The sequence below is a fragment of the Cornus florida genome, unplaced genomic scaffold (genome assembly GCF_030987335.1).
Source record: "Cornus florida cultivar Cherokee Brave unplaced genomic scaffold, ASM3098733v1 CherokeeBrave_3.0.0_Hap2_Chr02, whole genome shotgun sequence".
Lineage (NCBI taxonomy): Eukaryota > Viridiplantae > Streptophyta > Magnoliopsida > Cornales > Cornaceae > Cornus > Cornus florida.
In genome coordinates this window covers 31,741,071-31,813,159 of record NW_026775572.1, presented here as the reverse complement: position 1 = coordinate 31,813,159, position 72,089 = coordinate 31,741,071, and the positions used below count along the sequence as shown (strand labels likewise).

Sequence of the window (72,089 nt, the reverse complement as noted above, 5' to 3'; positions counted from 1 at the left end):
TATTGACTAAAAATTCTTGTTATTTATTGAAATCGCTCCAAAAAAATATATTAAAAAATAAAAAAAGAAAAGAAAAATCAACGTAGCATTACTCAACTTGTTTTAATTTGCTCACTTTCATATTCAAGCCAAAATAATAATTAACCGAATCCTTTCTCTTGCTCTCTTGCATGCTTCAGTTTGGACTTTGAAGTTATCCCTAAATTGTTTGTTAACGGTTCTGTCTGTTTTCTAGCCTATGGGTTGCACGGCCTCTTTTTCATTTTTATTTTTTATTTTTTTATTTTATTTTATCCCTATTTGCTTCTTGTATAGTTTGTACAATATCTTTTTTTAGTTATTTTTAGGGAAGCCACTCCCTTCTTTTTTCCTATTGCATTATCCCTTTTTACATATTGCCTACTACTCACCGGTGAGTAGGGAGTTTCTACTTACTCAGTAGGTGGCATAATAAAATTATGACAAGTGTTTCAAATTTTATAAAATATAAAATATAACAAAAATAGAACCAGAACGTATTTAATTCATTTTAATTGGGCTTAACCGCATCTGTCTCTCCATATATATATCTATACACACTTGTACATACATAGGTACAAAATTAGCTTTTAAAGTAGAGAAAAATTAGGATTCAAGCTTCCTAAAACAATACTTTCCAAAAACAAGATCTTCTTAAAACAATATATTGGTTTTGTTCTTTGGAATCGAAAGATCAAAATAATATAAACACATATTCATAAACCATGTTATTAAAATACCCATTCACCTCCACTCCCAAAGTAATCCCCGTTCTCACTGCAACAATCCTAAGTTGGACTAAAGAAGGGCAAGAATTTTTTTTTTTAAAAACACAAACCGGAAGCATTTTATGATTCTAAGAATGGTTCTTCATATCAATCACATATTTTCCACTTTGAGAAGGTAGAGAGCAAAACTAACCCCTCAAAACACTATTGCTATATCTCAATTCAATTATTTTTTTATAACTCCCATACACATATTCTGATATTTATAGGGATAGTGGTTGAGGATGTATACAGTGTACTAGAGGAAAATTGTAAAAGATACTGTGAATCCAATTAAAAATGGGTCAAACCAGTTCTAATTTTATTTTTGTTATATTTATATTTTATAAATTTTAGGACACTTGTTATAATTTTATTATGCCACATACCTAGTCAGTAGAAATTGCTTACTCACTGGTGAGTGGGCAAGTATTGTCCTTTTACATAATATCATAACTAATGAAATTTTTTACCCTTTTTTTGTATTTTTTTTATGACAAATAAAATAATTTATTCAACAGAAAAACAACTATCGGAAATAAAATGAAGTGTTAATTTCAGTAACACCCTTTTAGGTTTGGTCAAATATCACATTAAAACAATTTTTGAAAATAACTATTACTCACACCCCAAATTATTTTTCCGTCTCTAACATCCTTAAAAAGATGTGAATATTTATACCCTCATTTCTTTATTATATATCTTAATCCTAATATATTAGAAACTTGAAAGGTCTAAATTGACCTTCTCACTCCCTCACACACACTGAACTTTACCCATGAAAAACAAGTGATAACTAATTTGCAGTATCTACCCCTGCCTTGGCTCCACCAAGTGTAATATATATAGCATTTTTTTGTAGTAATTTTACATATATATGTGAGAAAATCTATATAATATCCCTCTAAAATTTTTATTTCCAAAATTTTTCTTTTGATTTTTTTTTTCCTTCCCTAAATTTTTCTTTTGATTTAATAAAATAATTAAAATCTCAAAATGGGTGGACCCATTAAATGTCTCTTGAAAGTCATTCAATTTTGGACTTAGTCGAAACAAAACTTTTAAAAGGAAAGGGCAAATTGGGACATGTATCTTTTGCCTGTCTAATAAAGTATTATAATAAATTTTGTTGTCTTAAAAAGTGTGAAGTGTAGAATTGGACCATTATGACGGGGCATAGATGATAACATAATAATATGGTAGTCCACACCATATCTTTTATTATTATAACTTTTTAAGAAAATATATAACTAATATAAAAATGACAATTAATATGGAAAAGTAGGGCTATAAATACATGTATGATTGTCAAAATATTACGTACTCATCTTCCCTTCTCGACCCAGGTAGAAAAGAAGAGAAGTCAAAATGGCGAGTCATGAGAGCTGTATCTCTCTCCTGATGGTTTCTCTTTTTCTTTTCAGTCAATCCTTCGTCTCAGCTGACATGTCCTTAATAAGAGCCATTTGCAAAACCACCCCGTATTCCAATGTTTGCTTTTCAGTTTTAGCATCAGACCCTCGAAGCATCACCGCTAGTAACAAAACCAGCCTAGCGAGGATTGCCATGCAAATCACAGCAGCAAAGTGCCATGACATTTCTTTACACGCTAGCCAACTGCTTCGTAACGCAACTGACCCTGGTTACAAGCAAGACCTGGAGGACTGTAGAGATAGTTATGACCAAGTTGAGTTTGGCATAACCGACGAAGGTCTGTCAAATTTTGATCAGGGGAGATATGAAGACGCGGGGAGATACACTGAAGATGCTTCTATTGCTTCTGAAACCTGCGATGAACACGGCATAAAAGCCTTGAAGCAGATGAATACTCTCATTGGTGACTTCTCTATTGATGCAAGGACGATTGTAAAGAGCTTGTCCAAGTCATGATCATCTTATGCCAAATTAATTAATAAACATGCTTTATTCACTTTATTGACAAAATTAATGTGTTTGCTTTTACTCCTAAAATTTTGTCAACAATATATTTTGAAGGAAAATGATATATAAAAAAAATGTTTTTGCTCGTCTATAGAATAGACTTGATGTGACAAAAACTCTCTCTATTAAGGTAATTATAATAACTGCCGTACTCATTTTCGAATCACTTATTCACACCTTCATTATTCATATTTGCTAGTCATGTGTATGGTGCATGTGGTTCCATTCGATCATTGGCAAGTCAAACTTTAAAACATGTTAGAAAAAGCATGGAAATTTCGAGAAGAAAGACTTTATATTATTGACTAAAAATTCTTGTTATTTATTGAAATCGCTCCAAAAAAATATATTAAAAAATAAAAAAAGAAAAGAAAAATCAACGTAGCATTACTCAACTTGTTTTAATTTGCTCACTTTCATATTCAAGCCAAAATAATAATTAACCGAATCCTTTCTCTTGCTCTCTTGCATGCTTCAGTTTGGACTTTGAAGTTATCCCTAAATTGTTTGTTAACGGTTCTGTCTGTTTTCTAGCCTATGGGTTGCACGGCCTCTTTTTCATTTTTATTTTTTATTTTTTTATTTTATTTTATCCCTATTTGCTTCTTGTATAGTTTGTACAATATCTTTTTTTAGTTATTTTTAGGGAAGCCACTCCCTTCTTTTTATTTTTAGGAAAATGATATAAAAATATGTTTTTGCTAGTCTATACAGTAGACTTGATGTGACAAAAACTCTATCTATTAAGGTAATTATAAAAACTGCCATACTCATTTTCGAATCACACCTTCATTATTCATATTTGCTAGTTATGTGTATGGTGTATGTGCAGCATGTGGTTCAATCATTGGCAAGTCAAACTTTAAAACTTGTTTGAAAAAACATGGAAATTCCGAGAAGAAAGACTTTATTCTTGACTAAAAATTCTTGTTATTTACTGAAATTGCACCAAAAAAATATATAAAAATAAAAAATAAAATAAAATAAAAAAGAAAAATCAACTATTTGTTGTAGCATTACTCAACTTGCCCTCTTGCATGCTTCAGCTTGGACTTTGAAGTTATCCCTAAATTGTTTGTTAACGGTTCTGTCTGTTTTCTAGCCTATGGGTTGCACGGTCTCTTTTTCATTTTCATTTTTATTTTTATTTTTTTCAATTTTTTCAGATTTCAAACCTACTTGGTTAAGAGAATTTACAAAACAGTTTTCGGAAAACAAAAACTCATAAAACTACTTGGTTATATGAATTTTTGAAAATAGTTTTGTAATATTTGTTATATTAATCCAGTTAACATGACGCATAAAAATGATTTGAATTCTGCCTTAGGTAAAAACACAGCAGAAACTAGGTGTTATCCCAAATTTTATTCAATCCAAGATTTTGAGTAACAATTTAATTGACAGGTAGTGATTATTTCTATTTGAATCTATGTATGGAATTTGTAGTACTCTCTCAATATGAAACATCTCATTCATAGCATCCAAGGATGAAGCATGATCATGGAGACAAGATTGGACACGATAAGCTACAAATAAAGTGAGATAATTTTTATTTTTCATTTTTGAAAAATAGGATACACATACAGTTTACAACAAGGAACATGGAAATATATGTGTATAATTGTGTGTGTGTTGGATTAATACAGATATGTACACTACAAAATATATATCTATATAGGTATAAATTAAAAAGAAAAATACTTTGTATGATATACATATTACTACCATTTTCTTTTTAGAATAAATTACAAAGAAAAACACTAGTATTGCAAAGAAGATTAAGCCTTTACATAGTTAAGTCATTGACAAGTGATCACAATAAAAGCAACACCCTAGGTTGTAATTTAGAATTTTTGTTTCGATATACTTTATGAAAAACATGAAGAAACACTTGGCTGTGCATTTTATAATTTTTTAAACTTTGATAACTTTCAATAAGTTTGCAATTTATTTATTTAGTTTCAAATCACATCCTTGAAGCACTACCTCAGCATTCAATTGGTTATGATTAGATAAAAATAATCTGCTAATATACGAAAGTTTTTCTTCTGTACATAATTGTTTATCTTCAAGCAACTTTTCAGTGAAAAAATGTTCAAGTATGTTTGAGACCTGCCTAAATTTTGTTTCTTCTAGAGAATGCCAGGTCGGAGGAGTAGAAAAGCCATTACTGTCCTTTCTACCCCTGCCTGTTGGGACACATTAATGGGGTTGCACTCTTGGATATTATATTTACTGGATTCTATCTAGGATAATATCATGTGAAACTTTCTAAGCTAACTAATCCTGATTAATATCTAATGTTACAGTTATATCTAGTACCCTTTATGAAGTGTGTATTATCAACGACTTTAAATCCAAACGCATGGTCAAGGCACAATTTGCCACGAGTACCCTTTGGGATTTTTGTTGTTTTCTTCAACTAATTCATTTTTCATCTGAGGTTTTTCTTTCTTGTTATATTCTTTTTAACATTTTGGACAGATGGTTAACTAATAATTTAACTTGCTCCAACCTCTGGCCTTGGGATTCAGCTCTTCCAACTCAATATGAGTAAAATTGTCCAAAACTTTGAGATTTGCACAAGTCACACCTCTGGATTCCCTTCGACTAGTGAGCCCGAGATTTGTGTAATTCAATATTCAAATTCTTCTGTTCAACTTTATGAGAATTTTTTTGATTTTTGATTTTCTTGTTTTTTGAAAATTTCATCTACTACAAGACTTGATGCAGTGTTGCATGCGGATAGGTCTTGAGCAGTTATTTTTAAATGGAGGATAATTTATTTAGATTTTGTTCTTACTGATCGTTGGTACTTGTTTTTGGTTTTTAGCTCCCCTCAAGCGCATGAGCAGTTGGTGTTTTGATGAGAAACTTTTCTTACAGTCACTTAACAAGGTATTATGACCATGAATGGGTTGGTTGCTTTAAAGCGTATAAAACTATTACTTATGCATAGCCATGTTTATATGATTTCTTCACTCGATTAGGTTCATTATGCAGCATTAGCTATCTGGGAATGTACTGACTGGCATGGTTTGTTATTTCACTTGCAGGTTTTGGTTTCAGTCTCTGAAAGCAGTTCCATCATTCTTTACCTCGTTTCATACAAAATTTGCACAATGCTGTATTTAAAATCTCCATTAATTTAAGCCCATTAACATTCGGTTGGATAGAGAAAGAGAAGTCCACCAACATTCGGATGGATACAGCCTATTAGATACGAGGATAGAGCAGGGAATAGGAGAAATTTTGGACTTATTTTGTGATATTTGTTAAATTGGGCTTTTAAATTCTGTAAATTTTGATTGCACTGAAGAAGAAGATGTACCAACACTTTCTACAAAGAAAAAGAAGGTTCAGTATTCTAAAGACCACAAATCTCTAAACCCTAAACTGATCAAAAACCCAAATCACTAAACTAAAAACCACAAATCCCTAAATTAAAAATCAAATTCACAACAAAAAGCACCCAACGAACAAAATCCATAATCAAATCTACAACCAAACTCATCCAAAAAACAAAATCCATAAGCAAAAACTTGCGACAGAAAAATACAGATTTGTGTTTACCTGAACAGATGGAGCTTGAAAAAAATCTAAGCAAGAGTCTGGATGCAGAGGAGAGAAGAGCTGGAAAGTTCTGGTTTCAATTGGAATTGGAGTTTGGTTAATAACAATGGGCTGGTCTCATCGGATTTCAAGATTGATGTTTGAGCAGGCCTTTGAATTACTCTGTTGCTGAAGTTTTTCTCAGATATTTTCAATGCTGTGGATGTTTCTGGTTTGAGAGAGATTGTTGCAGAGATGCAAGCTTTAATGGACTTCAAGATCAAAAATTTTTAGAGCAGGATTTTTTAGTTCTGGTTTGTTTTGTTTTTGTTTCTTCTGGTTCACTCTAGTCTAGCTCGGGTTTCCTTTGCTGGTTTGAAAATGACATAGTCCATTACTTGCTTTGTACCGGAGGATGTCCTCCATGTTTGTAATTGTACTATTCTGATTTATATATAAAACAAAAATCCCATTCAGGAAAAAAAAGAAAAGAAATTCAGCAACAAGAAGAAGCTTATATTTGTGATGGAGGATGACGAATTGAAACAAAATTAAATCAACAAGGAACCAAATGTTCAGCACATGACATTAAGGGAATCAAGGCTTAAAATTATTCAAGAAATAGCAAAACAAATAACCTATTTCTCTAACTGAATCAAGCTAAGTGTCAATTGAGTGGGACCCATATCTAATTACAGTATACATTAAAGATTCTGCTTCAGAACGACGATAAGTGCGCATAGTGCATGTCGAAAATTCACTGTTCGCTATACCCCTTGATTCAGCTGTAACAATAATGGGCAATCCTTCATTCTCTGGATTTCTCCCGTATATGTTGCAATTCTGGAACATGATGCCTGCGTCACCAAAGATGAAGTCTAGGGTTCCAAAGATGTTGCATTTGTAGAAAACTTTCCTGCCGGAAATCATAAACAAAGTGTCCTGGTATCCTTTGAAACTACACCTATAGAATGCATGATTTAAGCCTACACTTCTCACAGCAACTGCCTGTCCGGCATTGACTCTGGCGGAATTCACAAAGCTGATGTCTTTTGCAACAAAATGTTGTGCTTCTATATCTGCATGTACACATTAATAGACACACGTCTTGCTTCTATATCTGCATGTACACAATATACACACGTCATGAGGTGCTTCATAAGCCTTAGGTTTGGGGTTCGAGTCCCCGATAGTTCTTGGTGACTAGTCTCAGCTTGTTGAGGGTCCCTAAGGATTCGTGCATTTCCGGATACCAGAGTTACCCAAAAATAAAATACGAAAAAAAAAAAAAAATAGTGTAGTATATGTTCTTATCAGTTTAATATCAGATTCGTGGATCAATGGCGCACGCATTTATAAAGGAAGAGAGATGGGATAGTGATCACATACTGACAGTGGCCGATTCGTCTGTCCCAATACCAGTGGAAGTACTCTTACTGAACTGTATTATGGTGTGGTCAATTCCATCTCCCAAGAACACGACACTGTTCTTATACATACCCACATCTACTGCTTCGTTGTAAATTCCCCGCTTGATGTGAATGATGTATGTGGCCGAAGCTGAATTAGGTATTGCAGAAACGGCTTTTGAGATGCTGCGATAGTCTCCACTCCCATCCTTTGACACCACATATGTGGTTTTATACCCTGAAATGGAAATGGGAATGGCAAGAAACAAAATGAGACAAAGTAAACTACCGGCCATGTTGGTGGTGGAAAGCGGTGGCGACAGTGACGGAGGTGGTGGAAGGCAACAGCAGAGTTGGGAGTGATGGAAGGGAGCGATGGTAGAGAAGGTGGTGGAAGTGAAGTGATGGTTTACTGCTTTAAAACAAATAAGAAAAAAATTTCTGCTTTAAAATAAATATGTAATTTCCATATTACTACTCTGATTTTCTTCCTTATTTGTTTTCTCTTTCTTTTCTTTTTTTCGTTTTTTTTTCCTACCTCGAAACAAGGGTCCAGCTAACCCCAAAAATTAAATGTGGTACAAAGAGAGTATAATACTAAAGATGTTAAAAAGTTATAATGTTAAGGATGGAACACTTAATGTGTGGTACAAAGAGAGTTTAAAAGTAAATTAGCAGTAAAAATTATAACTAAATTAGCTGTAAATATTTGTTATTTCTTAATGAGATTAAGGTACCAAGTGTTACATGCTTATTAGTCCATCATTTTTGTTTGTATTTTCCAAATTAATATAATTGAAAAGTCAAAACAAAATAAATGTTATAGTTTTGTAATTAGTTTTAACTTTTCAAAAAGAATTAGCATCGTGAATGCAATTTAATATTCGTATTTTGAATTATTGTTTAAGTGACGTGGCTACGTCCTAATTAAAAGTACACATATGCATTGAAAAACGAAAAACAAAAATTGCAAAAACTCAAATACGGGACACAAAGTCTAGAGGCAGTTATTCATTTCATTTTGGGTAAATTTGTGGGTTTAATTCTAAAAATTTTGGATTTTTCTTTTATTATTATTATTTTTTTTCAGACCCACTGCGGCTCCTTTGTTTTGTCAGGGTACTTTTGTCTTTTCATTTTTTCGATCAAGTCTCTTGCTGGGTTGTCTTTAATTACACCAAATTCATAGTTTTTTTTTTTTAGTTAAAGAAATTTGTTGCAAATAGTCAATAATTTAGAGGGTTTTTTTTGACACTTTACCCAAAAGTGGGTAATGCACGGGTCACAGTTAAATAGTTTTGACTCATGTGGCCCACTATTTGCTAGTCATAGGATTGAGAATAGGGTGATACAGCTAGCAGAGTGAGCACAAACGAATATAAAGAGTCAGGAATTATAGCAGGGAAGAAGAATGAATAGACTAACAACTTATTGGGTCGCACTAAACTGAAAGAGACTTTTAACCCCCCATATTTCACTCTAATATATGTTTCGCTACATGCCAAGCCACTGTTTAAATCTATATTTGGACATGGACCGCATGGTGTTCAATTTTTATGCAAACAAATTGATGTATGTCCATTATGTTTTGGAGACCACCAATATAAACTTGACTTCTTCTTTTTTTTTTTTTTCAATAAATAACTATGATGGTTGTTAATAAATTGAATTAATTTTATCGATACTCCTTAAGTTTGGTCAATTATCACATTAAAAAACTTTTTGAAAATTATTATCACTCACATTACAAATTTTTGGTGTATTTTTCACTAACATTCTAAAAATTAATTTTCAGTTGTGTAAAACCACTTTTTACTTGTAAAAAGACATTATTATCCCATTTAACTTTGGCTTGTCTTACTAAAAGGTTGTTTGATGTTTAAGAAGACATTTCTACGTACCCCTCTCTTTCACCTTTTCCTATTGCCTCTGTTTTTACAACAAATAATGGACAAAATCAATTGTAAATTTGGAGATACAAGTTAAAATTAGAGAATTAAGAGTCATTTCCGTCCAACAATACCTCAAAAGTAAAATTTTCTCATTGGGCTACAGAATTCAAAACTTATCACAAAGTTGATTTTAATTGGCATAACAAATAATTACAAATCCAAGGCAATATGAGAACAGGACAATTGGAAGCAAATGTGTACTTAAAGGGCCAATCAAATCTTGACATAATAATAATAATAACAGCTGAAAGAATTTCTCAATTTTCTATAGCAATTGTGCGCGAGTTTCATCTCTAATAAAGAACTACTAACTGATAATGGAGGGAACGTCCCCATTATTTTCACAAGGAATAGTCAAAACATTTTTGAAATAAAATTCCCCAACCCAGAGGATTGGAATACAACTGCATTCAATACAAGTATTTGTCATTTGATAAAAATGTATTCAATATAAGAATTTGACAATTGATTTCTGTGACTAAATAAATAAAAACATTTTGAATTTTCATTGTCTTTAGGTTTCGAGCTACTGCTCTCAGAATACAGATGACATTGATACAACATCTTCAAACACATAATCTTTAATGAATCCAAGATGAATTAATAAGGCCGAGTATAAATGATTCTGCTCCATTGACAAATATAATCTACGTTGTACTGACAAGAGGATAGAATTTTTGTCATCTTTACCGGTAGGCCTGGATCAGTTGAATTTAGTAGAAACGTATCATCCAGAGAGAAATCTGATGCCGTTTATAGACATTTGCCGTGGAAGAGATCAAGAAAGGCATCTGCCGTATAGAGATGTATTGATGTCTTTCCTTTATAGATAAAATTTCAAGACTAAGCTCCTACTCTTGAGGTTTCACCAGTTTTTGAGGATCGTTGAGATATCATCATGGAAGATGTTATAAGAGTAGGAGCTTAGTCTTGAAATTTTATCTATATGAGGGACTACTTTATGTATCATTAAACTATATCCTTATCATCCAACTATCTCCTTATCAACAAAGGCTACATAACAGCATCAGTCCATCACAAACTGTCTATTTTAAGAACCAATTCCTGGTACCCCCATTGACATCAAAGGTCATTATCTAAATGAATCCAAGATGAATTAAAAAGGCTGAGTATAAATGATTCTGCTCCATTAATAAGGCTGAGTATACACCATATTGTGTTCCTTTTTCTTTTGGATTAATGGACGAATTTGTAAATCTTCTGAGGAATTTGTTGATTTTGTAGATAGCTTGAGAGGATAATTGGCCCTCTTGGCCTTATCTATTCCTCCTTGGGAGCGCTCCCCTCTTGAGTCCCTTAATGAAACATTACTTCTTATATATGTGTGTGTGTGTGTGTGTGTATATATATATCACAAAACTAGTGCTATGACATCGTCCTTTGAAGAGTTTTATATAGTAATGTTTCCCAAGCACACACATACCGAAAAAATTAAAGAAAGAAAAAATTTATCTAATTTACGCTTAAAATGACATACATAATATGATTACAACTAGTTAGTGTGGTAATATCACGAAACTAGGTTGTGCAATCATCCCTTCAAAATTTCAGTCTTTTAATGATTTTCCAGTGACACGAGAGAAAAAATGTAATCCAAGTTAACCTAGAAATGACAATATAATATCGTGACTCCCTATTCAACCATGGATCCCCCTTGCAGTTAGTTTATCATATGGAGAACGTTAATATATATATATATATATATATATATATATATATATATATATATATATATATATATAAACTTTGACGAAACAGGATTGATGTAACTGATTCCATATAGTTAGGAAACTATTTCATTGAGTCGAGTCTATCAACTGGCAAAGTCACTTTTAGCTGACAATAACATGTGATGACTAGTTCTAGCTATGTGAAAACACTAAATTAAAAGATGGGAGAAAATGAGAACATTCACCGCTACTAATTCTGATAGAATTACTATCACAATTTCGGAAGTACCTTAAAGGTTTAAAGACATTGAAACTAAAATTATTGTTTACACAAACAATTTTTTCATCAACGGAACTTAGTTGCCAAAAGATATCCAAAACTGGCACAAATACAAGTGAACAGCAAACAATGCACACAATAGTACCTAAGATGACCAGTAACCAAAACCTAACCAAGAAAAAAAAAAAAAAAAAAAAACAGACCAGTAATCAAACAATTGAGGCAAAAAAAAATTCATTGAACTATATGAATTCTTCACACTTGTAATGTTTGATAGTGTCTGCTGTACTATACTAAGGTAAGTTGTGAATGCATACATTTCTGCAAGCAGAAAGCTTTGTTGCTTTGTTCATAGCATTATGAGATCTCTTCCCAAACATAATTGAACTGAACAGAGGTGGTTTCTTCCTAGGTGTTGGGGGCAAAACTGGGTGATCAAATGGACTAATATCAACAACTAGGCAGGTTGTATAATCCTTCAGGCCTCTTGACCTGAGAGCTTCCTAAACAGTCGAACAAACAAGAATTAAAAACTACAAAAGGCAGATCCTCAGGCTAGTTAAGAAGAGAGCTTGTTACTAGATTATGCAGTCAATGCAGCAGGTGTACTCGATCTCTTTCCTTCCATGGCACCATTCTTGAAAGAAAATTTTAATTTAAGGGTATTTTCATATTTAGCCGAAAGTTTTGAGGTACAAATTTAATATTATCCAGAATAGAAGGGTTTATAAGCAATCTGGGGATACTACGTCAGATCTATCCCTGGGATACCCAACACTTGCTCGTTATAAATTAGCTCTTACATTAAAAAATTAAAGTAAAATAAATGTTATATTTTCATAATTATCATTTTTTCAAAAATCTCCAATTGAGTAATGAGTATATTTAAACTTAAAAGAATAATTTAATAATTTTAAAACCTACACGCTATTAATTGTATGTATGTGCCTGTAAACGTTTTAAAATTATTAAATTGTTCTTTTAGGTTTAAATATACTCATTACTCAGTTGCAAGATTTTTGTAGAAATGATAATTAAGAAAATATAACATTTATTTTACTTTAATTTTTTAAATGTAAGAACTAATTTATAACATTTCAAAAAGGAAAGACTAATCCGACAACTAATATGGAAAGGTAGGGCTATATTATTATTATAACATTATAATATGGTAGTCCACACCATATTTATTATAACTTTTTAAGAAAATATATAATTAATATGGAAAGGTAGGGCTGTCCACACCATATCTTTTATTATTATAACTTTTTTAAAAAATATATAATAATATAAAAACGACAATTAATATGGAAAGGTAGGGCTATAAATACATGTATGATTGTCAAAATAGTACGTACTCATCTTCCCTTCTCGGCCTTGATTGAAAAGAAAATAAAGAAGAGAAGAAATGGCTAGTCATGAGAGTTGTATCTCTCTCCTGGTTTCTCTTTTTCTTTTCAGTTAATCATTCGTCTCAGCTGACATGTCTCTAATAAGAGCCGTTTGCAAAACCACCGAGGAATCTGAAGTTTGTGTTTCAGTTTTATCATCAGACCCTCGAAGCATCACCGCCAGTAACAAAACCAGCCTAGCGAGGATTGCCATGCAAATCACAGCAGCAAAGTGCCATGACATTTCATTATACGCCAACCAACTGCTTCGTACCGCAACAGACCCTGGTTACAAGCAAGACCTGGAGGACTGTAGAGATAGTTATGACCAAGTTGAGTTTGGCATAACCGATGAAGGTCTGTCAAATTTTGATCAGGGGAGATATGGAGACGCGGGGAGATACACTGAAGATGCTTCTATTGCTTCTGAAACCTGCGACGAACACGGCATAAAAGCCTTGAAGCAGATGAATACTCTCATTGGTGACTTCTCTATTGATGCAAGGACGATTGTAAAGAGCTTGTCCAAGTCATGATCATCAAATCGTATACTATTATTATTATGCCAAATTAATTAATAAACATGCTTTATTCACTTTATTGACAAAACTAATGCGTAAAATTTTGTCAACAATATATTTTGAAGGAAAATGATATATAAAAAAAATGTTTTTGCTCGTCTATAGAATAGACTTGATGTGACAAAAACTCTCTCTATTAAGGTAATCATAATAACTGCCATACTCATTTTCGAATCACTTATTCACACCTTCATTATTCATATTTGCTAGTCATGTGTATGGTGCATGTGGTTCCATTGGATCATTGGCAAGTCAAACTTTAAAACATGTTAGAAAAAGCATGGAAATTCCGAGAAGAAAGACTTTATATTATTGACTAAAAATTCTTGTTATTTATTGAAATCGCTCCAAAAAAATATATTAAAAAATAAAAAAAGAAAAGAAAAATCAACGTAGCATTACTCAAATTGTTTTAATTCGCTCACTTTCATATTCAAGCCAAAATAATAATTAACCGAATCCTTTCTCTTGCTCTCTTGCATGCTTCAGTTTGGACTTTGAAGTTATCCCTAAATTGTTTGTTAACGGTTCTGTCTGTTTTCTTGCCTTTGGGTTGCACGGCCTCTTTTTCATTTTTATTTTTTATTTTTTATTTTTTTTTATCCCTATTTGCTTCTTGTATAGTTTGTACAATCTCTTTTTTTAGTTATTTTTAGGGAAGCCACTCCCTTCTTTTTTCCTATTGCATTATCCCTTTTTACATAGGACAATATTTGCCTACTCACCGGTGAGTAGGGAGTTTCTACTTACTCAGTAGGTGGCATAATAAAATTATGATAAGTGTTTCAAATTTTATAAAATATAAAATATAACAAAAATACAACCAGAACGTATTTAATTCATTTTAATTGGGCTTAACCGCATCTTTCTCTCCATATATATATCTATACACACTTGTACATACATAGGTACAAAATTAGCTTTTAAAGTAGAGAAAAATTAGGATTCAAGCTTCCTAAAACAATACTTTCCAAAAACAAGATCTTCCTAAAACAATATATTGTTTTTGTTCTTTGGAATCGAAAGATCAAAATAATATAAATACATATACATAAACCATGTTATTAAAATACCCATTCACCTCCACTTCCAAAGCAATCCCCGTTCCCACTGCAACAATCCTAAGTTGGACTAAAGAAGGGCAAGAACTTTTTTTAAAAAAAAACACAAACCGGAAGCATTTTATGATTCTAAGAATGGTTCTTCGTATCAATCACATATTTTCCACTTTGAGAAGGTAGAGAGCAAAACTAACCCCTCAAAACACTATTGCTATATCTCAATTCAATTATTTTTTTTATAACTCCCATACACATATTCTGATATTTATAGGGATAGTGGTTAAGGATGTATACAGTGTACTAGAGGAAAATTGTAAAAGATACAGTGAATCCAATTAAAAATGGGTCAAACCAGTTCTAATTTTATTTTTGTTATATTTATATTTTATAAATTTTAGGACACTTGTTATAATTTTATTAAGCCACATACATAGTCAATAGAAATTGCCTACTCACTGATGAGTAGGCAAGTATTGTCCTTTTACATAATACCATAACTAATGAAATTTTTTACCTTTTTTTTTTGTATTTTTTTTACGACAAATAAAATAATTTATTCAACAGAAAAACAACTATCAGAAATAAAATGAAGTGTTAATTTCGGTAACACCCCTTTAGGTTTGGTCAAATATCACATTAAAACAATTTTTGAAAATAACTATTACTCACACCCCAAATTATTTTTCCGTCTCTAACATCTTTAAAAAGATGTGAATATTTATACCCTCATTTCTTTATTATATATCTTAATCCTAATATATTAGAAACTTGAAAGGTCTAAATTGACCTTCTCACTCCCTCACACACACTGAACTTTAACCATGAAAAACAAGTGATAACTAATTTGCAGTATCTCCCCTGCCTTGGCTCCAACAAGTGTAATATATATAGCATTTTTTTTATAGTAATTTTACATATATATGTGAGAAAATCTATATAATATCCCTCTAAAATTTTTATTTCCAAAATTTTTCTTTTGATTTTTTTTTTCCTTCCCTAAATTTTTCTTTTGATTTAATAAAATAATTAAAATCTCAAAATGGGTGGACCCATTAAATGTCTCTTGAAATTCATTCAATTTTGGACTTATTCAAAACAAAACTTTTAAAAGGAAAGGGCAAATTGGGACACGTATCTTTTGCCTGTCTAACAAAGTAGTATAATAAATTTTGTTGTCTTAAAAAGTGTGAAGTGTAGAATTGGACCATTATGACGGGGCACAGATGATAACATAATAATATGGTAGTCCACACCATATCTTATATTATTATAACTTTTTAAGAAAATATATAACTAATATAAAAATGACAATTAATATGGAAAAGTAGGGCTATAAATGCATGTATGATTGTCAAAATATTATGTACTCATCTTCCCTCGACCCAGGTAGAAAAGAAGAGAAGTTGAAATGGCGAGTCATGAGAGCTGTATCTCTCTCCTGATGGTTTCTCTTTTTCTTTTCAGTCAATCCTTCGTCTCAGCTGACATGTCCTTAATAAGAGCCGTTTGCAAAACCACCCCATATTCCAATGTTTGCTTTTTAGTTTTATCATCAGACCCTCGGAGCATCACCACTAGTAACAAAACCAGCCTAGCGAGGATTGCCATGCAAATCACAGCAGCAAAGTGCCATGACATTTCTTTATACGCCAGCCAACTGCTTCGTAACGCAACTGACCTTGGTTACAAGCAAGGCCTGGAGGACTGTAGAGATAGTTATGACCAAGTTGAGTTTGGCATAACCTAGGACGGTCTACCAAAATTTGATCAGGGGAGATATGGAGACGCGGGGAGAGACACTCAAGATGCAGCTATTGCGTCTGAAACCTGCGACGAACACGGCATAAAAGCCTTGGAGCAGATGAATACTCTCATCAGTGACTTCTCTATTGATGCAAAGACGATTGTAAATAGCTTGTCCAAGTCATGATCATCAAATCATATAATATTATTATTATTATGCCGAATAAATTAATAAACATGCTTTATTGACAAAACTACTGTGTTTGCTTTTACTCCTAAAATTTTGTCAACAATATATTTTCAAGGAAAATGATATAAAATATGTTTTTGCTAGTCTATACAGTAGACTTGATGTGACAAAAACTCTATCTATTAAGGTAATTATAAAAACTGCCATACTCATTTTCGAATCACACCTTCATTATTCATATTTGCTAGTTATGTGTATGGTGTATGTGCAGCATGTGGTTCAATCATTGGCAAGTCAAACTTTAAAACTTGTTTGAAAAAACATGGAAATTCCGAGAAGAAAGACTTTATTATTGACTAAAAATTCTTATTATTTACTGAAATCGCACCAAAAAAATATATAAAAATAAAAAATAAAAATAAAAGAAAAATCAACTATTTGTCGTAGCATTACTCAACTTGCCCTCTTGCATGCTTCAGTTTGGACTTTGAAGTTATCCCTAAATTGTTTGTTAACGGTTCTGTCTGTTTTCTAGCCTATGGGTTGCACGGTCTCTTTTTCATTTTCATTTTTATTTTTATTTTTTTCAATTTTTTCAGATTTCAAACCTACTTGGTTAAGTGAATTTACAAAACAGTTTTCGGAAAACAAAAACTCATAAAACTACTTGGTTGTATGAATTTTTGAAAATAGTTTTGTAATATTGGTTATATTAATCCAGTTAACATAACGCACAAAAATGATTTGAATTCTGCCTTAGGTAAAAACACAGCAAAAACTAGGTGTTATCCCAAATTTTATTAAATCCAAGATTTTCAGTAACAATTTAATTGACAGAGATTGTTGTGGAAGTTTTTCTCAGATATTTTCAATGCTGTGGATGTTTCTGGTTTGAGAGAGATTGTTGCAGAGATGCAAGCTTTAATGGACTTCAAGATCAAAAATTTTTAGAGCAGGATTTTTTAGTTCTGGTTTGTTTTGTTTTTGTTTCTTCTGGTTCACTCTAGTCTAGCTCGGGTTTCCTTTGCTGGTTTGAAAATGACATAGTCCATTACTTGCTTTGTACCGGAGGATGTCCTCCATGTTTGTAATTGTACTATTCTGATTTATATATAAAACAAAAATCCCATTCAGGAAAAAAAAGAAAAGAAATTCAGCAACAAGAAGAAGCTTATATTTGTGATGGAGGATGACGAATTGAAACAAAATTAAATCAACAAGGAACCAAATGTTTAGCACATGACATTAAGGGAATCAAGGCTTAAAATTATTCAAGAAATAGCAAAACAAATAACCTATTTCTCTAACTGAATCAAGCTAAGTGTCAATTGAGTGGGACCCATATCTAATTACAGTATACATTAAAGATTCTGCTTCAGAACGACGATAAGTGCACAGAGTGCATGTCAAAAATTCATTGTTCGCTATACCCCTTGATTCAACTATAACAATAATGGGCAATCCTTCATTCTCTGGATTTCTCCCGTATATGTTGCAATTCTGGAACATGATGCCTGCGTCACCAAAGATGAAGTCTAGGGTTCCAAAGATGTTGCATTTGTAGAAAAATTTCCTGCCGGAAATCATAAACAAAGTGTCCTGGTATCCTTTGAAACTACACCTATAGAATGCATGATTTAAGCCTACACTTCTCACAGCAACTGCCTGTCCGGCATTGACTCCGGCGGAATTCACAAAGCTGATGTCTTTTGCAACAAAATGTTGTGCTTCTATATCTGCATGTACACATTAATAGACACACGTCTTGCTTCTATATCTGCATGTACACAATATACACACGTCATGAGGTGCTTCATAAGCCTTAGGTTTGGGGTTCGAGTCCCCGATAGTTCTTGGTGACTAGTCTCAGCTTGTTGAGGGTCCCTAAGGATTCGTGCATTTCCGGATACCAGAGTTACCCAAAAATAAAATACGAAAAAAAAAAATAGTGTAGTATATGTTCTTATCAGTTTAATATCAGATTCGTGGATCAATGGCGCACGCATTTATAAAGGAAGAGAGATGGGATAGTGATCACATACTGACAGTGGCCGATTCGTCTGTCCCAATACCAGTGGAAGTACTCTTACTGAACTGTATTATGGTGTGGTCAATTCCATCTCCCAAGAACACGACACTGTTCTTATACATACCCACATCTATTGCTTCGTTGTAAATTCCCCGCTTGATGTGAATGATGTATGTGGCCGAAGCTGAATTAGGTATTGCAGAAACGGCTTTTGAGATGCTGCGATAGTCTCCACTCCCATCCTTTGACACCACATATGTGGTTTTATACCCTGAAATGGAAATGGGAATGGCAAGAAACAAAATGAGACAAAGTAAACTACCGGCCATGTTGGTGGTGGAAAGCGGTGGCGACAGTGACGGAGGTGGTGGAAGGCAACAGCAGAGTTGGGAGTGATGGAAGGGAGCGATGGTAGAGAAGGTGGTGGAAGTGAAGTGATGGTTTACTGCTTTAAAACAAATAAGAAAAAAATTTCTGCTTTAAAATAAATATGTAATTTCCATATTACTACTCTGATTTTCTTCCTTATTTGTTTTCTCTTTCTTTTCTTTTTTTCGTTTTTTTTTCCTACCTCGAAACAAGGGTCCAGCTAACCCCAAAAATTAAATGTGGTACAAAGAGAGTATAATACTAAAGATGTTTAAAAGTTATAATGTTAAGGATGGAACACTTAATGTGTGGTACAAAGAGAGTTTAAAAGTAAATTAGCAGTAAAAATTATAACTAAATTAGCTGTAAATATTTGTTATTTCTTAATGAGATTAAGGTACCAAGTGTTACATCCTTATTAGTCCATCATTTTTGTTTGTATTTTCCAAATTAATATAATTGAAAAGTCAAAACAAAATAAATGTTATAGTTTTGTAATTAGTCTTAACTTTTCAAAAAGAATTAGCATCGTGAATGCAATTTAATATTCGTATTTTGAATTATTGTTTAAGTGACGTGGCTACGTCCTAATTAAAAGGACACATATGCATTGAAAAACGAAAAACAAAAATTGTAAAAACTCAAATACGGACCACAAAGTCTAGAGGCTGTTATTCATTTCATTTTGGGTAAATTTGTGGGTTTAATTCTAAAAATTTTGGATTTTTCTTTTCTTATTATTTTTTTTTTTCAGACCCACTGCGGCTCCTCTGTTTTGTCAGGGTACTTTTGTCTTTTCATTTTTTCGATCAAGTCTCTTGCTGGGTTGTCTTTAATTACACTAAATTCATAGTTTTTTTTTTTTTTTTTTTTTTTTTTTTTTTTTTTTTTTTGTTTAGTTAAAGAAATTTGTTGCAAATAGTCAATAATTTAGAGTGTTTTTTTTGACACTTTACCCAAAATTGGGTAATGCACGAGTCACAGTTAAATAGTTTTGACTCATGTGGCCCACTATTTGCTAGTCATAGGATTGAGAATAGGGTGATACAGCTAGCAGAGTGAGCACAAACGAAGATAAAGAGTCAGGATGTAAAACCCTAAAATTTCGTACATTATTTTTTTTTTTTTATTTAGTATTTTAACGTGATAGTTGAGATAATAGAGTTTTTTTTTTAAAATTTAAAACTTTAAATAAGAGTCCTAGGTTATCTCGAATACAGTTATATTTATCCTTTATATTTTACATCGTATCAGTACGAGGATATTATTTTTCAAAAAAAAAAAGAAGAAAGAAATTACCGAGAGAGAAAGAGAGGAAGCGGGTTACTGATTTTTCGTTGGCAATCTGCAGTAGCCGGAAAAAGTGACGGTGACCAAAGGATCGGCTAGAGAGAAAGGTTTAACGATATTTAACAGGCAAGTTAATCTTGCTTTATATACTTGTATATATACGAAACTCTGCCTAATTACGATTAATCAAGAATTAATATAACATGTTTTTATGAATTGGGGTATATCGATCTGATGTAAATTAGGCATAGAATGGCATGAAACTTTATCACATGTTCTAATAGCACTGAATATAAGTTTAAATGGAGGACATTTACTTGATGCGCATGTGTGTGTGTTTCTGTGTATAGATATTGAATAAATGTAATTCACATGTTTTTATACTTGCTATATGCATGGTAAGCTTGATTAATAGACTGATTTGATATTATATGTGTGTATATATATGGAAACTGATTTGGTGTTATTATATATCAATATACTTATACGAATTGTTTGATTTACAGAGAGTTAGAAATCAAAGTTCAGCGTGGAATATTTTAATAAGTGAAATAATTTATTGTTGTAAGTCTTGCATTCAATTTGATGTTTCAAACTTAAGCTTTATTGACTACAGAAAGCTTAAAAGTAGACTTTGGGGTCAATAGAAGGTAGAACCGTTAGATATTGGTTGGAAAAGAAAAAAAACAGATAGAAAAGCAAATGCATTATGGTGGTGAAGACCCACTTTGGGTTCTTCTCTACGAAGCACATTCTTGGCAATGGAAAGTGAGGGAGAGTATGTTGCCGTGAGACATCGGTTTGACTATTGAAAGTTATCACTGGAATCTACTCGCCGAGCCTAGTTCGTTGGGGGCAATACCCGGGTTCAACCGAAATGAATAATATATTTAATTATTTTAAATTTTGAAAAACAAATATAGAAGAGTATTTTTTTTTAGTATTCAAAAAAAAAAAATATTATTGAAATTCCAGAATATTAGTTTTAAGTATAATGGACTTAGTTTTGCTGAAATCCAGATTTTTAAATGACATTTTGGTAGTTTTACGAAATTAAAACCCGAAAAAGTATTATTTTCAGCACTAAGATGGAGAGTACGGAAATATTATTAAGACTTAGCTTCTGAAATTTTGTAGGGAGTCATATCTAATATTAGGCTATGTCCAGAATTTTGTACTCTCACTAGTTGGGTCTATAGGGTTCTGTTTTTAAATTAAAAGCGTGTTTCATATCTAATATTAGGCTATGTCCAGAATTTTGTACTCTCACTAGTTGGGTCTATAGGGTTCTGTTTTTAAATTAAAAGCGTGTTTGGGTGTATTACTTATTGATTTTAAATTATTAATTAATAATGTATTTCATAAATCACCATAAATAATAATGATGAGTTTGGATTAGTCGGAGGGCAGTCAGGGACTGACTCTATGATGACTTTTGAGTATGGTCAGGGACCTACCTATTTGGGAGTGCACTACCCTTTTGTTATGGCCATGGGTTTAATGAGCCCTTATTGTGTGGACGTGATCAGGGATCATCTGGGGAGTAGACGTACAATCCAGCCACACGTGTGTTTTTGGTAGTCAGGGACTATACGATTCACACCATTTTATTGGACGGGAGCCCGGGGCTCATGTGAGATATGCCGATTTATAAAAAAATAAAAGATGGTTATTTATTAAGTTTATAACTAATTGGGTTATACACATTTGAATAATGAACTTATTTGAGTTGCTTATATATACAGGAATATAAGGTAAGGTTAATTTGCTGAACGATGATTATGTTTAGCATTTATTGCTGAGCTTGTGAGCTCACCCCATTATCACATTTCAGGTACACGTTGAGTAGGAACGTGATAGGATTACATGATGGGAACGGATTTTCGCTCGTTGCGCATTGATTTATTTTAGCTCGGTTTTTCCTTTATTCTGATTATTGTAATAAAGTTAATGTTTTATGAAACTTTATTGAGTTGATTCAGTGGTCATAGATGTTTTGTTTTACTAGAGGGAATTGTACCTCTATTTATGGATTTGTATAAAATTTGTCAGACTCTCATGTTTGTTAAGTTGAATGACGGGATTCATGGTAGTTCTATTATGGAGGATGTATGTTGAGAATTGATGGAAGTTATACCTTAGATTTTTTTTATGCAGGACAAGTAGTTCTTGTATTAAAATTTGGGGTGTGACAGTTTGGTATCAGAGCCTAGGTTAAGAATTACCTGGCTAAGAGAAGTGATAGTAAGAATAGAAGCATATACTTATACGAATTATTGCTCTCTTACCATGCTCCAGTTTAAGTATAAATTACTTGTGAGACTTATCATTGACATTCTTTACTGGAAATAGGATGTCAGGAGCTGGAAGAGGCAGAGGACGACCTGCTAGAGGTAGAGGTCAGGGAGGTGCTGGTCGTGGTGGTGTTGACCATGACAATGTTCAGTTGGAGGATGCACCTCATGTGCCAAATCCTATGATTGGATTTATCAGAGATATCCGCAAATTGGGGGCTGTTGAATTTACTAGAGCTACCGATCCACTTGATGCTGAGAAGTGGATTGAAGATATGGAAAAGTATTTTGAGATGATGGACTGCACTGACGTGCAGAAAAGGAAGATTGGTGCATTTCTTTTATCTGGTGAGGCGCGCCAGTGGTGGCAGTCAGAGACCAGGATGGTTGTGGACATTACAAATATGACCTGGGATGATTTTAAAACTCGGTTCAATGACAAATACTTTCCACAATCAGTGAAGGAGAAGAAGGCAGCAGAGTTCACACAGCTGGAACAGAATAATGAGATGTCAGTTAGTGAGTACGAGAGGAAGTTTACAGAGCTATCCCGATTCGCTCCTCACATTGTTGCGAATGAGTTACACAAGGTTAGAAAGTTTGAGCGAGGATTGGTCTCTTATGTGAAGAAGTTTGTGGTGGGTCATCGTTTTGACACTTATGCTAGAGTGGTGGAATGTGCTATGGCAGTAGAGGAGAATAATAACATTGGCTTTCAGAAACAGAAGGAGCGTAGGGCAGAACAGAAAGGTAAGGGGGCTAGCAACACTCAACAGAATCAGAGTAGCTCTCAACAGAATCAGAGGGGTCAGCAGCAGCAGACTCAGAGAAACTGGCAGGGTCAGTCTTGGCAGAGAGGTAGACAAGATTGGCGAGCAGGGAAACGGCAGAGAGTTGGTGAAGGTGAGCAATCCACAGCTTTAGTACCAGCCACACCTCATGATGCACAGCCATATCAGTTCAGCGGGCATTGCTACAATTGTCGTGAGTAAGGACATTTGGCTCGTAATTGTCCCAAGCCTCACAAGAATAACCAGCAGAAAGGTCAGGCACCACAGCAACAATGAGGTGCAAGGGTTTATGCAGTTGTTCCAGATGGGAGACAGGATCGTGCACCATCAGCAGTGGAAGGTACACTTACTATTTATGGCAGTATAGCTAGAGTACTATTTGATTCAGGTTCTTCATTTTCTTTTATTGCACTATCATTTGTGAATACACTGGGATTAGAACCTGGACATATGAGTAATGCCTTATCTATTACAACTCCACTCGGGAGCGCGACGACACTTGATAGAATATGTCGTGCTTGCCCTGTTACAATTGGGGAGTTGGAGTATCCTATTGATTTAATAGTATTACGTATGAGAGAATTTGATGCTATACTGGGTATGGATTGGTTGGCTAGATATCATGCTCAGTTGGACTGCCATGAGAGGATTATTGTATTCTCAGTTCCGGGACAGTTTCCTTCTCGATATAAGTGTGGGGAGTTTGAGGGCACCATGACTATGGGATTTCTGGCCCACATCGAGGTGGTTGAGCAATGCGTGACTATAGAGCAGTTGCCTATAGTGTCAGAGTATGCAGATGTGTTTCGGGATATTCCGGGTTTGCCTCCTAGGAGGGCAGTGGATTTCTGCATCGACCTCACTCCTGGTATTTCACCTATCTCTAGGGCACCCTACAGAATGGCGCCAGTTGAATTGAGTGAGTTGAAGAAGCAGACTCAAGAGTTGCAAGATCAGGGGTTTATTCGACCTAGCACATCACCGTGGGGAGCACCTGTTCTTTTTGTCAAGAAGAAGGATGGGTCACTCCGCTTATGTGTTGACTACCGTGCGCTGAATAAGGTCACTATTAAGAACAAGTACCCATTGCCACGCATCGATGATTTGTTTGATCAACTCAGAGGGGCGCAGTTGTTCTCTAAGATTGACTTGAGGACTGGGTACCATCAGCTGAGGATTAGGGATGAGGATATTCCTAAGACTGCCTTTAGGACTCGTTATGGCCTCTATGAGTTTTTAGTCATGCCTTTTGGGCTGACTAACGCTCCGGCAGCTTTTATGGATTTGATGAACCGAGTGTTTCGACCTTACTTGGATCAGTTTGTTGTGGTATTTGTTGATGACATTCTGATATATTCCAAGACTAAGGAGGAACATGAGAGACACTTGAGCATTACACTTCAGACTTTGCGTGAGCATCAGCTCTATGCTAAGTTTGAGAAGTGTGACTTTTGGCAAGAGCAGATTCAGTTTTTGGGGCACGTGATCTCTAAGGATGGAGTTTCAGTAGATTCTGCCAAGGTGGAGGCTGTGATGAGTTGAAAACGGCCTACTACTGTCACTGAGATTCGTAGCTTCTTAGGACTGGCAGGATACTACAGGCGTTTCATTGAAGGTTTCTCCAAGATTGTTGCACCATTGACCCGTTTGACTCGGAAGGATGTGAAGTTTGTTTGGGATCACCGCTGTGAGCAGGCATTTGAGGAGTTGAAAATGAGATTGACTTCGGCACCAGTTCTTACCATTCCTGTTAGTGGTGAGAGATTTGTGATTTACACAGATGCATCACATCAGGGTCTTGGCTGTGTTTTGATGCAAGATGACAAGGTGGTAGCGTATGCCTCTAGGCAGCTTAAGCCACATGAGCAGAATTACCCTACACATGATCTGGAATTGGCAGCAGTGGTTCTTGCATTGAAGGTGTGGAGGCATTACTTGTATGGCGAGGAATTTGAGTTATTCTCTGATCACAAGAGCCTCAAATACCTCTACACTCAGAAGGAGTTGAATATGAGGCAACGGAGGTGGATGGAGAAGATGAAGGATTTTGATATGACCCTTCAGTATCATCCTGGAAAGGCTAATGTGGTAGCGGATGCCTTGAGTCGAAAACCGAGAGGATTAGTTGCCTTTATGATGATTCAGGAGTGGATGATGTTAGAGGCATTGGCAGAGTTTTTTATAATGCCGAGTTCTCAGAGTACAGGGGCTTTTCTTTGTAGTTTGACTGTACAACCTACTTTGATCAGCCGGATCATTCATTCTCAGACTCAGGATGACATGTTACAGACCAAAGCAGTTGAGGCTGTTAATGATGAAGGTAATGTTGACTGGACGTATGGAGCTGATGGTGGTATGAGATTTCGAGGTAGGCTATGTGTTCCAGACTTAGCAGACCTCAAGAGAGAGATTTTAGAGGAGGCACATCACTCTAGGTACACAGTGCACCCAGGTGGCACTAAGATGTATCATGATCTTAAGAGGCAGTTCTGGTGGGAAGGCATGAAACGTGATGTGGCAGAGTTTGTATCTAGATGTCTCACTTGTCAGCGAGTGAAAGCTGAGCACCAGAGACCAGCAGGACTATTACAGCCTTTGCCTGTGCCTGAGTGGAAATGGGAGCATGTGACGATGGATTTTGTAGTGGGGTTACCGAGGTCGATACATAACCATGATACAGTATGGGTGATAGTGGACCGATTGACTAAATCAGCTCATTTTCTACCCATTCGAGCTACTGATACTGTAAAGGAATTGTGTAAGATCTACATTAGAGACATAGTTAAGCTTCATGGAGTGCCGGTGTCTATTGTCTCAGATCGTGATCCTCGTTTTTCATCTCGATTTTGGAGTAGTTTCCAAGCAGCTTTTGGTACTCCTTTAAGTTTGAGTACTGCTTTTCATCCTCAGACCGATGGCCAGTCCGAGAGGGTCATTCAGGTGTTGGAGGATATGCTTCGTGCTTGTGTGCTAGATTTTCGGGGCAGTTGGGAGGATCACATTCCATTGGTTGAGTTCGCTTATAATAATAGCTATCAGGCTAGTATCGGCATGGCACCATATGAGGCACTTTATGGTACACCTTGTCGTTCACCTGTATGTTAGGCTGAGGTTGGTGATAGTAGTCTTTTGGGGCCAGAGTTGGTGCAAGAGACTACGGAGAAGGTTGCCATCATTCGAGATCGACTTCACACAGCTCAGAGTCGACAGAAGAATTATGCAGATCGACGCCGTCATGCTTTGGAGTTTAGTGTGGGTGACTTGGTGTTCTTGAAAGTATCACTAATGAAGGGGGTTACGAGATTTGGCAAGAAGAAAGGGAAGTTAGCTCCTCGATTCATTGGACCTTTTGAGATCACAGAAAGGATTGGGGAGGTAGCTTATAGATTAGCTTTACCACCCAGACTATCTACTGTTCATGATGTTTTCCATGTCTCCATGTTGAGGAGGTGCTTGAGGGATGAAACTCAGGCCATTGACTGCACAGAGGTCCAGATTCGTCCTAATGCAACCTATGTTGAGATGCCTGTTCGCATTGTTGACAGTATAGTGAAACAGTTGAGGCGGGCAGAGATACCTTTGGTGAAGGTGCAGTGGAATCATCAGGACGAGAGAGAGGCTACTTGGGAGATAGAGTCAGAAATGAAGGAAAAGTACCCACAACTCTTCGAATAAGGTATGCAAATTTCGAGGACGAAATTTCTTTTTAGGTGGGTAGAATGTAAAACCCTAAAATTTCGTACATTATTTTTTTTATTATTTAGTATTTAGTATTTTAACGTGATAGTTGAGATAATAGAGTTTTTTTTTTTTAAATTTAAAACTTTAAATAAGAGTCCTAGGTTATCTCGAATACAGTTATATTTATCCTTTATATTTTACATCGTATCAGTACGAGGATATTATTTTTCAAAAAAAAAAAGAAGAAAGAAATTACCGAGAGAGAAAGAGAGGAAGCGGGTTACTGATTTTTCGTTGGCAATCTGCAGTAGCCGGAAAAAGAGACGGTGACCAAAGGATCGGCTAGAGAGAAAGGTTTAACGATATTTAACAGGCAAGTTAATCTTGCTTTATATACTTGTATATATACGAAACTCTGCCTAATTACGATTAATCAAGAATTAATATAACATGTTTTTATGAATTGGGGTATATCGATCTGATGTAAATTAGGCATAGAATGGCATGAAACTTTATCACATGTTCTAATAGCACTGAATATAAGTTTAAATGGAGGACATTTACTTGATGCGCATGTGTGTGTGTTTGTGTGTATAGATATTGAATAAATGTAATTCACATGTTTTTATACTTGCTATATGCATGGTAAGCTTGATTAATCGACTGATTTGATATTATATGTGTGTATATATATGGAAACTGATTTGGTGTTATTATATATCAATATACTTATACGAATTGTTTGATTTACGGAGAGTTAAAAATCAAAGTTCAGCGTGGAATATTTTAATAAGTGAAATAATTTATTGTTGTAAGTCTTGCATTCAATTTGATGTTTCAAACTTAAGCTTTATTGACTACAGAAAGCTTAAAAGTAGACTTTGGGGTCAATAGAAGGTAGAACCGTTAGATATTGGTTGGAAAAGAAAAAAACAGATAGAAAAGCAAATGCATTATGGTGGTGAAGACCCACTTTGGGTTCTTCTCTACGAAGCACATTCTTGGCAATGGAAAGTGAGGGAGAGTGTGTTGCTGTGAGACATCGGTTTGACTATTGAAAGTTATCATTGGAATCTACTCGCCGAGCCTAGTCCGTTGGGGGCAATACCCGGGTTCAACCGAAATGAATAATATATTTAATTATTTTAAATTTTGAAAAACAAATATAGAAGAGTATTTTTTTTAGTATTCAAAAAAAAAAAAAACTATTGAAATTCCAGAATATTAGTTTTAAGTATAATGGACTTAGTTTTGCTGAAATCCAGATTTTTAAATGAAATTTTGGTAGTTTTACGAAATTAAAACCCGAAAAAGTATTATTTTCAGCACTAAGATGGAGAGTACGGAAATATTATTAAGACTTAGCTTCTGAAATTTTGTAGGGAGTCATATCTAATATTAGGCTATGTCCAGAATTTTGTACTCTCACTAGTTGGGTCTATAGGGTTCTGTTTTTAAATTAAAAGCGTGTTTCATATCTAATATTAGGCTATGTCCAGAATTTTGTACTTTCACTAGTTGGGTCTATAGGGTTCTGTTTTTAAATTAAAAGCGTGTTTGGGTGTATTACTTATTGATTTTAAATTATTAATTAATAATGTATTTCATAAATCACCATAAATAATAATGATGAGTTTGGATTAGTCGGAGGGCAGTCAGGGACTGACTCTATGATGACTTTTGAGTATGGTCAGGGACCTACCTATTTGGGAGTGCACTACCCTTTTGTTATGGCCATGGGTCTAATGAGCCCTTATTGTGTGGACGTGATCGGGGATCATCTGGGGAGTAGACGTACAATCCAGCCACACGTGTGTTTTTGGTAGTCAGGGACTATACGATTCACACTATTTTATTAGACGGGAGCCCGGGGCTCATGTGAGATATGCCGATTTATAAAAAAATAAAAGATGGTTATTTATTAAGTTTATAACTAACTGGGTTATACACATTTGAATACTGAACTTATTTGAGTTGCTTATATATACAGGAATATAAGGTAAGGTTAATTTGCTGAACGATGATTGTGTTTAGCATTTATTGCTGAGCTTGTGAGCTCACCCCATTATCACATTTCAGGTACATGCTGAGTAGGAACGTGATGGGATTACATGATGGGAACGGATTTTAGCTCGTTGCGCATTGATTTATTTTAGCTCGGTTTTTCCTTTATTCTGATTATTGTAATAAAGTTAATGTTTTATGAAACTTTATTGAGTTGATTCAGTGGTCATAGATGTTTTGTTCTACTAGAGGGAATTGCACCTCTATTTATGGATTTGTATAAAATTTGTCAGACTCTCGTGTTTGTTAAGTTGAATGACGGGATTCATTGTAGTTCTATTATGGAGGATGTATGTTGATAATTGATGGAAGTTATACCTTAGATTTTTTTTATGCAGGACAAGTAGTTCTTGTATTAAAATTTGGGGTGTGACACAGGACTTATAGCAGGGAAGAAGAATGAATAGACTAACAACTTACTGGGTCGCACTAAACTGAAAGAGACTTCTAACCCCCCGTATTTCGCTCTAATATATGTTTCGCTACATGCCAAGCCACTGTGTAAATCTATATTTGGACATGGACCGCATGGTGTTCAATTTTTATGCAAACAAATTGATGTATGTCCATTATGTTTTGGAGGCCACCAATATAAACTTGATTTTTTTTTTTTTTTTTCAATAAATAACTATGATGGTTGTTAATAAATTGAATTAATTTTATCGATACTTTTTAAGTTTGGTCAATTATCACATTAAAAAACTTTTTGAAAATTATTATCACTCACATTACAAATTTTTGGTGTATTTTTCACTCACATTCTAAAAATTAATTTTCAGTTGTGTAAAACCAATTTTTACTTGTAAAAAGACATTATTATCCCATTTAACTTTGGCTTGTCTTACTAAAAGGTTGTTTGATGTTTAAGAAGACATTTCTACGTACCCCTCTCTTTCACCTTTTCCTACCGCCTCTGGTTTTACATCAAATAATGGACAAAATCAATTGACTAACAAAATGCATACCAAACATGTCGTAAGTAAGTATTTCCATAAACAAAGTGATTTGGGACTTGAGTGGGTATAACATTAATCCCACTCGAAAATTTTACACGGATATACGGTTTTTTTTCTTCTGTAAAATTAAATGATTTATAGTATTATAGAAAATAACCCAATTTTAACACGCTTCCTTTAAAGTAAAAAAATTAGAATAATTGACTTTTTTTTTTAAGAAACAAAATTATAAAAATTTAAGATATTGAGTTCTTTCTAAATTATAATATGAATTAATATTATACTTTGTTGCATATACCAGGAACAGAATCAGAACTTTTCTGTGAGAGTGAGAGGGAGCAACCTTTAACGAAAAATGTTGAGGGGAATTTCAAAATTTTGTAAGTATATAATTTTAAAATGGATGCAAATTATATACTTTAACATTTTCTTTTTGTAATGTTTATATATTAGTAGGTTTATTAAAATTTGGAACAGAAGAGGATTCCCAAAAACTTGTGAAACCTACGTTGTTTGGCGTAGTCATAGAGGGACAAGTGGGGGCAACTGCCCCAACTTAACTTTTAATGTTTTTAAATTTTATATGGAAATATATATATTTTTTTTCATATTTTATTCTTGATTCATTGAATGAGATTTTTTTTAAGTATATTTAATTGAGTGAACTCAATTTTGAAACAGCATTGAATATTCTGAAAAAATCGTTAGAAATGTACTAAATAGAAATATAATGAATCAATATTATAATTTTTATATATATTGTTTTGATTCAAATTATATATATATAAATATATATATATATATATATATATATATATATATATATATATTATTGCCATTGAAGATTGCCCCATAGAAAGAAATTCTTCCTTGCCACGCCACTGGTACCGGCTTGTTGAAATGAGATGGGTTTATCGAAACCAGTTAGGTAGAACATTTACTCCATATCATCCTTGGAACACTGGTGAATCCAAACATACACATAAACAACGTATACACGTGGCTCAAGTAGAAAGAACACATGTAAAAGAATTCAGATTTAATGCGAAGTTATAAGCCGAATCTCCGGTATTAATTCTAAAACTCTTTCAATTACCAATAAACATGATTAATCAACTTATTAATTTAATCACATTTATTATTATTATTTTTTTTTCTTTCTAATTTAACCACCAAAGAGAGTATCATTCACAGTCACATAAGTGACACGGTTCCACCTTTAATTGGTTGAAAATTTAATTATAAAAGTTGTAATTAATTCTATTGTACTTATACATTTTATTTATGCTCATCGACAATGGTTTCTCACTGTTTTTCTCAATTTTCTTTTTCTCAATTCTTTACTTTTCTTTGTTCACACAAACACACATATTTATATATAATACCTAACCATATAGTGAATAGATTAGAAAATTTTACATATTAACTAAAACTCAAATTTTATAATATTACTTTAATTAAAACTCAATCTCATAATAATATTTCAATTAAATTACATAAAACCCAATAAAAAAATGAACATATATATATACAAGACAATTGAACCCAAAAAAAAATTAGAGTAAAGAATGAAGTGTAGCTATATATATCCAGGAAAGAAAAAAATAATAATAATAAAGTTGAATATAGGTACAAAAGAAAGAAGGTTATTAGGTATACAAACGGTACCGATTGCTAAACCAAGTTCAACAAGAAGATGATGATAACATGGCAAAATGAAAGATCCTTAGATATTCAGTACGATCATATAATATAAATCCACCAAGAAAAAGCGTCATGTAGTATGATTACAATGCTTAATTATTTTACTTCGTATACAACAGAAAATAATACAACAATTATGAAAATACACTATACAAAAACATGACAAACCATGTCAGTCCTACTTAATTAATAAGTTAAAACTTGTGAACATCATATGCCTGTTCAATTTACTTGCTTTTCTAACAATTTAGGGAGGGAGAAAATAAGGATAAACAAACCAAATGCAAGCATCAGCAGCAGCAATCTTGAACTAAATATAGAAAGATAATACTGCAAACCCATCATTTTTCAATCAACATTTCTACTTACATATTCAAGCTGTTAGGAATCAAACTACCACAATCATATGTATCAGACAACATGTCCGTTCTTTGTCAGTCAGTCCAACAGCCGAGCATAAACCAGAATTAACAAAAACTTGCACCAATATCCAAAACACCTACAACTCTCCATATCCCTACTTCATTTCTTACACACACCTGAACAAGAACCACCGCAAACAAAACCAGCATGCTCACACTGTCAGAAAAAAATATAGTAATATTTACCATGTTACCAGATTATGCAGTCAATGCAGCAGGTGTATTCGATCTCTTTCCTTCCATAGCATCTTTCTTTTTACGGCAGGTTGTGCACAGGAAGGGGCCTTCCCATGGATTTGATGCAGGTGAGAAAAAGGGCCCAGAGTTAACAGATAAACCATCACTTGGTGGTTGATCCACTTGGCAAACTGCGCATCTGAAAATCCCAGTGTTTGAGTTCAAAGGAATATCCTTACCCAGCCTGCAGTTTTACAAAGTATAAAGTGAAGCTTGGGGCAACAGCAAAAGAAAAGAGAGAGAGAGACAGAGAATTCAAAAGTTCATTTTCTCATTGGGCTACAGAGTTGCATCATCTAGGTCAACTTATCACAAAGTCGATTTTAATTGGCATAACAAATAATTACAAATCCAAGGCAATATGAGAACAGGACAATTGGAAGCAAATGTGCACTTAAAGGGCCAATCAAATCCTGACATAATAATAATAATAACAGCTGAAAGAATTTCTCAATTTTCTATAGCAATTATGCGCGAGTTTCATCTCTAATAAAGAACTACTAACTGATAATGGAGGGAACGTCCCCATTATTTTCACAAGGAATAGTCAAAACATTTTTGAAATAAAATTCCCCAACCCAGAGGATTGGAATACAACTGCATTCAATACAAGTATTTGTCATTTGATAAAAATGTATTCAATATAAGAATTTGACAATTGATTTCTGTGACTAAATAAATAAAAACATTTTGAATTTTCATTGTCTTTAGGTTTCGACCCACTGCTCTCAGAATACAGATGACATTGATACAACATCTTCAAACACAATTCTACGTGCTGCATCTTTCATCAGTGTGATGAACATAAAAACTTTCAAAGCTTCCCCAAATCCAAAAAATATTAAACCTTTTTAATTACCCCCACATAGTTAGGATGAGGGACTACTTTTTGTATCATTCAACTATCTCCTTGTCAACAAAGGCTACATAACAGCATCAGTCCATCGCAAACTGTCTATTTTAAGAACCGATTCCTGGTATCCCCATTGACATCAAAGGTCATTATCTTTAATGAATCCAAGATGAATTAATAAGGCTGAGTATAAATGATTCTGCTCCATTGACAAATATAATCTACGTTGTACTGACAAGAGGATAGAATTTTTGTCATCTTTACCGGTAGGCCTGGATCAGTTGAATTTAGTAGAAACGTATCATCCAGAGAGAAATCTGATGCCGTTTATAGACATTTGCCGTGGAAGAGATCAAGAAAGGCATCTGCCGTATAGAGATGTATTGATGTCTTTCCTCTATAGATAAAATTTCAAGACTAAGCTCCTACTCTTGAGGTTTCACCAGTTTTTGAGGATCGTTGAGATATCATCATGGAAGATGTTATAAGAGTAGGAGCTTAGTCTTGAAATTTTATCTATATGAGGGACTACTTTTTGTATCATTCAACTATATCCTTATCATCCAACTATCTCCTTATCAACAAAGGCTACATAACAGCATCAGTCCATCACAAACTGTCTATTTTAAGAACCAATTCCTGGTACCCCCATTGACATCAAAGGTCATTATCTAAATGAATCCAAGATGAATTAATAAGGCTGACTATAAATGATTCTGCTCCATTAATAAGGCTGAGTATTCACCATATTGTGTTCCTTTTTCTTTTGGATTAATGAACGAATTTGTAAATCTTCTGAGGAATTTGTGGATTTTGTAGATAGCTTGAGAGGATAATTGGCCCTCTTGGCCTTATCTATTCCTCCTTGGGAGTGCTCCCCTCTTGAGTCCCTTAATGAAACATTACCTCTTATATATGTGTGTGTGTGTGTATATATATATCACAAAACTAGTGCTATGACATCGTCCTTTGAAGAGTTTTATATACTAAGGTTTCCCAAGCACACACATACCGAAAAAATTAAAGAAAGAAAAAATTTATCTAATTTACGCTTAAAATGACATACATAATATGATTACAACTAGTTAGTGTGGTAATATCACGAAACTAGGTTGTGCAATCATCCCTTCAAAATTCCAGTCTTTTAATGATTTTCCAGTGACACGAGAGAAAAAATGTAATCCAAGTTAACCTCGAAATGACAATATAATATCGTGACTCCCTATCCAACCATGGATCACCCTTGCAGTTAGTTTATCATATGTCCCTAGTGTACTAAATCATGGAGAACGTTAATATATATATATATAAACTTTGATGAAACAGGATTGATGTAACTGATTCCATATAGTTGGGAAACTATTTCATTGAGTCGAGTCTATCAACTGGCAAAGTCACTTTTAGCTGACAATAACATGTGATGACTAATTCTAGCTATGTGAAAACACTAAATTAAAAGATGGGAGAAAATGAGAACATTCACAGCTATTAATTCTGATTGAATTACTATCACAATTTCGGAAGTACCTTAAAGCTTTAAAGACATGGAAACTAAAATTATTGTTTACACAAACAATTTTTTCATCAACGGAACTTAGTTGCCAAAAGATATCCAAAACTGGCACAAATACAAGTGAACAGCAAACAATGCACACAATAGTACCTAAGATGACCAGTAACCAAAACATAACTAAGAAAAAAAAAAAAAAAAAAAAAAAAAAAAAAAAAAAAAAAAACAGACCAGTAATCAAACAATTGAGGCAAAAAAAATTCATTGAACTATATGAATTCTTCACACTTGTAATGTTTGATAGTGTCTGCTGTACTATACTAAGGTAAGTTGTGAATGCATACATTTCTGCAAGCAGAAAGCTTTGTTGCTTTGTTCATAGCATTATGAGATCTCTTCCCAAACATAATTGAACTGAACAGATGTGGTTTCTTCCTAGGTGTTGGGGGCAAAACTGGGTGATCAAATGGACTAATATCAACAACTAGGAAGGTTGTATCATCCTTCAGGCCTCTTGACCTGAGAGCTTCCTAAACAATCGAACAAACAAGAATTAAAAACTACAAAAGTCAGATCCTCAAGCTGGTTAAGAAGAGAGCTTGTTACTAGATTATGCAGTCAATACAGCAGGTGTACTCGATCTCTTTCCTTCCATGGCACCATTCTTGAAAGAAAATTTTAATTTAAGGGTATTTTCATATTTAGCCGAAAGTTTTGAGGTACAAATTAAATATTATCCAGAATAGAAGGGTTTATAAGCAATCTGGGGACACTACGTCAGATCTATCCCTGGGATACCCAACACTTGCTCGTTATAAATTAGCTCTTACATTAAAAAATTAAAGTAAAATAAATGTTATATTTTCATAATTATCATTTTTTCAAAAATCTCCAACTGAGTAATGAGTATATTTAAACTTAAAAGAATAATTTAATAATTTTAAAACCTACACACTATTAATTGTATGTATGTGCCTGTAAACGTTTTAAAATTATTAAATTGTTCTTTTAGGTTTAAATATACTCATTACTCAGTTGCAAGATTTTTGTAGAAATGATAACTAAGAAAATATAACATTTATTTTACTTTAATTTTTTAAATGTAAGAACTAATTTATAACATTTCAAAAAGGAAAGACTAATCCGACAACTAATATGGAAAGGTAGGGCTATATTATTATTATAACATTATAATATGGTAGTCCACACCATATTTATTATAACTTTTTAAGAAAATATATAATTAGTATGGAAAGGTAGGGCTGTCCACACCATATCTTTTATTATTATAACTTTTTTAAAAAATATATAATAATATAAAAACGACAATTAATATGGAAAGGTAGGGCTATAAATACATGTATGATTGTCAAAATAGTACGTACTCATCTTCCCTTCTCGGCCTTGATTGAAAAGAAAATAAAGAAGAGAAGAAATGGCTAGTCATGAGAGTTGTATCTCTCTCCTGGTTTCTCTTTTTCTTTTCAGTCAATCATTCGTCTCAGCTGACGTGTCTCTAATAAGAGCCGTTTGCAAAACCACCGAGGAATCTGAAGTTTGTGTTTCAGTTTTATCATCAGACCCAGGACGATTGTAAAGAGCTTGTCCAAGTCATGATCATCAAATCGTATACTATTATTATTATGCCAAATTAATTAATAAACATGCTTTATTCACTTTATTGACAAAACTAATGCGTAAAATTTTGTCTACAATATATTTTGAAGGAAAATGATATATAAAAAAAATGTTTTTGCTTGTCTATAGAATAGACTTGATGTGACAAAAACTCTCTCTATTAAGGTAATCATAATAACTGCCATACTCATTTTCGAATCACTTATTCACACCTTCATTATTCATATTTGCTAGTCATGTGTATGGTGCATGTGGTTCCATTGGATCATTGGCAAGTCAAACTTTAAAACATGTTAGAAAAAGCATGGAAATTCCGAGAAGAAAGACTTTATATTATTGACTAAAAATTCTTGTTATTTATTGAAATCGCTCCAAAAAAATATATTAAAAAATAAAAAAAGAAAAGAAAAATCAACGTAGCATTACTCAAATTGTTTTAATTCGCTCACTTTCATATTCAAGCCAAAATAATAATTAACCGAATCCTTTCTCTTGCTCTCTTGCATGCTTTAGTTTGGACTTTGAAGTTATCCCTAAATTGTTTGTTAACGGTTCTGTCTGTTTTCTTGCCTATGGGTTGCACGGCCTCTTTTTCATTTTTATTTTTTATTTTTTATTTTTTTTTATCCCTATTTGCTTCTTGTATAGTTTGTACAATCTCTTTTTTTAGTTATTTTTAGGGAAGCCACTCCCTTCTTTTTTCCTATTGCATTATCCCTTTTTACATAGGACAATATTTGCCTACTCACCGGTGAGTAGGGAGTTTCTACTTACTCAGTAGGTGGCATAATAAAATTATGACAAGTGTTTCAAATTTTATAAAATATAAAATATAACAAAAATACAACCAGAACGTATTTAATTCATTTTAATTGGGCTTAACCGCATCTTTCTCTCCATATATATATCTATACACACTTGTACATACATAGGTACAAAATTAGCTTTTAAAGTAGAGAAAAATTAGGATTCAAGCTTCCTAAAACAATACTTTCCAAAAACAAGATCTTCCTAAAACAATATATTGTTTTTGTTCTTTGGAATCGAAAGATCAAAATAATATAAATACATATACATAAACCATGTTATTAAAATACCCATTCACCTCCACTTCCAAAGCAATCCCCGTTCCCACTGCAACAATCCTAAGTTGGACTAAAGAAGGGCAAGAACTTTTTTTTTTAAAAACACAAACCGGAAGCATTTTATGATTCTAAGAATGGTTCTTCATATCAATCACATATTTTCCACTTTGAGAAGGTAGAGAGCAAAACTAACCCCTCAAAACACTATTGCTATATCTCAATTCAATTATTTTTTTTATAACTCCCATACACATATTCTGATATTTATAGGGATAGTGGTTAAGGATGTATACAGTGTACTAGAGGAAAATTGTAAAAGATACAGTGAATCCAATTAAAAATGGGTCAAACCAGTTCTAATTTTATTTTTGTTATATTTATATTTTATAAATTTTAGGACACTTGTTATAATTTTATTATGCCACATACATAGTCAATAGAAATTGCCTACTCACTGATGAGTAGGCAAGTATTGTCCTTTTACATAATACCATAACTAATGAAATTTTTTACCTTTTTTTTGTATTTTTTTTACGACAAATAAAATAATTTATTCAACAGAAAAACAACTATCGGAAATAAAATGAAGTGTTAATTTCAGTAACACCCCTTTAGGTTTGGTCAACTATCACATTAAAACAATTTTTGAAAATAACTATTACTCACACCCCAAATTATTTTTCCGTCTCTAACATCTTTAAAAAGATGTGAATATTTATACCCTCATTTCTTTATTATATATCTTAATCCTAATATATTAGAAACTTGAAAGGTCTAAATTGACCTTTTCACTCCCTCACACACACTGAACTTTACCCATGAAAAACAAGTGATAACTAATTTGCAGTATCTACCCCTGCCTTGGCTCCAACAAGTGTAATATATATAGCATTTTTTTTATAGTAATTTTACATATATATGTGAGAAAATCTATATAATATCCCTCTAAAATTTTTATTTCCAAAATTTTTCTTTTGATTTTTTTTTCCTCCCCTAAATTTTTCTTTTGATTTAATAAAATAATTAAAATCTCAAAATGGGTGGACCCATTAAATGTCTCTTGAAATTCATTCAATTTTGGACTTATTCAAAACAAAACTTTTAAAAGGAAAGGGCAAATTGGGACACGTATCTTTTGCCTGTCTAATAAAGTAGTATAATAAATTTTGTTGTCTTAAAAAGTGTGAAGTGTAGAATTGGACCATTATGACGGGCACAGATGATAACATAATAATATGGTAGTCCACACCATATCTTATATTATTATAACTTTTTAAGAAAATATATAACTAATATAAAAATGACAATTAATATGGAAAAGTAGGGCTATAAATGCATGTATGATTGTCAAAATATTACGTACTCATCTTCCCTCGACCCAGGTAGAAAAGAAGAGAAGTCGAAATGGCGAGTCATGAGAGCTGTATCTCTCTCCTGATAGTTTCTCTTTTTCTTTTCAGTCAATCCTTCGTCTCAGCTGACATGTCCTTAATAAGAGCCGTTTGCAAAACCACCCCGTATTCCAATGTTTGCTTTTTAGTTTTATCATCAGACCCTCGAAGCATCACCACTAGTAACAAAACCAGCCTAGCGAGGATTGCCATGCAAATCACAGCAGCAAAGTGCCATGACATTTCTTTATATGCCAGCCAACTGCTTCGTAACGCAACTGACCTTGGTTACAAGCAAGGCCTGGAGGACTGTAGAGATAGTTATGACCAAGTTGAGTTTGGCATAACCTAGGACGGTCTGCCAAAATTTGATCAGGGGAGATATGGAGACGCGGGGAGAGACACTCAAGATGCTGCTATTGCGTCTGAAACCTGCGACGAACACGGCATAAAAGCCTTGGAGCAGATGAATACTCTCATCAGTGACTTCTCTATTGATTCAAAGACGATTTTAAATAGCTTGTCCAAGTCATGATCATCAAATCATATACTATTATTATTATTATGCCGAATAAATTAATAAACATGCTTTATGGACAAAACTACTGTGTTTGCTTTTACTCCTAAAATTTTGTCAACAATATATTTTCAAGGAAAATGATATAAAAATATTTTTTTGCTAGTCTATACAGTAGACTTGATGTGACAAAAACTCTATCTATTAAGGTAATTATAAAAACTGCCGTACTCATTTTCGAATCACACCTTCATTATTCATATTTGCTAGTTATGTGTATGGTGTATGTGCAGCATGTGGTTCAATCATTGGCAAGTCAAACTTTAAAACTTGTTTGAAAAAACATGGAAATTCCGAGAAGAAAGACTTTATTATTGACTAAAAATTCTTGTTATTTACTGAAATCGCACCAAAAAAATATATAAAAATAAAAAATAAAAATAAAAGAAAAATCAACTATTTGTCGTAGCATTACTCAACTTGCCCTCTTGCATGCTTCAGTTTGGACTTTGAAGTTATCCCTAAATTGTTTGTTAACGGTTCTGTCTGTTTTCTAGCCTATGGGTTGCACGGTCTCTTTTTCATTTTCATTTTTATTTTTATTTTTTTCAATTTTTTCAGATTTCAAACCTACTTGGTTAAGAGAATTTACAAAATAGTTTTCGGAAAACAAAAACTCATAAAACTACTTGGTTGTATGAATTTTTGAAAATAGTTTTGTAATATTTGTTATATTAATCCAGTTAACATGACGCATAAAAATGATTTGAATTCTGCCTTAGGTAAAAACACAGCAAAAACTAGGTGTTATCCCAAATTTTATTAAATCCAAGATTTTTAGTAACAATTTAATTGATAGTTAGTGATTATTTCTATTTGAATCTATGTATGGAATTTGTAGTACTCTCTCAATATGAAACATCTCATTCATAGCATCCAAGGATGAAGCATGATCATGGAGACAAGATTGGACACGATAAGCTACAAATAAAGTGAGATAATTTTTATTTTTCATTTTTGAAAAATAGGATACACATACAGTTTACAACAAGGAACATGGAAATATATGTGTATAATTGTGTGTGTGTTGGATTAATACAGATATGTACACTACAATATATATATTTATAAAGGTATAAATTAAAAAGAAAAATACTTTGTATGATATACATATTACTACCATTTTCTTTTTAGAATAAATTAAAAAGAAAAACACTAGTTTTGCAAAAAAGATTAAGCCTTTACATAGTTAAGTCATTGACAAGTGATCACAATAAAAGCAACACCCTAGGTTGTAATTTAGAATTTTTGTTTTGATATACTTTATGAAAAACATGAAGAAACACTTGGCTGTGCATTTTATAATTTTTTAAACATTGATAACTTTCAATAAGTTTGCAATTTATTTATTTATTCTCAAATCACATCCTTGAAGCACTACCTCAGCATTCAATTGGTTATGATTAGATAAAAATAATCTGCTAATATACGAAAGTTTTTCTTCTGTGCATAATTGTTTATCTTCAAGCAACTTTTCAGTGAAAAAATGTTCAAGTATGTTTGAGACCTGCCAAAATTTTGTTTCTTCTAGAGAATGCCAGGTCAGAGGAGTAGAAAAGCCATTACTGTCCTCTCTACCCCTGCCTTCTGGGACACACATTAATGGGGTTGGACTCTTGGATATTGTATTTACTGGATTCTATCTAGGATAATATCATGTGAAACTTTCTGAGCTAACTAAGCCAGATTAATATCTAATGTTACAGTTATATCCAGTACCCTTTATGAAGTGTGTATTATCAATGACTTTAAATCCAAACGCATGGTCAAGGCACAATTTGCCACAAGTACCCTTTGGGATTTTTGTTGTTTTCTTCCACTAATTCATTTTTCTTCTGAAGTTTTTCTTTCTTGTCATATTCTTTTTAACATTTTGGACAGATGGTTAACTAATAATTTAACTTCCTCCAACCTCTGGCCTTGGGATTGAGCTCTTCCAACTCAATATGAGTAAAATTTTCCATAACTTTGAGATTTGCACAAGTCACACCTCTGGATTCCCTTCGACTAGTGAGCCCGAGATTTGTGTAATTCAATATTCAAATTCTTCTGTTCAACTTTATGAGAATTTATTTGATTTTTTATTTTCTTGTTTTTTGAAAATTTCATCTACTGCAAGACTTGATGCAGTGTTGCATGCGGATAGGTCTTGAGCAGTTATTTTTAAATGGAGGATAATTTATTTAGATTTTGTTCTTACTGATCGTTGGTACTTGTTTTTGGTTTTTAGCTCCCCTCAAGCGCATGAGCAGTTGGTGTTTTGATGAGAAACTTTTCTTACAGTCACTTTACAAGGTATTATGACCATGAATGGGTTGGTTGCTTTAAAACGTATAAAACTATTACTTATGCATAGCCATGTTTATATGATTTCTTCATTCGATTAGGTTCATTATGCAGCATTAGCTATCTGGGAATGTACTGACTGGCATGGTTTGTTATTTCACTTGCAGGTTTTGGTTTCAGTCTCTGAAAGTAGTTCCATCATTCTTTACCTCGTTTCATACAAAATTTGCACAATGCTGTATTTAAAATCTCCATTAATTTAAGCCCATTAACATTCGGTTGGATAGAGAAAGAGAAGTCCACCAACATTCGGATGGATACAGCCTATTAGATACAAGGATAGAGCAGGGAATAGGAGAAATTTTGGACTTATTTTGTGATATTTGTTAAATTGGGCTTTTTAATTCTGTAAATTTGATTGCACTAAAGAAGAAGATGTACCAACACTTTCTACAAAGAAAAAGAAGGTTCAGTATTCTAAAGACCACAAATCTCTAAACCCTAAACTGATCGAAAACCCAAATCACTAAACTAAAAACCACAAATCCCTAAATTAAAAATCAAATTCACAACAAAAATCACCCAACCAACAAAATCCATAATCAAATCTACAACCAAACTCATCCAAAAAACAAAATCCATAAGCAAAAACTTGCTACAGAAAAATACAGATTTGTGTTTACCTGAACAGATGGAGCTTGAAAAAAATCTAAACAAGAGTCTGGATGCAGAGGAGAGAAGAGCTGGAAAGTTCTGGTTTCAATTGGAATTGGAGTTTGGTTAATAACAATGGGCTGGTCTCATCGGATTTCAAGATTGATGTTTGAGCAGGCCTTTGAATTACTCTGTTGCTGAAGTTTTTCTCAGATATTTTCAATGCTGTGGATGTTTCTGGTTTGAGAGAGATTGTTGCAGAGATGCAAGCTTTAATGGACTTCAAGATCAAAAAATTTTAGAGCAGGATTTTTTAGTTCTGGTTTATTTTGTTTTTGTTTCTTCTGGTTCACTCTAGTCTAGCTTGGATTTCCTTTGCTGGTTTGAAAATGACATAGTCCATTACTTGCTTTGTACCGGAGGATGTCCTCCATGTTTTGTAATTGTACTATTTTGATTTATATATAAAACAAAAATCCCATTCAGGAAAAAAAAGAAAAGAAATTCAGCAACAAGAAGAAGCTTATATTTGTGATGGAGGATGACGAATTGAAACAAAATTAAATCAACACGGAACCAAATGTTCAGCACATGATATTAAGGGAATCAAGGCTTAAAATTATTCAAGAAATAGCAAAACAAATAACCTATTTCTCTAACTGAATCAAGCTAAGTGTCAATTGAGTGGGACCCATATCTAATTACAGTATACATTAAAGATTCTGCTTCAGAACGACGATAAGTGCACATAGTGCATGTCGAAAATTCACTGTTCGCTATACCCCTTGATTCAGCTGTAACAAAAATGGGCAATCCTTCATTCTCTGGATTCCTCCCGTATATGTTGCAATTCTGGAACATAATGCCTGCGTCACCAAAGATGAAGTCTAGGGTTCCAAAGATGTTGCATTTGTAGAAAAATTTCCTACCGGAAATCATAAACAAAGTGTCCTGGTATCCTTTGAAACTACACCTATAGAATTCATGATTTAAGCCTACACTTCTCACAGCAACTGCCTGTCCGGCATTGACTCCGGCGGAATTCACAAAGCTGATGTCTTTTGCAACAAAATGTTGTGCTTCTATATCTGCATGTACACATTAATAGACACACGTCTTGTTTCTATATCTGCATGTACACAATATACACACGTCATGAGGTGCTTCATAAGCCTTAGGTTTGGGGTTCGAGTCCCCGATAGTTCTTGGTGACTAGTCTCAGCTTGTTGAGGGTCCCTAAGGATTCGTGCATTCCCGGATACCCGAGTTACCCAAAAATAAAATACGAAAAAAAAAAAAAATAGTGTAGTATATGTTCTTATCAGTTTAATATCTGATTCGTGGATCAATGGCGTACACATTTATAAAGAAAGAGAGATGGGATAGTGATCACATACTGACAGTGGCCGATTCGTCTGTCCCAATACCAGTGGAAGTACTCTTATTGAACTGTATTATGGTGTGGTCAATTCCATCTCCCAAGAACACGACACTGTTCTTATACATACCCACATCTACTGCTTCGTTGTAAATTCCCCGCTTGATGTGAATGATGTATGTGGCCGAAGCTGAATTAGGTATTGCAGAAACGGCTTTTGAGATGCTGCGATAGTCTCCACTCCCATCCTTTGACACCATAGATGTGGTTTTATACCCTGAAATGGAAATGGGAATGGCAAGAAACAAAATGAGACAAAGTAAACTACCGGCCATGTTGGTGGTGGAAAGCGGTGGCGACAGTGACGGAGGTGGTGGAAGGCAACAGCAGAGTTGGGAGTGATGGAAGGGAGCGACGGTAGAGAAGGTGGTGGAAGTGAAGTGATGGTTTACTGCTTTAAAACAAATAAGAAAAAAAATTCTGCTTTAAAATAAATATGTAATTTCCATATTACTACTCTGATTTTCTTCCTTATTTGTTTTCTCTTTCTTTTCTTTTTTTCGTTTTTTTTTCCTACCTCGAAACAAGGGTCCAGCTAACCCCAAAAATTAAATGTGGTACAAAGAGAGTATAATACTAAAGATGTTTAAAAGTTATAATGTTAAGGATGGAACACTTAATGTGTGGTACAAAGAGAGTTTAAAAGTAAATTAGCAGTAAAAATTATAACTAAATTAGCTGTAAATATTTGTTATTTCTTAATGAGATTAAGGTACCAAGTGTTACATCCTTATTAGTCCATCATTTTTGTTTGTATTTTCCAAATTAATATAATTGAAAAGTCAAAACAAAATAAATGTTATAGTTTTGTAATTAGTCTTAACTTTTCAAAAAGAATTAGCATCGTGAATGCAATTTAATATTCGTATTTTGAATTATTGTTTAAGTGACGTGGCTACGTCCTAATTAAAAGGACACATATGCATTGAAAAACGAAAAACAAAAATTGCAAAAACTCAAATACGGACCACAAAGTCTAGAGGCAGTTATTCATTTCATTTTGGGTAAATTTGTGGGTTTAATTCTAAAAATTTTGGATTTTTCTTTTCTTATTATTTTTTTTTTTCAGACCCACTGCAGCTCCTCTGTTTTGTCAGGGTACTTTTGTCTTTTCATTTTTTCGATCAAGTCTCTTGCTGGGTTGTCTTTAATTACACCAAATTCATAGTTTTTTTTTTTTTTTTTTTTTTTTTTTTTTAGTTAAAGAAATTTGTTGCAAATAGTCAATAATTTAGAGGGTTTTTTTTGACACTTTACCCAAAATTGGGTAATGCACGGGTCACAGTTAAATAGTTTTGACTCATGTGGCCCACTATTTGCTAGTCATAGGATTGAGAATAGGGTGATACAGCTAGCAGAGTGAGCACAAACGAAGATAAAGAGTCAGGATGTAAAACCCTAAAATTTCGTACATTATTTTTTTTATTATTTAGTATTTAGTATTTTAACGTGATAGTTGAGATAATAGAGTTTTTTTTTTTAAATTTAAAACTTTAAATAAGAGTCCTAGGTTATCTCGAATACAGTTATATTTATCCTTTATATTTTACATCGTATCAGTACGAGGATATTATTTTTCAAAAAAAAAAAGAAGAAAGAAATTACCGAGAGAGAAAGAGAGGAAGCGGGTTACTGATTTTTCGTTGGCAATCTGCAGTAGCCGGAAAAAGAGACGGTGACCAAAGGATCGGCTAGAGAGAAAGGTTTAACGATATTTAACAGGCAAGTTAATCTTGCTTTATATACTTGTATATATACGAAACTCTGCCTAATTACGATTAATCAAGAATTAATATAACATGTTTTTATGAATTGGGGTATATCGATCTAATGTAAATTAGGCATAGAATGGCATGAAACTTTATCACATGTTCTAATAGCACTGAATATAAGTTTAAATGGAGGACATTTACTTGATGCGCATGTGTGTGTGTTTGTGTGTATAGATATTGAATAAATGTAATTCACATGTTTTTATACTTGCTATATGCATGGTAAGCTTGATTAATAGACTGATTTGATATTATATGTGTGTATATATATGGAAACTGATTTGGTGTTATTATATATCAATATACTTATACGAATTGTTTGATTTACGGAGAGTTAGAAATCAAAGTTCAGCGTGGAATATTTTAATAAGTGAAATAATTTATTGTTGTAAGTCTTGCATTCAATTTGATGTTTCAAACTTAAGCTTTATTGACTACAGAAAGCTTAAAAGTAGACTTTGGGGTCAATAGAAGGTAGAACCGTTAGATATTGGTTGGAAAAGAAAAAAAACAGATAGAAAAGCAAATGCATTATGGTGGTGAAGACCCACTTTGGGTTCTTCTCTACGAAGCACATTCTTGGCAATGGAAAGTGAGGGAGAGTGTGTTGCCGTGAGACATCGGTTTGACTATTGAAAGTTATCACTGGAATCTACTCGCCGAGCCTAGTTCGTTGGGGGCAATACCCGGGTTCAACCGAAATGAATAATATATTTAATTATTTTAAATTTTGAAAAACAAATATAGAAGAGTATTTTTTTTTAGTATTCAAAAAAAAAAAAATATTATTGAAATTCCAGAATATTAGTTTTAAGTATAATGGACTTAGTTTTGCTGAAATCCAGATTTTTAAATGACATTTTGGTAGTTTTACGAAATTAAAACCCGAAAAAGTATTATTTTCAGCACTAAGATGGAGAGTACGGAAATATTATTAAGACTTAGCTTCTGAAATTTTGTAGGGAGTCATATCTAATATTAGGCTATGTCCAGAATTTTGTACTCTCACTAGTTGGGTCTATAGGGTTCTGTTTTTAAATTAAAAGCGTGTTTCATATCTAATATTAGGCTATGTCCAGAATTTTGTACTCTCACTAGTTGGGTCTATAGGGTTCTGTTTTTAAATTAAAAGCGTGTTTGGGTGTATTACTTATTGATTTTAAATTATTAATTAATAATGTATTTCATAAATCACCATAAATAATAATGATGAGTTTGGATTAGTCGGAGGGCAGTCAGGGACTGACTCTATGATGACTTTTGAGTATGGTCAGGGACCTACCTATTTGGGAGTGCACTACCCTTTTGTTATGGCCATGGGTCTAATGAGCCCTTATTGTGTGGACGTGATCAGGGATCATCTGGGGAGTAGACGTACAATCCAGCCACACGTGTGTTTTTGGTAGTCAGGGACTATACGATTCACACCATTTTATTGGACGGGAGCTCGGTGCTCATGTGAGATATGCCGATTTATAAAAAAATAAAAGATGGTTATTTATTAAGTTTATAACTAATTGGGTTATACACATTTGAATAATGAACTTATTTGAGTTGCTTATATATACAGGAATATAAGGTAAGGTTAATTTGCTGAACGATGATTATGTTTAGCATTTATTGCTGAGCTTGTGAGCTCACCCCATTATCACATTTCAGGTACACGTTGAGTAGGAACGTGATGGGATTACATGATGGGAATGGATTTTAGCTCGTTGCGCATTGATTTATTTTAGCTCGGTTTTTCCTTTATTCTGATTATTGTAATAAAGTTAATGTTTTATGAAACTTTATTGAGTTGATTCAGTGGTCATAGATGTTTTGTTTTACTAGAGGGAATTGCACCTCTATTTATGGATTTGTATAAAATTTGTCAGACTCTCATGTTTGTTAAGTTGAATGACGGGATTCATTGTAGTTCTATTATGGAGGATGTATGTTGAGAATTGATGGAAGTTATACCTTAGATTTTTTTTATGCAGGACAAGTAGTTCTTGTATTAAAATTTGGGGTGTGACAGTTTGGTATCAGAGCCTAGGTTAAGAATTACCTGGCTAAGAGAAGTGATAGTAAGAATAGAAGCATATACTTATACGAATTATTGCTCTCTTACCATGCTCCAGTTTAAGTATAAATTACTTGTGAGACTTATCATTGACATTCTTTACTGGAAATAGGATGTCAGGAGCTGGAAGAGGCAGAGGACGACCTGCTAGAGGTAGAGGTCAGGGAGGTGCTGGTCGTGGTGGTGTTGACCATGACAATGTTCAGTTGGAGGATGCACCTCATGTGCCAAATCCTATGATTGGATTTATCAGAGATATCCGCAAATTGGGGGCTGTTGAATTTACTAGAGCTACCGATCCACTTGATGCTGAGAAGTGGATTGAGGATATGGAAAAGTATTTTGAGATGATGGACTGCACTGAGGTGCAGAAAAGGAAGATTGGTGCATTTCTTTTATCTGGTGAGGCGCGCCAGTGGTGGCAGTCAGAGACCAGGATGGTTGTGGACATTACAAATATGACCTGGGATGATTTTAAAACTCGGTTCAATGACAAATACTTTCCACAATTAGTGAAGGAGAAGAAGGCAGCAGAGTTCACACAGCTGGAACAGAATAATGAGATGTCAGTTAGTGAGTACGAGAGGAAGTTTACAGAGCTATCCCGATTCGCTCCTCACATTGTTGCGAATGAGTTACACAAGGTTAGAAAGTTTGAGCGAGGATTGGTCTCTTATGTGAAGAAGTTTGTGGTGGGTCATCGTTTTGACACTTATGCTAGAGTGGTGGAATGTGCTATGGCAGTAGAGGAGAATAATAACATTGGCTTTCAGAAACAGAAGGAGCGTAGGGTAGAACAGAAAGGTAAGGGGGCTAGCAACACTCAACAGAATCAGAGTAGCTCTCAACAGAATCAGAGGGGTCAGTAGCAGCAGACTCAGAGAAACTGGCAGGGTCAGTCTTGGCAGAGAGGTAGACAAGATTGGCGAGCAGGGAAACGGCAGAGAGTTGGTGAAGGTGAGCAATCCACAGCTTTAGTACCAGCCACACCTCATGATGCACAGCCATATCAGTTCAGTGGGCATTGCTACAATTGTCGTGAGCAAGGACATTTGGCTCGTAATTGTCCCAAGCCTCACAAGAATAACCAGCAGAAAGGTCAGGCACCACAGCAACAATGAGGTGCAAGGGTTTATGCAGTTGTTCCAGATGGGAGACAGGATCGTGCACCACCAGCAGTGGAAGGTACACTTACTATTTATGGCAGTATAGCTAGAGTACTATTTGATTCAGGTTCTTCATTTTCTTTTATTGCACTATCATTTGTGAATACACTGGGATTAGAACCTGGACATATGAGTAATGCCTTATCTATTACAACTCCACTCGGGAGCGCGACGACACTTGATAGAATATGTCGTGCTTGCCCTGTTACAATTGGGGAGTTGGAGTATCCTATTGATTTAATAGTATTACGTATGAGAGAATTTGATGTTATACTGGGTATGGATTGGTTGGCTAGATATCATGCTCAGTTGGACTGCCATGAGAGGATTATTGTATTCTCAGTTCCGGGACAGTTTCCTTCTCGATATAAGTGTGGGGAGTTTGAGGGCACCATGACTATGGGATTTCTGGCCCACATCAAGGTGGTTGAGCAATGCGTGACTATAGATCAGTTGCCTACAGTGTCAGAGTATGCAGATGTGTTTCGGGATATTCCGGGTTTGCCTCCTAGGAGGGCAGTGGATTTCTGCATCGACCTCACTCCTGGTATTTCACCTATCTCTAGGGCACCCTACAGAATGGCGCCAGTTGAATTGAGTGAGTTGAAGAAGCAGACTCAAGAGTTGCAAGATCAGGGGTTTATTCGACCTAGCACATCACCGTGGGGAGCACCTGTTCTTTTTGTCAAGAAGAAGGATGGGTCACTCCGCTTATGTGTTGACTACCGTGCACTGAATAAGGTCACTATTAAGAACAAGTACCCATTGCCACGCATCGATGATTTGTTTGATCAACTCAGAGGGGCGCAGTTGTTCTCTAAGATTGACTTGAGGACTGGGTACCATCAGCTGAGGATTAGGGATGAGGATATTCCTAAGACTGCCTTTATGACTCGTTATGGCCTTTATGAGTTTTTAGTCATGCCTTTTGGGCTGACTAACGCTCCGGCAGCTTTTATGGATTTGATGAACCGAGTGTTTCGACCTTACTTGGATCAGTTTGTTGTGGTATTTGTTGATGACATTCTGATATATTCCAAGACTAAGGAGGAACATGAGAGACACTTGAGCATTACACTTCAGACTTTGCGTGAGCATCAGCTCTATGCTAAGTTTGAGAAGTGTGACTTTTGGCAAGAGCAGATTCAGTTTTTGGGGCACGTGATCTCTAAGGATGGAGTTTCAGTAGATTCTGCCAAGGTGGAGGCTGTGATGAGTTGGAAACGGCCTACTACTGTCACTGAGATTCGTAGCTTCTTAGGACTGGCAGGATACTACAGGCGTTTCATTGAAGGTTTCTCCAAGATTGTTGCACCATTGACCCGTTTGACTCGGAAGGATGTGAAGTTTGTTTGGGATCACCGCTGTGAGTAGGCATTTGAGGAGTTGAAAATGAGATTGACTTCGGCACCAGTTCTTACCATTCCTGTTAGTGGTGAGAGATTTGTGATTTACACAGATGCATCACATCAGGGTCTTGGCTGTGTTTTGATGCAAGATGACAAGGTGGTAGCGTATGCCTCTAGGTAGCTTAAGCCACATGAGCAGAATTACCCTACACATGATCTGGAATTGGCAGCAGTGGTTCTTGCATTGAAGGTGTGGAGGCATTACTTGTATGGCGAGGAATTTGAGTTATTCTCTGATCACAAGAGCCTCAAATACCTCTACACTCAGAAGGAGTTGAATATGAGACAACGGAGGTGGATGGAGAAGATGAAGGATTTTGATATGACCCTTCAGTATCATCCTGGAAAGGCTAATATGGTAGCGGATGCCTTGAGTCGAAAACCGAGAGGATTAGTTACCTTTATGATGATTCAGGAGTGGATGATGTTAGAGGCATTGGCAGAGTTTTCTATAATGCCGAGTTCTCAGAGTACAGGGGCTTTTCTTTGTAGTTTGACTGTACAACCTACTTTGATCAGTCGGATCATTCATTCTCAGACTCAGGATGACATGTTACAGACCAAAGCAGTTGAGGCTGTTAATGATGAAGGTAATGTTGACTTGACGTATGGAGCTGATGGTGGTATGAGATTTCGAGGTAGGCCATGTGTTCCAGACTTAGCAGACCTCAAGAGAGAGATTTTAGAGGAGGCACATCACTCTAGGTACACAGTGCACCCAGGTGGCACTAAGATGTATCATGATCTTAAGAGGCAGTTCTGGTGGGAAGGCATGAAACGTGATGTGGCAGAGTTTGTATCTAGATGTCTCACTTGTCAGCGAGTGAAAGCTGAGCACCAGAGACCAGCAGGACTATTACAGCCTTTGCCTGTGCCTGAGTGGAAATGGGAGCATGTGACGATGGATTTTGTAGTGGGGTTACCGAGGTCGATACATAACCATGATACAGTATGGGTGATAGTGGACCGATTGACTAAATCAGCTCATTTTCTACCCATTCGAGCTACTGATACTGTAAAGGAATTGTGTAAGATCTACATTAGAGACATAGTTAAGCTTCATGGAGTGCCGGTGTCTATTGTCTCAGATCGTGATCCTCGTTTTTCATCTCGATTTTGGAGTAGTTTCCAAGCAGCTTTTGGTACTCCTTTAAGTTTGAGTACTGCTTTTCATCCTCAGACCGATGGCCAGTCCGAGAGGGTCATTCAGGTGTTGGAGGATATGCTTCGTGCTTGTGTGCTAGATTTTCAGGGCAGTTGGGAGGATCACATTCCATTGGTTGAGTTCGCTTATAATAATAGCTATCAGGCTAGTATCGGCATGGCACCATATGAGGCACTTTATGGTACACCTTGTTGTTCACCTGTATGTTGGGCTGAGGTTGGTGATGGTAGTCTTTTGGGGCCAGAGTTGGTGCAAGAGACTACGGAGAAGGTTGCCATCATTCGAGATCGACTTCACACAGCTCAGAGTCGACAGAAGAATTATGCAGATCGACGCCGTCATGCTTTGGAGTTTAGTGTGGGTGACTTGGTGTTCTTGAAAGTATCACCAATGAAGGGGGTTACGAGATTTGGCAAGAAGAAAGGGAAGTTAGCTCCTCGATTCATTGGACCTTTTGAGATCACAGAAAGGATTGGGGAGGTAGCTTATAGATTAGCTTTACCACCCAGACTATCTACTGTTCATGATGTTTTCCATGTCTCCATGTTGAGGAGGTGCTTGAGGGATGAAACTCAGGCCATTGACTGCACAGAGGTCCAGATTCGTCCTAATGCAACCTATGTTGAGATGCCTGTTCGCATTGTTGACAGTATAGTGAAACAGTTGAGGCGGGCAGAGATACCTTTGGTGAAGGTGCAGTGGAATCATCAGGACGAGAGAGAGGCTACTTGGGAGATAGAGTCAGAAATGAAGGAAAAGTACCCACAACTCTTCGAATAAGGTATGCAAATTTCGAGGACGAAATTTCTTTTTAGGTGGGTAGAATGTAAAACCCTAAAATTTCGTACATTATTTTTTTTATTATTTAGTATTTAGTATTTTAACGTGATAGTTGAGATAATAGAGTTTTTTTTTTAAATTTAAAACTTTAAATAAGAGTCCTAGGTTATCTCGAATACAGTTATATTTATCCTTTATATTTTACATCATATCAGTACGAGGATATTATTTTTCAAAAAAAAAAAAAGAAAGAAATTACCGAGAGAGAAAGAGAGGAAGCGGGTTACTGATTTTTCGTTGGCAATCTGCAGTAGCCGGAAAAAGAGACGGTGACCAAAGGATCGGCTAGAGAGAAAGGTTTAACGATATTTAACAGGCAAGTTAATCTTGCTTTATATACTTGTATATATACGAAACTCTGCCTAATTACGATTAATCAAAAATTAATATAACATGTTTTTATGAATTGGGGTATATCGATCTGATGTAAATTAGGCATAGAATGGCATGAAACTTTATCACATGTTCTAATAGCACTGAATATAAGTTTAAATGGTGGACATTTACTTGATGCACATGTGTGTGTGTTTGTGTGTATAGATATTGAATAAATGTAATTCACATGTTTTTATACTTGCTATATGCATGGTAAGCTTGATTAATAGACTGATTTGATATTATATGTGTGTATATATATGGAAACTGATTTGGTGTTATTATATATCAATATACTTATACGAATTGTTTTATTTACGGAGAGTTAGAAATCAAAGTTCAGCGTGGAATATTTTAATAAGTGAAATAATTTATTGTTGTAAGTCTTGCATTCAATTTGATGTTTCAAACTTAAGCTTTATTGACTACAGAAAGCTTAAAAGTAGACTTTGGGGTCAATAGAAGGTAGAACCGTTAGATATTGGTTGGAAAAGAAAAAAACAGATAGAAAAGCAAATGCATTATGGTGGTGAAGACCCACTTTGGGTTCTTCTCTACGAAGCACATTCTTGGCAATGGAAAGTGAGGGAGAGTGTGTTGCCGTGAGACATCGGTTTGACTATTGAAAGTTATCACTGGAATCTACTCGCCGAGCCTAGTCCGTTGGGGGCAATACCCGGGTTCAACCGAAATGAATAATATATTTAATTATTTTAAATTTTGAAAAACAAATATAGAAGAGTATTTTTTTTTAGTATTAAAAAAAAAAAAAAACTATTGAAATTCCAGAATATTAGTTTTAAGTATAATGGACTTAGTTTTGCTGAAATCCAGATTTTTAAATGACATTTTGGTAGTTTTACGAAATTAAAACCCGAAAAAGTATTATTTTCAGCACTAAGATGGAGAGTACGGAAATATTATTAAGACTTAGCTTCTGAAATTTTGTAGGGAGTCATATCTAATATTAGACTATGTTCAGAATTTTGTACTCTCACTAGTTGGGTCTATAGGGTTCTGTTTTTAAATTAAAAGCGTGTTTCATATCTAATATTAGGCTATGTCCAGAATTTTGTACTCTCACTAGTTGGGTCTATAGGGTTCTGTTTTTAAATTAAAAGCGTGTTTGGGTGTATTACTTATTGATTTTAAATTATTAATTAATAATGTATTTCATAAATCACCATAAATAATAATGATGAGTTTGGATTAGTCGGAGGGCAGTCAGGGACTGACTCTATGATGACTTTTGAGTATGGTCAGGGACCTACCTATTTGGGAGTGCACTACCCTTTTGTTATGGCCATGGGTTTAATGTGCCCTTATTGTGTGGACGTGATCGGGGATCATCTGCGGAGTAGACGTACAATCCAGCCACACGTGTGTTTTTGGTAGTCAGGGACTATACGATTCACACCATTTTATTGGACGGGAGCCCGGGGCTCATGTGAGATATGCCGATTTATAAAAAAATAAAAGATGGTTATTTATTAAGTTTATAACTAACTGGGTTATACACATTTGAATAATGAACTTATTTGAGTTGCTTATATATACAGGAATATAAGGTAAGGTTAATTTGTTGAACGATGATTGTGTTTAGCATTTATTGCTGAGCTTGTGAGCTCACCCCATTATCACATTTCAGGTACACGTTGAGTAGGAACGTGATGGGATTACATGATGGGAACGGATTTTAGCTCGTTGCGCATTGATTTATTTTAGCTCGGTTTTTCCTTTATTCTGATTATTGTAATAAAGTTAATGTTTTATGAAACTTTATTGAGTTGATTCAGTGGTCATAGATGTTTTGTTCTACTAGAGGGAATTGCACCTCTATTTATGGATTTGTATAAAATTTGTCAGACTCTCATGTTTGTTAAGTTGAATGACGGGATTCATTGTAGTTCTATTATGGAGGATGTATGTTGATAATTGATGGAAGTTATACCTTAGATTTTTTTTATGCAGGACAAGTAGTTCTTGTATTAAAATTTGGGGTGTGACACAGGACTTATAGCAGGGAAGAAGAATGAATAGACTAACAACTTATTGGGTCGCACTAAACTGAAAGAGACTTTTAACCCCCCATATTTCACTCTAATATATGTTTCGCTACATGCCAAGCCACTGTGTAAATCTATATTTGGACATGGACCGCATGGTGTTCAATTTTTATGCTAACAAATTGATGTATGTCCATTATGTTTTGGAGGCCACCAATATAAACTTTATTTATTTTTTTTTTCAATAAATAACTATGATGGTTGTTAATAAATTGAATTAATTTTATCGATACTTTTTAAGTTTGGTCAATTATCACATTAAAAAACTTTTTGAAAATTATTATCACTCACATTACAAATTTTTGGTGTATTTTTCACTCACATTCTAAAAATTAATTTTCAGTTGTGTAAAACCAATTTTTACTTGTAAAAAGACATTATTATCCCATTTAACTTTGGCTTGTCTTACTAAAAGGTTGTTTGATGTTTAAGAAGACATTTCTACGTACCCCTCTCTTTCACCTTTTCCTACCGCCTCTGTTTTTACATCAAATAATGGACAAAATCAATTGACTAACAAAATGCATACCAAACATGTCGTAAGTAAGTATTTCCATAAACAAAGTGATTTGGGACTTGAGTGGGTATAACATTAATCCCACTCGAAAATTTTACACGGATATACGGTTTTTTTTCTTCTGTAAAATTAAATGATTTATAGTATTATAGAAAATAACCCAATTTTAACACGCTTCCTTTAAAGTAAAAAAATTAGAATAATTGACTTTTTTTTTTAAGAAACAAAATTATAAAAATTTAAGATATTGAGTTCTTTCTAAATTATAATATGAATTAATATTATTAAATCTCACAATTTTAAATAAGCCAAAGTCCCACAAAAAAAAAAAAAAAAAAAAAAGGTCCCAAAAAAATCCTACTTTGTTGCATATACCAGGAACAGAATCAGAACTTTTCTGTGAGAGTGAGAGGGAGCAACCTTTAACGAAAAATGTTGAGGGGAATTTCAAAATTTTGTAAGTATATAATTTTAAAATGGATGCAAATTATATACTTTAACATTTTCTTTTTGTAATGTTTATATATTAGTAGGTTTATTAAAATTTGGAACAGAAGAGGATTCCCAAAAACTTGTGAAACCTACGTTGTTTGGCGTAGTCATAGAGGGACAAGTGGGGGCAACTGCCCCAACTTAACTTTTAATGTTTTTAAATTTTATATGGAAATATATATATATTTTTTTCATATTTTATTCTTGATTCATTGAATGAGATTTTTTTTAAGTATATTTAATTGAGTGAACTCAATTTTGAAAGCATTGAATATTCTGAAAAAATCGTTAGAAATGTACTAAATAGAAATATAATGAATCAATATTATAATTTTTATATATATTGTTTTGATTCAAATTATATATATATATATAAATATATATATATACATATATTATTGCCATTGAAGATTGCCCCATAGAAAGAAATTCTTCCTTGCCACGCCACTGGTACAGGCTTGTTGAAATGAGATGGGTTTATCGAAACCAGTTAGGTAGAACATTTACTCCATATCATCCTTGGAACACTGGTGAATCCAAACATACACATAAACAACGTATACACGTGGCTCAAGTAGAAAGAACACATGTAAAAGAATTCAAATTTAATGCGAAGTTATAAGCCGAATCTCCGGTATTAATTCTAAAACTCTTTCAATTACCAATAAACATGATTAATCAACTTATTAATTTAATCACATTTATTATTATTATTTTTTTTTCTTTCTAATTTAACCACCAAAGAGAGTATCATTCACAGTCACATAAGTGACACGGTTCCACCTTTAATTGGTTGAAAATTTAATTATAAAAGTTGTAATTAATTCTATTGTACTTATACATTTTATTTATGCTCATCGACAATGGTTTCTCACTGTTTTTCTCAATTTTCTTTTTCTCAATTCTTTACTTTTCTTTGTTCACACAAACACACATATATTTATATATAATACCTAACCATATAGTGAATAGATTAGAAAATTTTACATATTAACTAAAACTCAAATTTTATAATATTACTTTAATTAAAACTCAATCTCATAATAATATTTCAATTAAATTACATAAAACCCAATAAAAAAATGAACATATATATATACAAGACAATTGAACCCAAAAAAAAATTAGAGTAAAGAATGAAGTGTAGCTATATATATCTAGGAAAGAAAAAAATAATAATAATAAAGTTGAATATAGGTACAAAAGAAAGAAGGTTATTAGGTATACAAACGGTACCGATTGCTAAACCAAGTTCAACAAGAAGATGATGATAACATGGCAAAATGAAAGATCCTTAGATATTCAGTACGATCATATAATATAAATCCACCAAGAAAAAGCGTCATGTAGTATGATTACAATGCTTAATTATTTTACTTCGTATACAACAGAAAATAATACAACAATTATTAAAATACACTATACAAAAACATGACAAACCATGTCAGTCCTACTTAATTAATAAGTTAAAACTTGTGAACATCATATGCCTGTTCAATTTACTTGCTTTTCTAACAATTTAGGGAGGGAGAAAATAAGGATAAACAAACCAAATGCAAGCATCAGCAGCAGCAATCTTGAACTAAATATAGAAAGATAATACTGCAAACCCATCATTTTTCAATCAACATTTCTACTTACATATTCAAGCTGTTAGGAATCAAACTACCACAATCATATGTATCAGACAACATGTCCGTTCTTTGTCAGTCAGTCCAACAGCCGAGCATAAACCAGAATTAACAAAAACTTGCACCAATATCCAAAACACCTACAACTCTCTATATCCCTACTTCATTTCTTACACACACCTGAACAAGAACCACCGCAAACAAAACCAGCATGCTCACACTGCCAGAAAAAAATATAGTAATATTTACCATGTTACCAGATTATGCAGTCAATGCAGCAGGTGTATTCGATCTCTTTCCTTCCATAGCATCTTTCTTTTTATGGCAGGTTGTGCACAGGAAGGGGCCTTCCCATGGATTTGATGCAAGTGAGAAAAAGGGCCCAGAGTTAACAGATAAACCATCACTTGGTGGTTGATCCACTTGGCAAACTGCGCATCTGAAAATCCCAGTGTTTAAGTTCAAAGGAATATCCTTACCCAGCCTGCAGTTTTACAAAGTATGAAGTGAAGCTTGGGCAACAGCAAAAGAAAAGAGAGAGAGAGACAGAGAATTCAAAAGTTCATTTTCTCATTGGGCTACAGAGTTGCATCATCTAGGTCAACTTATCACAAAGTCGATTTTAATTGGCATAACAAATAATTACAAATCCAAGGCAATATGAGAACAGGACAATTGGAAGCAAATGTGCACTTAAAGGGCCAATCAAATCCTGACATAATAATAATAATAACAGCTGAAAGAATTTCTCAATTTTCTATAGCAATTGTGCGCGAGTTTCATCTCTAATAAAGAACTACTAACTGATAATGGAGGGAACGTCCCCATTATTTTCACAAGGAATAGTCAAAACATTTTTGAAATAAAATTCCCCAACCCGGAGGATTGGAATACAACTGCATTCAATACAAGTATTTGTCATTTGATAATTCAATATAAGAATTTGACAATTGATTTCTGTGACTAAATAAATAAAAACATTTTGAATTTTCATTGTCTTTAGGTTTCGACCCACTGCTCTCAGAATACAGATGACATTGATACAACATCTTCAAACACAATTCTACGTGCTGCATCTTTCATCAGTGTGATGAACATAAAAACTTTCAAAGCTTACCCAAATCCAAAAAATATTAAACCTTTTTAATTACCCCCACATAGTTAGGATGAGGGACTACTTTTTGTATCATTCAACTATCTCCTTGTCAACAAAGGCTACATAACAGCATCAGTCCATCGCAAACTGTCTATTTTAAGAACCGATTCCTGGTATCCCCATTGACATCAAAGGTCATTATCTTTAATGAATCCAAGATGAATTAATAAGGCTGAGTATAAATGATTCTGCTCCATTGACAAATATAATCTATGTTGTACTGACAAGAGGATAGAATTTTTGTCATCTTTACCGGTAGGCCTGGATCAGTTGAATTTAGTAGAAACGTATCATCCAGAGAGAAATCTGATGCCGTTTATAGACATTTGCCGTGGAAGAGATCAAGAAAGGCATCTGCCGTATAGAGATGTATTGATGTCTTTCCTCTATAGATAAAATTTCAAGACTAAGCTCCTACTCTTGAGGTTTCACCAGTTTTTGAGGATCGTTGAGATATCATCATGGAAGATGTTATAAGAGTAGGAGCTTAGTCTTGAAATTTTATCTATATGAGGGACTACTTTTTGTATCATTCAACTATATTCTTATCATTCAACTATCTCCTTATCAACAAAGGCTACATAACAGCATCAGTCCATCACAAACTGTCTATTTTAAGAACCAATTCCTGGTACCCCCATTGACATTAAAGGTCATTATCTAAATGAATCCAAGATGAATTAATAAGGCTGAGTATAAATGATTCTGCTCCATTAATAAGGCTGAGTATTCACCATATTGTGTTCCTTTTTCTTTTGGATTAATGGACGAATTTGTAAATCTTCTGAGGAATTTGTGGATTTTGTAGATAGCTTGAGAGGATAATTGGCCCTCTTGGCCTTATCTATTCCTCCTTGGGAGTGCTCCCCTCTTGAGTCCCTTAATGAAACATTACTTCTTATATATGTGTGTGTGTGTGTATATATATATCACAAAACTAGTGCTATGACATCGTCCTTTGAAGAGTTTTATATACTAAGGTTTCCCAAGCACACACATACCGAAAAAATTAAAGAAAGAAAAAATTTATCTAATTTACGCTTAAAATGACATACATAATATGATTACAACTAGTTAGTGTGGTAATATCACGAAACTAGGTTGTGCAATCATCCCTTCAAAATTTCAGCCTTTTAATGATTTTCCAGTGACACGAGAGAAAAAATGTAATCCAAGTTAACCTCGAAATGACAATATAATATCGTGACTCCCTATTCAACCATGGATCCCCCTTGCAGTTAGTTTATCATATGGCCCTAGTGTACTAAATCATGGAGAACGTTAATATATATATATATATATATATATATATATATATATATATATATATATATATATATATATATAAACTTTGATGAAACAGGATTGATGTAACTGATTCCATATAGTTGGGAAACTATTTCATTGAGTCGAGTCTATCAACTGGCAAAGTCACTTTTAGCTGACAATAACATGTGATGACTAATTCTAGCTATGTGAAAACACTAAATTAAAAGATGGGAGAAAATGAGAACATTCACAGCTACTAATTCTGATTGAATTACTATCACAATTTCGGAAGTACCTTAAAGCTTTAAAGACATGGAAACTAAAATTATTGTTTACACAAACAATTTTTTCATCAACGGAACTTAGTTGCCAAAAGATATCCAAAACTGGCACAAATACAAGTGAACAGCAAACAATGCACACAATAGTACCTAAGATGACCAGTAACCAAAACATAACCAAGAAAAAAAAAAAAAAAAAAAAAAAAAAAAAAAAAAAAAAAAAAAAAAAAATAGACCAGTAATCAAACAATTGAGGCAAAAAAAATTCATTGAACTATATGAATTCTTCACACTTGTAATGTTTGATAGTGTCTGCTGTACTATACTAAGGTAAGTTGTGAATGCATACATTTCTGCAAGCAGAAAGCTTTGTTGCTTTGTTCATAGCATTATGAGATCTCTTCCCAAACATAATTGAACTGAACAGATGTGGTTTCTTCCTAGGTGTTGGGGGCAAAACTGGGTGATCAAATGGACTAATATCAACAACTAGGAAGGTTGTATCATCCTTCAGGCCTCTTGACCTGAGAGCTTCCTAAACAGTCGAACAAACAAGAATTAAAAACTACAAAATTCAGATCCTCAAGCTGGTTAAGAAGAGAGCTTGTTACTAGATTATGCAGTCAATGCAGCAGGTGTACTCGATCTCTTTCCTTCCATGGCACCATTCTTGAAAGAAAATTTTAATTTAAGGGTATTTTCATATTTAGCCGAAAGTTTTGAGGTACAAATTAAATATTATCCAGAATAGAAGGGTTTATAAGCAATCTGGGGACACTACGTCAGATCTATCCCTGGGATACCCAACACTTGCTCGTTATAAATTAGCTCTTACATTAAAAAATTAAAGTAAAATAAATGTTATATTTTCATAATTATCATTTTTTCAAAAATCTCCAACTGAGTAATGAGTATATTTAAACTTAAAAGAATAATTTAATAATTTTAAAACCTACACACTATTAATTGTATGTATGTGCCTGTAAACGTTTTAAAATTATTAAATTGTTCTTTTAGGTTTAAATATACTCATTACTCAGTTGCAAGATTTTTGTAGAAATGATAACTAAGAAAATATAACATTTATTTTACTTTAATTTTTTAAATGTAAGAACTAATTTATAACATTTCAAAAAGGAAAGACTAATCCGACAACTAATATGGAAAGGTAGGGCTATATTATTATTATAACATTATAATATGGTAGTCCACACCATATTTATTATAACTTTTTAAGAAAATATATAATTAGTATGGAAAGGTAGGGCTGTCCACACCATATCTTTTATTATTATAACTTTTTTAAAAAATATATAATAATATAAAAACGACAATTAATATGGAAAGGTAGGGCTATAAATACATGTATGATTGTCAAAATAGTACGTACTCATCTTCCCTTCTCGGTCTTGATTGAAAAGAAAATAAAGAAGAGAAGAAATGGCTAGTCATGAGAGTTGTATCTCTCTCCTGGTTTCTCTTTTTCTTTTCAGTCAATCATTCGTCTCAGCTGACGTGTCTCTAATAAGAGCCATTTGCAAAACCACCGAAGAATCTGAAGTTTGTGTTTCAGTTTTATCATCAGACCCTCGAAGCATCACCGCCAGTAACAAAACCAGCCTAGCGAGGATTGCCATGCAAATCACAGCAGCAAAGTGCCATGACATTTCATTATACGCCAACCAACTGCTTCGTACCGCAACAGACCCTGGTTACAAGCAAGACCTGGAGGACTGTAGAGATAGTTATGACCATGTTGAGTTTGGCATAACCGATGAAGGTCTGTCAAATTTTGATCAAGGGAGATATGAAGACGCGGGGAGATACACTGAAGATGCTTCTATTGCTTCTGAAACCTGCGACGAACACGGCATAAAAGCCTTAAAGCAGATGAATACTCTCATTGGTGACTTCTCTATTGATGCAAGGACGATTGTAAAGAGCTTGTCCAAGTCATGATCATCAAATCGTATACTATTATTATTATGCCAAATTAATTAATAAACATGCTTTATTCACTTTATTGACAAAACTAATGTGTTTGCTTTTACTCCTAAAATTTTGTCAACAATATATTTTGAAGGAAAATGATATATAAAAAAAATGTTTTTGCTCGTCTATAGAATAGACTTGATGTGACAAAAACTCTCTCTATTAACGTAATTATAATTACTGTCCTTTCTACCCCTGCCTGCTGGGACACATTAATGGGGTTGCACTCTTGGATATTATATTTACTGGATTCTATCTAGGATAATATCATGTGAAACTTTCTAAGCTAACTAAGCCTGATTAATATCTAATGTTACAGTTATATCTAGTACCCTTTATGAAGTGTGTATTATCAACGACTTTAAATCCAAACGCATGGTCAAGGCACAATTTGCCACGAGTACCCTTTGGGATTTTTGTTGTTTTCTTCAACTAATTCATTTTTCATCTGAGGTTTTTCTTTCTTGTTATATTCTTTTTAACATTTTGGACAGATGGTTAACTAATAATTTAACTTGCTCCAACCTCTGGCCTTGGGATTCAGCTCTTCCAACTCAATATGAGTAAAATTGTCCAAAACTTTGAGATTTGCACAGGTCACACCTCTGGATTCCCTTCGACTAGTGAGCCCGAGATTTGTGTAATTCAATATTCAAATTCTTCTGTTCAACTTTATGAGAATTTATTTGATTTTTTATTTTCTTGTTTTTTGAAAATTTCATCTACTGCAAGACTTGATGCAGTGTTGCATGCGATAGGTCTTGAGCAGTTATTTTTAAATGAAGGATAATTTATTTAGATTTTGTTCTTACTGATCGTTGGTACTTGTTTTTGGTTTTTAGCTCCCCTCAAGCGCATGAGCAGTTGGTGTTTTGATGAGAAACTTTTCTTACAGTCACTTAACAAGGTATTATGACCATGAATGGGTTGGTTGCTTTAAAGCGTATAAAACTATTACTTATGCATAGCCATGTTTATATGATTTCTTCACTCGATTAGGTTCATTATGCAGCATTAGCTATCTGGGAATGTACTGACTGGCATGGTTTGTTATTTCACTTGCAGGTTTTGGTTTCAGTCTCTGAAAGCAGTTCCATCATTCTTTACCTCGTTTCATACAAAATTTGCACAATGCTGTATTTAAAATCTCCATTAATTTAAGCCCATTAACATTCGGTTGGATAGAGAAAGAGAAGTCCACCAACATTCGGATGGATACAGCCTATTAGATACGAGGATAGAGTAGGGAATAGGAGAAATTTTGGACTTATTTTGTGATATTTGTTAAATTGGGCTTTTAAATTCTGTAAATTTTGATTGCACTGAAGAAGAAGATGTACCAACACTTTCTACAAAGAAAAAGAAGGTTCAGTATTCTAAAGACCACAAATCTCTAAACCCTAAACTGATCAAAAACCCAAATCACTAAACTAAAAACCACAAATCCCTAAATTAAAAATCAAATTCACAACAAAAAGCACCCAACCAACAAAATCCATAATCAAATCTACAACCAAACTCATCCAAAAAACAAAATCCATAAGCAAAAACTTGCTACAGAAAAATACAGATTTGTGTTTACCTGAACAGATGGAGCTTGAAAAAAATCTAAGCAAGAGTCTGGATGCAGAGGAGAGAAGAGCTGGAAAGTTCTGGTTTCAATTGGAATTGGAGTTTGGTTAATAACAATGGGCTGGTCTCATCGGATTTCAAGATTGATGTTTGAGCAGGCCTTTGAATTACTCTGTTACTGAAGTTTTTCTCAGATATTTTCAATGCTGTGGATGTTTCTGGTTTGAGAGAGATTGTTGCAGAGATGCAAGCTTTAATGGACTTCAAGATCAAAAATTTTTAGAGCAGGATTTTTTAGTTCTGGTTTGTTTTGTTTTTGTTTCTTCTGGTTCACTCTAGTCTAGCTCGGGTTTCCTTTGCTGGTTTGAAAATGACATAGTCCATTACTTGCTTTGTACCGGAGGATGTCCTCCATGTTTGTAATTGTACTATTCTGATTTATATATAAAACAAAAATCCCATTCAGGAAAAAAAAGAAAAGAAATTCAGCAACAAGAAGAAGCTTATATTTGTGATGGAGGATGACGAATTGAAACAAAATTAAATCAACAAGGAACCAAATGTTCAGCACATGACATTAAGGGAATCAAGGCTTAGAATTATTCAAGAAATAGCAAAACAAATAACCTATTTCTCTAACTGAATCAAGCTAAGTGTCAATTGAGTGGGACCCATATCTAATTACAGTATACATTAAAGATTCTGCTTCAGAACGACGATAAGTGCGCATAGTGCATGTCGAAAATTCACTGTTCGCTATACCCCTTGATTCAGTTGTAACAATAATGGGCAATCCTTCATTCTCTGGATTTCTCCCGTATATGTTACAATTCTGGAACATGATGCCTGCGTCACCAAAGATGAAGTCTAGGGTTCGAAAGATGTTGCATTTGTAGAAAAATTTCCTGCCGGAAATCATAAACAAAGTGTCCTGGTATCCTTTGAAACTACACCTATAGAATGCATGATTTAAGCCTACACTTCTCACAGCAACTGCCTGTCCGGCATTGACTCCGGCGGAATTCACAAAGCTGATGTCTTTTGCAACAAAATGTTGTGCTTCTATATCTGCATGTACACATTAATAGACACACGTCTTGCTTCTATATCTGCATGTACACAATATACACACGTCATGAGGTGCTTCATAAGCCTTAGGTTTGGGGTTCGAGTCCCCGATTGTTCTTGGTGACTAGTCTCAGCTTGTTGAGGGTCCCTAAGGATTCGTGCATTTTCGGATACCAGAGTTACACAAAAATAAAATACGAAAAAAAAAAAAATAGTGTAGTATATGTTCTTATCTGTTTAATATCAGATTCGTGGATCAATGGCGCACGCATTTATAAAGGAAGATAGATGGGATAGTGATCACATACTGACAGTGGCCGATTCGTCTGTCCCAATACCAGTGGAAGTACTCTTACTGAACTGTATTATGGTGTGGTCAATTCCATCTCCCAAGAACACGACACTGTTCTTATACATACCCACATCTACTGCTTCGTTGTAAATTCCCCGCTTGATGTGAATGATGTATGTGGCCGAAGCTGAATTAGGTATTGCAGAAACGGCTTTTGAGATGCTGCGATAGTCTCCACTCCCATCCTTTGACACCACAGATGTGGTTTTATACCCTGAAATGGAAATGGGAATGGCAAGAAACAAAATGAGACAAAGTAAACTACCGGCCATGTTGGTGGTGGAAAGCGGTGGCGACAGTGACGGAGGTGGTGGAAGGCAACAGCAGAGTTGGGAGTGATGGAAGGGAGCGATGGTAGAGAAGGTGGTGGAAGTGAAGTGATGGTTTACTGCTTTAAAAGAAATAAGAAAAAAAATTCTGCTTTAAAATAAATATGTAATTTCCATATTACTACTCTGATTTTCTTCCTTATTTGTTTTCTCTTTCTTTTCTTTTTTTCGTTTTTTTTTCCTACCTCGAAACAAGGGTCCAGCTAACCCCAAAAATTAAATGTGGTACAAAGAGAGTATAATACTATAGATGTTTAAAAGTTATAATGTTAAGGATGGAACACTTAATGTATGGTACAAAGAGAGTTTAAAAGTAAATTAGCAGTAAAAATTATAACTAAATTAGCTGTAAATATTTGTTATTTCTTAATGAGATTAAGGTACCAAGTGTTACATCCTTATTAGTCCATCATTTTTGTTTGTATTTTCCAAATTAATATAATTGAAAAGTCAAAACAAAATAAATGTTATAGTTTTGTAATTAGTCTTAACTTTTCAAAAAGAATTAGCATCGTGAATGCAATTTAATATTCGTATTTTGAATTATTGTTTAAGTGACGTGGCTACGTCCTAATTAAAAGGACACATATGCATTGAAAAACGAAAAACAAAAATTGCAAAAACTCAAATACGGACCACAAAGTCTAGAGGCAGTTATTCATTTCATTTTGGGTAAATTTGTGGGTTTAATTCTAAAAATTTTGGATTTTTCTTTTCTTATTATTTTTTTTTTCAGACCCACTGCGGCTCCTCTGTTTTGTCAGGGTACTTTTGTCTTTTCATTTTTTCGATCAAGTCTCTTGCTGGGTTGTCTTTAATTACACTAAATTCATAGTTTTTTTTTTTTTTTTTTTTTTTTTTTTTTTTTTTTTTTTTTTTTTTTTTGTTTAGTTAAAGAAATTTGTTGCAAATAGTCAATAATTTAGAGTGTTTTTTTTGACACTTTACCCAAAATTGGGTAATGCAAGGGTCACAGTTAAATAGTTTTGACTAATGTGGCCCACTATTTGCTAGTCATAGGATTGAGAATAGGGTGATACAGCTAGCAGAGTGAGCTCAAACGAAGATAAAGAGTCAGGATGTAAAACCCTAAAATTTCGTACATTATTTTTTTTATTATTTAGTATTTTAACGTGATAGTTGAGATAATAGAGTTTTTTTTTTTAAATTTAAAACTTTAAATAAGAGTCCTAGGTTATCTCGAATAGAGTTATATTTATCCTTTATATTTTACATCGTATCAGTACGAGGATATTATTTTTCAAAAAAAAAAGAAGAAAGAAATTACCGAGAGAGAAAGAGAGGAAGCGGGTTACTGATTTTTCGTTGGCAATCTGCAGTAGCCGGAAAAAGAGACGGTGACCAAAGGATCGGCTAGAGAGAAAGGTTCAACGATATTTAACAGGCAAGTTAATCTTGCTTTATATACTTGTATATATACGAAACTCTGCCTAATTACGATTAATCAAGAATTAATATAACATGTTTTTATGAATTGGGGTATATCGATCTGATGTAAATTAGGCATAGAATGGCATGAAACTTTATCACATGTTCTAATAGCACTGAATATAAGTTTAAATGGTGGACATTTACTTGATGCGCATGTGTGTGTGTTTGTGTGTATAGATATTGAATAAATGTAATTCACATGTTTTTATACTTGCTATATGCATGGTAAGCTTGATTAATAGACTGATTTGATATTATATGTGTGTATATATATGGAAACTGATTTGGTGTTATTATATATCAATATACTTATACGAATTGTTTGATTTACGGAGAGTTAGAAATCAAAGTTCAGCGTGGAATATTTTAATAAGTGAAATAATTTATTGTTGTAAGTCTTGCATTCAATTTGATGTTTCAAACTTAAGCTTTATTGACTACAGAAAGCTTAAAAGTAGACTTTGGGGTCAATAGAAGGTAGAACCGTTAGATATTGGTTGGAAAAGAAAAAAAACAGATAGAAAAGCAAATGCATTATGGTGGTGAAGACCCACTTTGGGTTCTTCTCTACGAAGCACATTCTTGGCAATGGAAAGTGAGGGAGAGTGTGTTGCCGTGAGACATCGGTTTGACTATTGAAAGTTATCACTGGAATCTACTCGCCGAGCCTAGTTCGTTGGGGGCAATACCCGGGTTCAACCGAAATGAATAATATATTTAATTATTTTAAATTTTGAAAAACAAATATAGAAGAGTATTTTTTTTTAGTATTCAAAAAAAAAAAAAATATTATTGAAATTCCAGAATATTAGTTTTAAGTATAATGGACTTAGTTTTGCTGAAATCCAGATTTTTAAATGACATTTTGGTAGTTTTACGAAATTAAAACCCGAAAAAGTATTATTTTCAGCACTAAGATGGAGAGTACGGAAATATTATTAAGACTTAGCTTCTGAAATTTTGTAGGGAGTCATATCTAATATTAGGCTATGTCCAGAATTTTTTACTCTCACTAGTTGGGTCTATAGGGTTCTGTTTTTAAATTAAAAGCGTGTTTCATATCTAATATTAGGCTATGTCCAGAATTTTGTACTCTCACTAGTTGGGTCTATAGGGTTCTGTTTTTAAATTAAAAGCGTGTTTGGGTGTATTACTTATTGATTTTAAATTATTAATTAATAATGTATTTCATAAATCACCATAAATAATAATGATGAGTTTGGATTAGTCGGAGGGCAGTCAGGGACTGACTCTATGATGACTTTTGAGTATGGTCAGGGACCTACCTATTTGGGAGTGCACTACCCTTTTGTTATGGCCATGGGTCTAATGAGCCCTTATTGTGTGGACGTGATCGGGGATCATCTGCGGAGTAGACGTACAATCCAGCCACACGTGTGTTTTTGGTAGTCAGGGACTATACGATTCACACCATTTTATTGGACGGGAGCCCGGGGCTCATGTGAGATATGCCGATTTATAAAAAAATAAAAGATGGTTATTTATTAAGTTTATAACTAACTGGGTTATACACATTTGAATAATGAACTTATTTGAGTTGCTTATATATACAGGAATATAAGGTAAGGTTAATTTGCTGAACGATGATTGTGTTTAGCATTTATTACTGAGCTTGTGAGCTCACCCCATTATCACATTTCAGGTACACGTTGAGTAGGAACGTGATGGGATTACATGATGGGAACGGATTTTAGCTCGTTGCGCATTGATTTATTTTAGCTCGGTTTTTCCTTTATTCTGATTATTGTAATAAATTTAATGTTTTATGAAACTTTATTGAGTTGATTCAGTGGTCATAGATGTTTTGTTCTACTAGAGGGAATTGCACCTCTATTTATGGATTTGTATAAAATTTGTCAGACTCTCATGTTTGTTAAGTTGAATGACGGGATTCATTGTAGTTCTATTATGGAGGATGTATGTTGATAATTGATGGAAGTTATACCTTAGATTTTTTTTATGCAGGACAAGTAGTTCTTGTATTAAAATTTGGGGTGTGACACAGGACTTATAGCAGGGAAGAAGAATGAATAGACTAACAACTTATTGGGTCGCACTAAACTGAAAGAGACTTTTAACCCCCCATATTTCACTCTAATATATGTTTCGCTACATGCCAAGCCACTGTGTAAATCTATATTTGGACATGGACCGCATGGTGTTCAATTTTTATGCAAACAAATTGATGTATGTCCATTATGTTTTGGAGGCCACCAATATAAACTTGATTTTTTTTTTTTTTTTTTCAATAAATAACTATGATGGTTGTTAATAAATTGAATTAATTTTATCGATACTTTTTAAGTTTGGTCAATTATCACATTAAAAAACTTTTTGAAAATTATTATCACTCACATTACAAATTTTTGGTGTATTTTTCACTCACATTCTAAAAATTAATTTTCAGTTGTGTAAAACCAATTTTTACTTGTAAAAAGACATTATTATCCCATTTAACTTTGGCTTGTCTTACTAAAAGGTTGTTTGATGTTTAAGAAGACATTTCTACGTACCCCTCTCTTTCACTTTTTCCTACCGCCTCTGTTTTTACATCAAATAATGGACAAAATCAATTGACTAACAAAATGCATACCAAACATGTCGTAAGTAAGTATTTCCATAAACAAAGTGATTTGGGACTTGAGTGGGTATAACATTAATCCCACTCGAAAATTTTACACGGATATACGGTTTTTTTTCTTCTGTAAAATTAAATGATTTATAGTATTATAGAAAATAACCCAATTTTAACACGCTTCCTTTAAAGTAAAAAATTTAGAATAATTGACTTTTTTTTTTAAGAAACAAAATTATAAAAATTTAAGATATTGAGTTCTTTCTAAATTATAATATGAATTAATATTATTAAATCTCACAATTTTAAATAAGCCAAAGTCCCAAAAAAAAAAAAAAAAAAGGTCCCAAAAAAATCCTACTTTGTTGCATATACCAGGAACAGAATCAGAACTTTTCTGTGAGAGTGAGAGGGAGCAACCTTTAACGAAAAATGTTGAGGGGAATTTCAAAATTTTGTAAGTATATAATTTTAAAATGGATGCAAATTATATACTTTAACATTTTCTTTTTGTAATGTTTATATATTAGTAGGTTTATTAAAATTTGGAACAGAAGAGGATTCCCAAAAACTTGTGAAACCTACGTTGTTTGGCGTAGTCATAGAGGGACAAGTGGGGGCAACTGCCCCAACTTAACTTTTAATGTTTTTAAATTTTATATGGAAATATATATTTTTTTTTTCATATTTTATTCTTGATTCATTGAATGAGATTTTTTTTAAGTATATTTAATTGAGTGAACTCAATTTTGAAACAGCATTGAATATTCTGAAAAAATCGTTAGAAATGTACTAAATAGAAATATAATGAATCAATATTATAATTTATATATATATTGTTTTGATTCAAATTATATATATATAAATATATATATATATATATATATATATATATTATTGCCATTGAAGATTGCCCCATAGAAAGAAATTCTTCCTTGCCACGCCACTGGTACAGGCTTGTTGAAATGAGATGGGTTTATCGAAACCAGTTAGGTAGAACATTTACTCCATATCATCCTTGGAACACTGGTGAATCCAAACATACACATAAACAACGTATACACGTGGCTCAAGTAGAAAGAACACATGTAAAAGAATTCAGATTTAATGCGAAGTTATAAGCCGAATCTCCGGTATTAATTCTAAAACTCTTTCAATTACCAATAAACATGATTAATCAACTTATTAATTTAATCACATTTATTATTATTATTTTTTTTTCTTTCTAATTTAACCACCAAAGAGAGTATCATTCACAGTCACATAAGTGACACGGTTCCACCTTTAATTGGTTGAAAATTTAATTATAAAAGTTGTAATTAATTCTATTGTACTTATACATTTTATTTATGCTCATCGACAATGGTTTCTCACTGTTTTTCTCAATTTTCTTTTTCTCAATTCTTTACTTTTCTTTGTTCACACAAACACACATATATTTATATATAATACCTAACCATATAGTGAATAGATTAGAAAATTTTACATATTAACTAAAACTCAAATTTTATAATATTACTTTAATTAAAACTCAATCTCATAATAATATTTCAATTAAATTACATAAAACCCAATAAAAAAATGAACATATATATATACAAGACAATTGAACCCAAAAAAAATTAGAGTAAAGAATGAAGTGTAGCTATATATATCCAGGAAAGAAAAAAATAATAATAATAAAGTTGAATATAGGTACAAAAGAAAGAAGGTTATTAGGTATACAAACGGTACCGATTGCTAAACCAAGTTCAACAAGAAGATGATGATAACATGGCAAAATGAAAGATCCTTAGATATTCAGTACGATCATATAATATAAATCCACCAAGAAAAAACGTCATGTAGTATGATTACAATGCTTAATTATTTTTCTTCGTATACAACAGAAAATAATACAACAATTATTAAAATACACTATACAAAAACATGACAAACCATGTCAGTCCTACTTAATTAATAAGTTAAAACTTGTGAACATCATATGCCTGTTCAATTTACTTGCTTTTCTAACAATTTAGGGAGGGAGAAAATAAGGATAAACAAACCAAATGCAAGCATCAGCAGCAGCAATCTTGAACTAAATATAGAAAGATAATACTGCAAACCCATCATTTTTCAATCAACATTTCTACTTACATATTCAAGCTGTTAGGAATCAAACTACCACAATCATATGTATCAGACAACATGTCCGTTCTTTGTCAGTCAGTCCAACAGCCGAGCATAAACCAGAATTAACAAAAACTTGCACCAATATCCAAAACACCTACAACTCTCCATATCCCTACTTCATTTCTTACACACACCTGAACAAGAACCACCGCAAACAAAACCAGCATGCTCACACTGCCAGAAAAAAATATAGTAATATTTACCATGTTACCAGATTATGCAGTCAATGCAGCAGGTGTATTCGATCTCTTTCCTTCCATAGCATCTTTCTTTTTACGGCAGGTTGTGCACAGGAAGGGGCCTTCCCATGGATTTGATGCAGGTGAGAAAAAGGGCCCAGAGTTAACAGATAAACCATCACTTGGTGGTTGATCCACTTGGCAAACTGCGCATCTGAAAATCCCAGTGTTTGAGTTCAAAGGAATATCCTTACCCAGCCTGCAGTTTTACAAAGTATGAAGTGAAGCTTGGGGCAACAGCAAAAGAAAAGAGAGAGAGAGACAG

General features: G+C 33.7%; 4 protein-coding genes across 4 annotated transcripts; all 4 read right to left on the bottom strand.

Annotated features, from left to right (window-relative positions):
- Window positions 1-6,938: 6,938 nt before the first annotated feature.
- LOC132295976 (probable pectinesterase/pectinesterase inhibitor 40) lies at window positions 6,939-7,983 on the bottom strand. Its single transcript, XM_059794232.1, has 2 exons — window positions 7,668-7,983; window positions 6,939-7,357 (listed from the first exon to the last, which is right to left on the bottom strand). The coding sequence occupies exons 1-2, from the start codon at window positions 7,981-7,983 to the stop codon at window positions 6,939-6,941; spliced, it is 735 nt and encodes a 244-aa protein (XP_059650215.1).
- A 9,910-nt stretch (window positions 7,984-17,893) lies between these two features.
- Window positions 17,894-18,934, bottom strand: LOC132295975 (putative pectinesterase/pectinesterase inhibitor 38). The gene is made up of 2 exons (XM_059794231.1): window positions 18,619-18,934; window positions 17,894-18,312 (listed from the first exon to the last, which is right to left on the bottom strand). The coding sequence occupies exons 1-2, from the start codon at window positions 18,932-18,934 to the stop codon at window positions 17,894-17,896; spliced, it is 735 nt and encodes a 244-aa protein (XP_059650214.1).
- A 24,142-nt stretch (window positions 18,935-43,076) lies between these two features.
- LOC132295974 (probable pectinesterase/pectinesterase inhibitor 40) lies at window positions 43,077-44,045 on the bottom strand. Its single transcript, XM_059794230.1, has 2 exons — window positions 43,805-44,045; window positions 43,077-43,495 (listed from the first exon to the last, which is right to left on the bottom strand). The coding sequence occupies exons 1-2, from the start codon at window positions 44,043-44,045 to the stop codon at window positions 43,077-43,079; spliced, it is 660 nt and encodes a 219-aa protein (XP_059650213.1).
- Window positions 44,046-64,262: 20,217 nt separating this feature from the next.
- Window positions 64,263-65,305, bottom strand: LOC132295973 (probable pectinesterase/pectinesterase inhibitor 40). Its single transcript, XM_059794228.1, has 2 exons — window positions 64,990-65,305; window positions 64,263-64,681 (listed from the first exon to the last, which is right to left on the bottom strand). The coding sequence occupies exons 1-2, from the start codon at window positions 65,303-65,305 to the stop codon at window positions 64,263-64,265; spliced, it is 735 nt and encodes a 244-aa protein (XP_059650211.1).
- Between the last annotated feature and the right edge of the window lie 6,784 nt (window positions 65,306-72,089).

What these genes read in the sequence shown, in the direction of transcription:
- LOC132295973 (XM_059794228.1), bottom strand. Translation starts at nt 65,305, where the DNA reads ATGGCCGGTAGTTTACTTTGTCTCATTTTGTTTCTTGCCATTCCCATT. An exon ending in AGACGAATCGGCCACTGTCA is followed by an intron (nt 64,682 to 64,989) that starts GTATGTGATCAC and finishes GTGTACATGCAG; the next exon opens with ATATAGAAGCACAACATTTT.
- LOC132295976 (XM_059794232.1), bottom strand. Translation starts at nt 7,983, where the DNA reads ATGGCCGGTAGTTTACTTTGTCTCATTTTGTTTCTTGCCATTCCCATT. An exon ending in AGACGAATCGGCCACTGTCA is followed by an intron (nt 7,358 to 7,667) that starts GTATGTGATCAC and finishes GTGTACATGCAG; the next exon opens with ATATAGAAGCACAACATTTT.
- LOC132295975 (XM_059794231.1), bottom strand. Translation starts at nt 18,934, where the DNA reads ATGGCCGGTAGTTTACTTTGTCTCATTTTGTTTCTTGCCATTCCCATT. An exon ending in AGACGAATCGGCCACTGTCA is followed by an intron (nt 18,313 to 18,618) that starts GTATGTGATCAC and finishes GTGTACATGCAG; the next exon opens with ATATAGAAGCACAACATTTT.
- LOC132295974 (XM_059794230.1), bottom strand. Translation starts at nt 44,045, where the DNA reads ATGGTGTCAAAGGATGGGAGTGGAGACTATCGCAGCATCTCAAAAGCC. An exon ending in AGACGAATCGGCCACTGTCA is followed by an intron (nt 43,496 to 43,804) that starts GTATGTGATCAC and finishes GTGTACATGCAG; the next exon opens with ATATAGAAGCACAACATTTT.